The sequence below is a fragment of the Mytilus californianus genome, unplaced genomic scaffold (assembly GCF_021869535.1).
Source record: "Mytilus californianus isolate M0D057914Y unplaced genomic scaffold, xbMytCali1.0.p SCAF_4, whole genome shotgun sequence".
NCBI classification, from domain to species: domain Eukaryota; kingdom Metazoa; phylum Mollusca; class Bivalvia; order Mytilida; family Mytilidae; genus Mytilus; species Mytilus californianus.
Window position 1 is genome coordinate 85,482,385 of NW_026262690.1, and position 60,948 is coordinate 85,543,332.

At 31.2% G+C, this 60,948-nt stretch overlaps 3 protein-coding genes across 7 annotated transcripts; 2 read left to right on the forward strand and 1 right to left on the reverse strand.

Moving 5' to 3' along the window:
• Positions 1–30,871: 30,871 nt before the first annotated feature.
• On the forward strand, positions 30,872–32,287 carry LOC127737117 (hepatitis A virus cellular receptor 1-like). Its single transcript, XM_052247650.1, has one exon. It carries the CDS (start codon positions 30,872–30,874, stop codon positions 32,285–32,287), a length of 1,416 nt encoding a protein of 471 aa, XP_052103610.1.
• A 1,331-nt stretch (positions 32,288–33,618) lies between these two features.
• LOC127737118 (uncharacterized) lies at positions 33,619–35,300 on the forward strand. Its single transcript, XM_052247651.1, has 2 exons — positions 33,619–33,770; positions 35,074–35,300. The coding sequence occupies exons 1-2, from the start codon at positions 33,619–33,621 to the stop codon at positions 35,237–35,239; spliced, it is 318 nt and encodes a 105-aa protein (XP_052103611.1). The 3' UTR covers positions 35,240–35,300.
• Positions 35,301–38,312: 3,012 nt separating this feature from the next.
• On the reverse strand, positions 38,313–60,063 carry LOC127738789 (protein numb-like). Of its 5 annotated transcripts, none has more exons than XM_052250165.1 (10): positions 59,758–60,063; positions 58,430–58,566; positions 57,943–58,017; positions 56,098–56,175; positions 53,501–53,647; positions 51,572–51,604; positions 48,152–48,347; positions 47,284–47,505; positions 46,576–46,773; positions 38,313–43,749 (listed from the first exon to the last, which is right to left on the reverse strand). In XM_052250165.1, the coding sequence occupies exons 2-10, from the start codon at positions 58,556–58,558 to the stop codon at positions 43,376–43,378; spliced, it is 1,452 nt and encodes a 483-aa protein (XP_052106125.1). In that variant the 5' UTR covers positions 58,559–58,566; positions 59,758–60,063; the 3' UTR covers positions 38,313–43,375. The 5 variants fall into 5 exon arrangements, with proteins under 5 accessions (XP_052106125.1, XP_052106126.1, XP_052106124.1 ...); XM_052250166.1 differs by having other exon boundaries at positions 53,507–53,647; positions 58,430–58,577; XM_052250164.1 differs by having other exon boundaries at positions 58,430–58,577.
• Between the last annotated feature and the right edge of the window lie 885 nt (positions 60,064–60,948).

A 60,948-nucleotide genomic window follows, 5' to 3' on the forward strand; every position in this document is an offset into this window, starting at 1 on the left:
TGAACTACCAGTCTTTATTAGCAGAAAAGGATGAAAAACAAGTCAATGGTAGATGTCTAACATATTACTTTTTTACATATTGTTTTTTTTTGTATTGGTTCTTACCATAAAAGTCGGCTCCAATGCCCACTCCCAGCTTCAATCTTTACAGACAAGCTGTGATGCTAACCTGAAAAATAAAATGATTAGTCATTCAAGATTGTTTAAAAGGATCATTTTTGATATACTGTATGTATATTCCATATTTTGAATTATTGATTCATTTGATTGTTGGTTGCTAAATGTCCAGTGGCAAATTAAATAAAAGTCTATAAATATGTAATAGAAGTTGAGAACAGCAAACCAGCATCCCAACAAACTTTTACATAAATCAGATAATTAAATTTACTCCTTTAAAGGCAATTAAAGAAAGCAAAGACTTCTTACCAAACTCCTACAAACCTTCACGCTTAGAGCACATGCTATTTCCAAATACATTTTATAATACTTTTTCTTTTTTCAAAACAGGACTAACATACTGGTACATACCTTCGTATTAGCTGTATTAGACCACCAAGTCTTATTCCCACACCATGAAAACATATCACAGAAGAACCTAAAAAGAATTAAAAAAAAGATATTATATATTTTACAAATCCATTTCTCTATAAATATGAAGTCACTATATACAATGTAATGTTCTGATTTCTTACAAAATGTACACAATAGTCTCAACACAAGTTTGTAAGATAAACTGTTGACAGAGATGTCTCGCCTAGCAACGGAAAATGAAAAACATCTGATGATTAGCAACATTGCTAATTAATTCGATAATTTGTTAGTAATGCAAATAAATACAAAATGTCATTGATCCATAGCAAGGAGTAACTATTAACCTGACTAAACAGAAAACTTGACATAATAAAAATAAAACAAGTCAAAGGTTTTTGTTTGGAATTTAACTGCACAAAAGTGATGTGCAAATTTAACAGTTATATCCCATTGAATGAACAAATCTTGCTGTTAATTGTACTTGTCTCCCCTTGAAGTTTTAAATATTTTGATCGAAAATCTTGTTCAAGAAAACGGTAACTTAAATTTTAAAACTTATTAAAATTAATACATCAATGGTGTTTTGCATGCAGAAGATCAGAAGGGTGCTGGCGTGTTGTCTTAATATGCACTTCTTGTCGAATATTTCTAGAAAATGTATACAAATATTTGGCTTAAATAAACTTGCCTTCTTAATTTCTTGGTAAAGCCTCAGACTTGGTTGAAGATTTATTTGACCATCTTCCTTGGAGCTGCTATCCTGGCTGCTTTCAAAGGTTTTCCATCATAGTTTTTTATGCTAATCAGTCCACTGAATCCATTTTATCTAAGTAATGAAATGTCCTTCCATTGTACATTATAAAAAGTACAATAGTCAATAGTCACCAGAATGTTCCAAGGCATCTCATATTATTTTTCCAATCATGGAAACTGAAGAAATTCTCAACTTAAAATACAAATAATTTTTTTAAAAAGTACTGTAAAAATACCAGACATGCTTTTAAACAGTTAACTTGTATTTTGATAATTTACGAAATGTATTCTGTACCCCACAATTTCTTCCACTCATTAAAAGTATATTTTAGAACTATGTTTACATTTTTTTTTATTTACAGAGCTCTAGACAATAGCTTTTATATAAGTTACCAGACATCTGATATGAAAATACATTTGTACTTATACAAATGTAAGAAAAAAAGTACAGTGTAGTAATAGTATAATAAACACATATAAATCAACATTTTTTAAATATTTTGAAGCATAGTTTAATAAAAAATATCTCATTTTCAAGGTTTACTACTCATGTACATAGTAGTCATGTATAGTCCCAAAATTTGTAAAAGCCTCTATAGATTTGCAAACTCTCTGTGAATTCCAAAAGATATGGGTTAAAAACTATTTATTTTACCTTTGATGAAAAATTACTTAGTTCCCAAGTCAGGAAAAAAATTATCAAACAATTCCATAGTACCAAAGTGAACAACTTAAATATTTGTACAATCATTGTGTGAAGTTAAAAAGATTGAGATTGAAAACTGCAGGAGTTGATTACACAAAATCAGTACCATCTTTGAAAATTTTGGAAAACAATCATCAAGATCAGAATTAAGGGAAAAATGGGGGGAAATTCCTCAAACAATTTCATATAAGCAGGTACACAACTTCAAAATGTATGCAATATTATTCTGTGAAGTTTCAGTGGTACAAGAAAAAGAAGCTGAAATGAAAAAATACAAATATGATGCAAAATGATATTACATGTATCAAGTATGAAATCTTTAGATTTTATAAAAAAAATTTAGAAAGAAAAAATTAAGAACTCAAAGAAATGATATAAATACTGATTCTTTATAATAAAAATTAATTTCAATACTTTATAATTTAAATTAATTTCAAAACTCAAATGGCACGTAATACTTCAATAAAATAGATTTTTACTTTTTACTTTAGTTATATACTTAAAAGAAAAATAGTAGCAAAATTTACAATTGAAAAAGTAAAATTTTTTGTTCCCAGATTATTTATGATAGCATTTTTGATTGGTTGTATATCAAAATTTGTTTTATGTAAGATTACTTCCAATGACTTTTGTCAGAAAAAAAGGAAAATCACTGATATCTTGACAATAATGGACTGAGGCAAGGTTAGTGCACTCTCCAGAATCATTGGTTCCTTAAATGGATTAGAACCAGAAGCAGTAAAACCTAAAATAGTCTGGTAATCTTTAACTTTTTAAGTGATTAAATCCCTTAAGTCTGAAACAGGGTCTAATAAAAATCTAAAACTGCTTGGTTAACAGAACTGATTGTATGCTATCGCTCAGGCAAAAATAATCACGTATATAATGCCTACCCATGTTAAAACTACAATAAAGTATAGCTTGCAACAATTATTTCTTAATTATTATGGACTAACGGAAAACTCCTTTGAACTAATGAGGCTAAAGTTGGATCCCTGTTAAAGAGTCAAGCTCTTAGATTACTGTTTGTCTGGCCATGAGTTTCAAAAAGGATCCAATGAAGAATAGCTGCAGTCAGTTATTGATAATTGGATTTTACTTATTTTATTTTTTTAAAGTATTTTATGATTGCAAGTGCTTTACCTATATTGTAATTGCCAAATTTGAAAAAGATAGAATGGTTTGATACCAAGGAGCAAATGAATTTATGTTGTAACTCAAACGGTATTATAGGGTTAAGATCAGTCTAATACCTTTTTCAATAAAAGATCTAAATTGTATAAAATGAGCTATATTTCAACAAACTTATGATTTGAAATTTGAAATTTTTGTGTTGTACAATCTACTCCTTTTCATGCACACATGATAAATAGAATAAAATAGACCAGTTTTCAGCTCCTTTTTTGTGATCTTGAAATGATCCTGCTCACTGTCAATACTTTTGATTGCAAAAAAGAAAAATTGTTTCAAGAAGCTGGACAAAATTATCCTTTAATATATTGATCACAGAATGACTTGGGAAGATAAAAAGATTAATTTTCTATTAAACAGGAAATATTTACAAAGAAATGCTTAAACTCAAGACAATTTAATTTTACAAATTACGATGAGCAATTGTTAAATGGGACTAACAAGTAAAATTAAAACATTAATACCAGTTGTCAATTATGGTCTCATAATAATGAAGTTATCATTAAATGTCTGGAATCTGTGGATGAAAACCTAGTGTTGAAGGTGAGAGTTGAAAATTAACCCAAGGTTGAGAAGCTTGAAGCAAAGGGAGATAACTGCTGTAAGATATCAGGATTGATAAGTTAGATAACTCTTCACTTGGAGATGATGATAGTTTCAGATAACTCTTCACTTGGAGATGATGATAGTTTCAGATAACTCAAAATGAAGTTTTTTTAGGGTATTGGAAATCGTTATAAATTTCGTTGGTCACGTGCAGCCTTAGTTTCTAGAGATACTTTCCATATCTTTCTACTATGCTGAGAAAGGAAATTATCAGTAAGATCAAAGGAAAATTCAGTAAAATAGTGATAATAATATATATATCATAGAAATTTATTATTGTTCACCAAATATTAAGACTTGTACAAGCTTTCAGTCATGTAAGAATTAATAACCTTTGCGATTATGTTTATAACTCTATAATACATCAAAATTCTTTTTTGTATGGCAGAATTTTCGTTATGGCTTGACTGTTATAAAAATGTATTTTTACTTCTTTATTATCTTAATAGCGATCAGTGCTTTAAAGATGTAGATACCCAGAAACAATTTTGAAGAAGATAAAGTATATCTAAAAAAAATTTGGGATCATTTTCCACTTCCCCTGAATTCAACTGAATTTAGAATATGTTTTCTAGTTTTCCATTTCATCATAATATGTCAAATACAATTTAGATTTTGATATTCATTCAATTTTGAAAATAAGAAATTTAAGAAAGTATGAAAATTGTACAGATTCAAAGTTCAAAGCAGCTTTATGCTCAAACATTTGATTATTTTTTTTATGACTAGAAATATCAAATATTTTTCATTTCAGAATTACATATATAGATTCCTTCGAATGGTAAACACCACACCCTAAATACCTCAAAACCAAAGAACAATCCAAAGAACAACTGAAACAAACAGAAGATATAACCAACCCTACTACTTAAACACCAATAAGCAACTTTGTTATATGTTAGTAAAGACACGCAGCGCTCCAAGCATAATGTATTTCTGAAATGATCATTTGATATTTGTTAAGTCTACACCAAAAACTCTGAAGATAAAGAAGGTTTTTCTTCGGAACTTTGCACTAGACTACGAGTTTAAATCAATTTCAAGTACTATGTTATTCTATAATCTGACAACTATACAATGCTTTGAAAATGTAAATATTTTATGAAAATTATTATTTCACTATAAATCTTAAATTTTAATTTAAATGACATCTTTTTTTTTAACGAAGAACCAAAAAAAATGCATTTACTCATCTTTTGATTTTGCCATTTGATGAGGGACTTTCCGTTTTGACTTTTCCTCAGCATTCAGTATTTTTGTGATTTTACTTTGTTTTTCACCACAAAAAAAGCACTGATAGACCTTTAAGACAATGTTAAAAAAAACTTTCAATCGTTGGATCAAATGACAGTCTGTAGTGGTGAAAATACAGAGAAATTAATCATAACCAGGATAAACCTCATCTGAAGTTATTGCAACTATCATCATCTCTGTATTGATAACTTTTAATATTAAATTAACACCCCAAATATAAAGAAGAAGTTATACCCTGGGTTAATCTCCAACTTCTATATTTTGCTTCTTATGTTGCTGCACATTAATAGATGCATAATTTAACTATTGAAAATTATGGACAAATCTTTTACTGCATTCAAGAAGAAAAGATAGACATGTTTTGAGTACAGGTACTTGGCTATCATGGATCAAATGATCATTTGGCTAGACATGTTTTGAGTACAGGTACTTGGCTATCATGGATCAAATGATCATTTGGCTACTGTTGTAATAAATAACATGAAAACTTTCACAATTAAAAATTGCTCATCATAATCCTTCAGAAATATTAGAAATTTTAATAGTGAATATTTATAACAAATATAAAAGAAGACTTTTTCATATAAAAATAACTTATTCAGAATTAAAGGGAAAGTCCGCGATTTTTTACTTATCATCTAAATATGTTCATCTTAACATAAAAAACACATTCACAAAGTTTTAAATTTATATTCTTTCTAATAACGGAGAAAATCAAGTATTTGTAACTTTTTTGGTTGACCTACGTCACTGGGTTGTGACGTTTTAACCCGATTTGTTGAATCATAGGAAAAAATAAAATCTGTTAAAGTCTTAATTGCTTTATCAGAATTTTACGTAATTAAAAGCGCATAGATGACCGTTGGTCGTAGTTAATAACCACAGTACAAGAATGAAAGAAAATGAATATGTGTGTACCGTTTTGTATTGATTGAATAAAACTTCCTATATGAAGTTATCTAAATATAAATATTTTCGAATTAATTTCATAAATTATTGAGATTTTTTCATAAAATATCTATAGAACATTTTTACTGATATTGAACTGAAAATATTTTAAGTTTTATTTACCGTTATAACTTTGATAACCATTTCAATGCAAAATATTTGTGAACAGTGTGTGTATATTATTTTGTAAAGTCATTGTTTATTTCTCGATTTGAGGAGAATTCGTTTGAACTTTACCTTGCAGCAATTTAGCCTCAGGCGTACACAGGTGTGAATTCAAGCATACACAGGAGTGTATATTGTCATTTTGAATGGATTAATAGAAAGAGTATAGCGTGTTTAATATACCCAGATGAAATACCCGATGACAATAGAGAAACAATAATTAAATTGTATAAATTAATTGAAAATTAACATTCAACTTTTTAATTCCGGAAGTGTTACAATATTAAAATGGAACAATTTTCGGTTACGTTCTATGCAATTAGCATAAAGTTAAGATATGAAGTTAAAAGAATAGTACTTTTAATCTTAAAAATTAAATGTTATATTTCCCAATTAATAATCATTGCACATCTGTTTAATTTACTTTACCGGAATTCATTAACTTGTTTTTAAATCTGGCGATGTTTAAATGCTAACAAACGTAAAACTATCGCAATTTTAAAGTTTCAAGTTAATTGAAAAAATACAACAGCACAACAAGTATGATTTTTTTAATTTTCTTATTTACATTTCATTCTTACATAATTAAATTCATTTGACAATCACTTGCACAAATTATTTGTGAAAAGAATACCAATTATCGTTTATTTCATTAAGCAATATACATACATTATAAATCTTAGCTAATACATTAATTTGTTTGAGGATTATTTTTAGGATAGTCGTCATTAATCCAAATTAGTAATACAGTTGTTGTAATTAAAGACATATCTTAGTAATGTATTACTGATATTGACGATTTTAGAACAGTTCGTCCTAACCTCGTTGTTCTTGAAACAATCTTTACTAGTATACTTGTAAGTTTCCTGACGTATAAGCGCCATTAAGGATGAGCTCCAGAGATAGCAGACTAGTAGCGTTTTTGTTTGTTGGGGAAGGAGAGGCCATGCAACCACTTGTACAGATAAACAAGCTTATGTTGTCAACACTATCAGAAAGAGTTCCCATCGTCGGATGGGGTATATGAAGGTTCCAAGAATGAACTATTGACATGTCTGACTCTGAACAGTTAGTAAACGGATTTAACAATGATCTATAGACATCAACCGCTTGTTCTTGATATTTGAAACTGCATGCATATATACGTTTATGAGAGTGATTATTTATCTTATGCCTGACGAAAACTAAATGTCTGCATGGTTATATCTTGCCATACATTTGTATTGGTTTGGTGGGTGTTCACTCAAAATCGTAATCCAAAAATTGTGTTTGTGAGATTAAATTAACACCCCAAATATAAAGAAGAAGTTATACCCTGGGTTAATCTCCAACTTCTATATTTTGCTTCTTATGTTGCTGCACATTAATAGATGCATAATTTAACTATTGAAAATTATGGACAAATCTTTTACTGCATTCAAGAAGAAAAGATAGACATGTTTTGAGTACAGGTACTTGGCTATCATGGATCAAATGATCATTTGGCTAGACATGTTTTGAGTACAGGTACTTGGCTATCATGGATCAAATGATCATTTGGCTACTGTTGTAATAAATAACATGAAAACTTTCACAATTAAAAATTGCTCATCATAATCCTTCAGAAATATTAGAAATTTTAATAGTGAATATTTATAACAAATATAAAAGAAGACTTTTTCATATAAAAATAACTTATTCAGAATTAAAGGGAAAGTCCGCGATTTTTTACTTATCATCTAAATATGTTCATCTTAACATAAAAAACACATTCACAAAGTTTTAAATTTATATTCTTTCTAATAACGGAGAAAATCAAGTATTTGTAACTTTTTTGGTTGACCTACGTCACTGGGTTGTGACGTTTTAACCCGATTTGTTGAATCATAGGAAAAAATAAAATCTGTTAAAGTCTTAATTGCTTTATCAGAATTTTACGTAATTAAAAGCGCATAGATGACCGTTGGTCGTAGTTAATAACCACAGTACAAGAATGAAAGAAAATGAATATGTGTGTACCGTTTTGTATTGATTGAATAAAACTTCCTATATGAAGTTATCTAAATATAAATATTTTCGAATTAATTTCATAAATTATTGAGATTTTTTCATAAAATATCTATAGAACATTTTTACTGATATTGAACTGAAAATATTTTAAGTTTTATTTACCGTTATAACTTTGATAACCATTTCAATGCAAAATATTTGTGAACAGTGTGTGTATATTATTTTGTAAAGTCATTGTTTATTTCTCGATTTGAGGAGAATTCGTTTGAACTTTACCTTGCAGCAATTTAGCCTCAGGCGTACACAGGTGTGAATTCAAGCATACACAGGAGTGTATATTGTCATTTTGAATGGATTAATAGAAAGAGTATAGCGTGTTTAATATACCCAGATGAAATACCCGATGACAATAGAGAAACAATAATTAAATTGTATAAATTAATTGAAAATTAACATTCAACTTTTTAATTCCGGAAGTGTTACAATATTAAAATGGAACAATTTTCGGTTACGTTCTATGCAATTAGCATAAAGTTAAGATATGAAGTTAAAAGAATAGTACTTTTAATCTTAAAAATTAAATGTTATATTTCCCAATTAATAATCATTGCACATCTGTTTAATTTACTTTACCGGAATTCATTAACTTGTTTTTAAATCTGGCGATGTTTAAATGCTAACAAACGTAAAACTATCGCAATTTTAAAGTTTCAAGTTAATTGAAAAAATACAACAGCACAACAAGTATGATTTTTTTAATTTTCTTATTAACATTTCATTCTTACATAATTAAATTCATTTGACAATCACTTGCACAAATTATTTGTGAAAAGAATACCAATTATCGTTTATTTCATTAAGCAATATACATACATTATAAATCTAAGCTAATACATTAATTTGTTTGAGGATTATTTTTAGGATAGTCGTCATTAATCCAAATTAGTAATACAGTTGTTGTAATTAAAGACATATCTTAGTAATGTATTACTGATATTGACGATTTTAGAACAGTTCGTCCTAACCTCGTTGATCTTGAAACAATCTTTACTAGTATACTTGTAAGTTTCCTGACGTATAAGCGCCATTAAGGATGAGCTCCAGAGATAGCAGACTAGTAGCGTTTTTGTTTGTTGGGGAAGGAGAGGCCATGCAACCACTTGTACAGATAAACAAGCTTATGTTGTCAACACTATCAGAAAGAGTTCCCATCGTCGGATGGGGTATATGAAGGTTCCAAGAATGAACTATTGACATGTCTGACTCTGAACAGTTAGTAAACGGATTTAACAATGATCTATAGACATCGACCGCTTGTTCTTGATATTTGAAACTGCATGCATATATACGTTTATGAGAGTGATTATTTATCTTATGCCTGACGAAAACTAAATGTCTGCATGGTTATATCTTGCCATACATTTGTATTGGTTTGGTGGGTGTTCACTCAAAATCGTAATTCAAAAATTGTGTTTGTGAGATGTAGATTTACTTCAATACCGTATTTCATCTATATATTTCACAAGTGTATACCACGGAGAAGATCTGAAGGTATATTACTCCCATTTTGTTTGGGTGTGAACCATCGATGTTTACCGCAATATTTAATGAATAAGATGATGATGGTAGAAAGAACTATGAGCGTCATGTGGCAAATATTACATGCATGTCGGACCATGAGTTGTCAATCTGTATGAAAAGATTTCCAATACAACCATATTGAGTAGGAATTTTTACATGCTTTACTCTCGTACTAATATTACAGGGTTCTTGTGTCGTTTAACTCAGACACACATCTTTTTCTTTAAGATGTATGAACGGTTCTAAATATATATATATATATATATCTTAAATGTAACAATAATCAAACGCCTATAGGCAATCACTAAAATGGTATGAAGTTTTTATACAGATTTATTCTTATTTACACAATCATTAACAAACTAAATAAATTTAACAAAATAACACCGTGACACTACGATATAACAAATGGGATACTAATTATTTTTAACCATGCTATGCAGAAACCTAACACATCAAGCAGGAACATATATATTAATATACTGTTCCCAGCATCAAGTTAGTGCACTTGAATACCAATTAGGAACACGATGTGTGATTTTGTATAACTAAAAATATCAAAGCGAGCAATAACTTAATTTGTCAAGCAAACATTTTTTTTCACTATGCCTCTCTTTATCTTCGCTCCTTTACAATAACTATTTCGCTTTTTGTCGATCATTCTCTATATTGTTCTCTATTCGGTAATTTTTTTTTCACTATGCCACTCTATCTCCGCTCCTTTTTCCCCTGTCGTCCTAATCCTTATAAAGATAGGGACATTAGACATAGAAGGGGCTCTCTTATCTTCAATGAATTAATATTGATAGTGACTATAAGTGCTGCATTACTTTAAATATCTGCATGTTTGCCAATCAACAAAAGCTTGTATTTGCGTGAAGAATTTTATCTTTCAAAAATATATGGTCCACAATCATGACAAAATAATATTCATTTCACAAAAATGTTGAAAGGTCATGTTTATAATTTTCTTTAAACTTATTATCAGCAAAAATAGTGGATAATATTATTATCAGAACATCATTCATTAAAAGGTGGAATTATAATTTCAAACACACACAAGATAAACAACGTTAGACACAAATATATGGTTCAATAAATGTAACCTGTGCACAGCGGGTACCTCAATAAAGAGGCCATGCATGAACCTGTATTATATAATTGTGTAATACGAATTTTTAGTTGACAGGATGTCACTGGAATACCCAGGGACGTGTATCTAATACACGTCCCTGGAATACCTAACTGAATGTGTCGCTCTGACACGACATCTATCAATAATTCTGACATACCTATTATCAATTCGGGAGGAAGCCAAAATATATATATAATAAGATAACGTAAATAAAATTTAAAAAGAAAAAAAACCTATAAAATTTTCAACGAACATACCAGATAGAGTCACACATTTAACTGTAAAGCTAAGTGTCTTTATAAGTGACCGTTCCGAATTGATCCCGTATCAATTTGATATAATTTAAAGATTAGTTAAAAAAACCCACTTTTAATAAAAAAATTGAGATGTCCGATATTTCGATATTTACATATCTATAACCTGGGAACATTATACTATATCAACATATTATGTCCCAGCTTAAACCTCTTCCTAACATTGCTCCTTGTCAATAGCCGTTAAATATCATAATTAAAAAAATGTTATTCTATATTGTATAACTTTATTAATTGAAAAATTATCTCGTCTTAATACGGAACTATTCTTTATACAAATCAATGCACTTTATATAAAAGAGGCATACTAATGAATCTTCTGTAAATCAGTGATTGTTACAAGAACACTGCATTTGTCTTTCTTATAATTAAAACTGTTATTCCTCATCAAATCTATATTTTTTTTTATTCAACGAAATCTTATCATATAAGGATTTGATAACTATAGCTATCAGAACTGCTAGGTTATTTTGTTATTAAAAAAGGATAATTACCATCGAATCTCCCTCGAAACAATATTGTTCAAAATGGTCTTCACACACCAACTTGTGCTTGCTATAGATGCAACTATTTGCTGTTAGTTTAAGGTTGTACAACCATGTCTGATACAATTCTTTCTTTTTTTGTGGGATTGGGAAAACTATGTAGACTTTTGTCATAACTTTGTCTGACAGAACAACCTTTAGCTTGACAAGACATTTTGACACTGAATAACCGTCTACGGTAATCCCCAATTGATGATGGGAGTTTTTAACGCACGGTCGGTAAATCCCCTATTCTTTTTGTTCTTTGTGGTTTATAGATATCACGTGACTTTTTAGATCGAACATGCCGACAAGATGGCGATATGTGGAGAACTGATAGTGAATTTCAAAAATCGATTTTGATCTCTTTACATAGAGAATAAAAGTTTTTTATTTATGAACATGTTGTTTTTTATGCTTAAAGAACAAAATATCAATTTTTCATTTTTTTGCGGAGTTTCCCTTTAAAGTATTTTTAACTTGGGGTGTACTGGATGACACACACAGTACATCTGTGTTATAGAAATTTTGCTTGCAGATTAACCACATAGTAGTAATAGAAGTAAATGTGGGCATTTTCAAATCATCAAAAGTTGAGATATTTAAAAAATTACTGCATTCAAATTTTGTTCTAAATACCGGTACATATTAAGAGTAAAAATATGAAATTTAAATAATCTGAACCCAGTCATATTTTTTCAAACGATAAATACTTCACATAAATATCTAAATTTTGAGTCTGGGGGTTGGAATCCCTCCTTTTTTTCTGATTCCTCTTTTTTTTTAATATGTGAACGTTTCATGGTGTTCCTAGGTTTGGAACCCCCTTTTCAAAATGGCTGTATCCACACATTGTACTGACTCAACTTCCCTAATGTAAAATAATATACACAAATGACTTCTCTGAGCATGGTCCCTGGGTCTTACTTTACAAATGTATAGCTCAATTGGATCATGTAGTTTAATTTCTTTCAAATTTGTAAATTCATTTCATATGAGTTACCTCCCCTTCACTCAGTGAAATTTTAAAATTTTCTATAATCATGGAGCGGCATAAGGATTTTTTACAGACTTCAAGGTTATTTATTTTCGAAGCCAAAGGGAATTCAGTATAAGGATTTTATTTTTCGTGGGAATTTGATTCACCCTTATCAGAACTCTGGAATTAATGAGTAATTTTTCTGACTCAGTGAGTGAAAGCTTTATTCTTTTACACAAATTTTTTTAGCACCCCTTGCTAAAGCCCCTCATAATGCAAGATACCAGTGTTTTCATGGAGTTAAGACTGAGTCATCATTATCTTAACTTGACTCACATGAATGTTATAGATAACCAATATTTTCTGTGAAAAAAAGGTGTATCAATTTAATAAATTTTGGAGCATATTTTTTTTTAAGTTAAATTGAAGTTAAAATTTTGTCAAACATGAAGATACTTCAAAATAACAAGCAAAGAATAATAATTTTAAAAAATTATATTTGAAAATTATGTGCCATCTTTATCTTGTCACATTTAAAATTTAGAATTGAAGAAAGAATGAATGAAAAAAACGACTTTGTCAATTTGTAAATTTGTTAACATATCAATTACTTACCCACTTCTGTCCTGTCCTGGAAGTAAAAACCCCATCCTAGTACTTCTGTCCTGGGTCACCTGAGTTCATCCCCTGGTCTCTGGTTGGCTTGATGTTGTACATTTTTAGTTTTCAGTTTAGTGTTTTGTAGACTTTTGTCTGTCATTTCTTTTGGTTTTAACTTCCTGGATCACCTGAGTTCATCCTTGGTCTTTGATTGGGTTGGTGTTGTACATTTTTTAGTTTGTGTATTGTTTTGTATATTTTTGTCTGTCCTTTCTTTTGGTTATGGGGTAGTCTGTCTTTCTTCATCCACACTTATAAAGGTATTTAACTTATTTTCTTATGTGTGTTTTATCCCATTGACATTAATACCACATACTATTTTTTATGACAAACTTACAAACATAGGACCAAAAAAAAATAAAAAATACGGTATACCTATATTCTCTCTATAAACTCTGTAATGGAAACAGATAACAAAGATTAGTGATGTGGTTGAGAAAATTGTTGTCAATTCCATCGAAGCAGATCTCTAATAAGCCATATTCAAGGTTTATGACTGAATCTGCCTCTGGTCCCCATCTGTAACAAACATTAAATTTACAAATTAGTAGTGTTGGGGAATGTTGGCGTCACTTCTATCAAACAGGCCCTTTAACAATCTCAGAGTAGAATGATCTTGTTACTATTGTATAGCGTTACGAGAACTATATGCTACTCTCCCTAGTCTGCTACAACGGAGTCTATCCAAGGTCTATGACTGAAACATCCTCCCAGCTGCATCTGTAACAAAAATAAAATTCATAAATTTAGTATTTTTGGAGAACGTTGGCGTCACTTCTATCAAACAGGCCCTTTAACAATCTCAGAGTAGAATGATCTTGTTACTATTGTAAAGCGTTACGAGAACTATATGCTACTCTCCCTAGTCTGCTACAACGGAGTCTATCCAAGGTCTATGACTGAAACATCCTCCCAGCTGCATCTGTAACAAAAATAAAATTCATAAATCAAATGTCTGTGGTAAACCTTAAAATGAAATAGAAATACATATAAAACATTACACATAAAAACATGAACTAAAATGGATCAACCAACCTTATTTCAATTCTTTGAAGTAACTTTGCCCCCTGAAATGAAATATAAATATATATTATACCTCAATTATCATTTTCTATATAAAATAAGTACACAATATTTTTCCTTACAAGCTTTGAACTATTGGACCGGTCAATAGTTTCCAACTATTGGACCTTGTTGAAACTACTTGACTGCAAGCTTCATTATATTTCGCGGGATTTCCAATGCGGCTATAATGGAGGATTTTGAAAATACCGGGGAGAGCAATTTTTACCTATTGTATCTAGGGTTGACGTCAGTGCAAGATGTAGCCTTAGCATTTCAGAATATTTATGAAGTAAACGTTATGGTTGGGTTTCTGCTTTATATATTACGATAGTTGATTTATCACAGCCATTTATTGTCTGTTAGATTTTTTTGATATAATAAAACACTTACGGACTGGATATTTGTGGAAAAGTAAGTTTATTGTCCCCTCGGATACAACTATTGCCCTCGGCTACGTCTCAGGACAATAGTTGCACCATGAGGGACAATAAACTTACTACATTCATACACAGTCAATAAGTATACAATATGCATTACACATAAACATATAAAAAAAAAGAAGATTATTATATATAGAGCAACCTTTTTTTTAGTTCTTTTAAGTAACTTTAAACCTTTATAGAAACTTGAATTATTTTTTTTCAAAGTTTTTTTTACCTCACTTTACCATAAAATTTGCAGGGAATAAGACTGCTGTCAAAAAATAATATAAGATTTTTACTTTCGAAGAAAATTTCTCTCAAGCTAGTCAAAAATGGAAGCATAAAAATTTTAGTTTTACCTGTGAAAGAATATTTTATGGGGACCAAATTAGTCAGGGATGCTGTTTTTTGTGGTTGCTTCCTTTTTATTAAATTTTGACATTTCTTTACTTTAAAGATCTGACCATGCTGTACATATGTGGAACCATCCACCACTATTGGTCAAATTAAATGTTGCATGCAATACAGACCAAAATGAGGTTCAATTTTTGTCTTGGAAAACAATAATATATCAGCTATGTTTTTAAGCTCAATTTTACAAAATTTACCCAAGTGGCTGCTTAAATCAAATTATTACTTCATTATTTCATTTTAATTAATGTTTAAAAAAAATCCTGTTACCCTTTAAAGGATAAATATTTTAAAAGGTTTTTTTTATCAAACTTTAAAAAAAGAGTGGAAGCTGGCTAAAATACACAATATAATTAAACGTTTTTTTAACTATTTCAACCTCAAAGAAAAAGATAGTCTTTCCTAAGCGTGTCTCTAGCTTAGCTTTACAAATTTGTTAGTTAATTTTTTTTTTGAGGAACAGTGACAACCTCTTTGTCCAAAAAAGTTTACTCTAGTGCATAAACCCTCAGCCTTGCTATCAAAAGTAAAAAATATAAATTAATGGAATATTGAAATCAAATCTTCTCAACACTTGGAATAGATAAGCTGGGTTTTAATCAAACTCATTTAAACTCTGCAGACACTAAAAATAAGTCTACAGTCAAAGTCAATCAGATGTCTGGCAGTTATAATGCACTGAACATTTATATGAAACAAAGGAACATATGTTTCTATGTGAGACCTCATCTAAGAGATCAAAGCACTTAAAACTACCAACAATGATAGAGTGCTTTCCATGTCCTCAAACCCGGTCGCCAATAGTGCATTCAACTCTATTGAGTACCGGTACTTATTTGTCAGAAGTCTCTGTGCATCAGTCAAAGTGCTGGTGAAATAGTCTCTACAGAGTAGAAATGAGTAAAATCTTTTAAATAAATATTCTTTTTCACAAACTTGTATATTAACATTATTAAATAATATTTGCATTATGAAGTAGGATACACTTTTGAAATGTTAGTGTGATGATGTGGTCTCCATGCTGTGATGTTTTGTTAGAATGACATCCTACATCACTGCCTTATTTTTGTGGAAAATGGAAAAAAAATGTGTTGATGTAAGCATGGCAAAGGGTTATGTTATATAACAAATTTCTGTAATTCTTTATCTTCAGTCATCAATTATGAATATAAAAGACATTACAAATAGGAACAATTGAGAGAAGAAATTCGGTTTCTTTTAAAAATGAAATTTTGCTTCATTTAAAAACACATAAGAAAAAGCTATCAAAGTTACCTCCCATTGATAAAAGGTGATTTTCATCAAAACAACTTCCATTCACTTGTAAAAATTTGAATAAGTTAAAGTACCAGAGCAATTGATAAATTTACAATGTTAAAGGCCAATGATAAAGTATTTAAAAAAATAACAGGATTGAATTTTTTCTCTTGGTGTCATCTCATAGATTTTCAAAAATGTTTAGTTGCATCTGGTAGTTTTGTTTAAAAGAACATAAATTAGCAAATCTAAATTTTGAAGCCGTTCAAAAAAATAATTCTGCTTGAAATTATGTAGTTTGATTTAGGCATTGCACAAGTTTTCATATCAACAGGTCTAAAAATTGGAACATTCTTCAATTCACTTCTAAGGGTGGGCTTTGAGATATGAAAAAAATACTTTCGTTGGGTTGCTGCTTCATTGATGTATACCTGCATCCCCTTTTTTCCTAATGAGGATCTAAGAAAAAAATTATAGTGTCCTGATGCATAATTTTTAACCAACAAAAAAATACTAACCATGTATAATTATAGACGAGGTTCTTACCACACTCTTTGGTAACTACAAAGATGGATATCTTACTGTACACATTGCTTATTCTTCAAGGTCATTGCTCAATTTTTGGGTTCCTGAAAAATATCGGTTTTGTATATAATATTTGAAAGGGTGGAAACTTATATTATTTCTGGTTCTTTAAAAAATTTCAATCTAAGACAGTCATCATGGTCATATGTTTTCTTTGATGCATCTCCTTTAATCATTGCTTTCTTTCACTTAAATTCTAATACTGTAAATTTAGAAATTATTGCAATGTTTTTATTATAGAGGATTTTCTTAATATCACAAAAAATAAAATTGCATTTTAGTCTAAAATGACAAATTCGCAATAATAAATGCACCCAACAATTTCTGAATTTACAGTGCATGTATATTTATCTCAAAAAGATATTAATATTGTCCTGTAAAAATAACCGATCAAAATTTTTTTTGCATGCAAGTATCATTAACGTTGATTATGGTTATTGTTCCATGACCTATGGCTGTTTATAAAGAGAAATTGTCTCAATAGCAATCATACCACATCATCTTATTAATACCAGTATTATTTATACTGTCAAACCCAGTCATTTTTTTTTTCTTTCTAAACAGATTTGTTAGCTTATAGGTTGAACCTCTGTAAATATAGACAATGCAATTTTCCAAAAGGAACTCCTTTTAAGGATAAAAACAAAAAACTACTATAAAGTTTCGTAAATAAACTGTTATCACAGAGAAATGTCTCGCTTTTTTGAAATTTCAATAAAGCAAATGTTGAAATTAAAATAGCAACACTTTAACATGTAAGTTTTGCAATTATTCAAAGTAAATGAACCCTGACTGAAGGTACATGGCAAAGCAATTTCCATGGAAATGAGATGTACTAAAGCTAATACAACTGCATACAAATACCATTGACTTATCATAAGTAGTTTCCTTTAAACAAACTTATCAAAAACTAATACATGTAAACTAAGCAAAATTTTAAAGTCAATAAACCATAACTGAGGGGTGGGGTCAAATAATCTCCATGGTAATGAGATGTGCCAATGCTAATACAACTGCATACCAAATATCATTGACCTACCACTAGTGGTTCCCCATAAACAGACATAATCACAAACTAATACATGAAAACTAAGCAAAAGTTTCAAAGTCAATAGACCATGACTGAGGGGGCAGGGCCAAATAATCTCCATGGAAATGAGATATGCCATACCTTATACAACTGCAGACCTATTATCATTAACCTACCACTAGTGGTTCCCCATAAACTAACCTAATTACAAACTAATACATGAAAACTAAGCAAAAATTACAAAGTCAATAGACCATAACTAAGGGGGCAAGGCCAAATAGTCTCCATGGAAATGAGATATGCCAATGCTTATACAACTGCAGACCTTTTATCATTAACCTACCACTAGTGGTTCCCCATAAACTAGACCTTATCACAAACTAATACATTGTTGACGTGGCCGCCGCCGAAAACAGCATACCTATGTCTCGCTTTTTTACTCTGTCAAGCGAGACAAAAATCATATATTGTACTTAAAAAAAAATCATTTTAATGTTGAAAATTGATGAAGGGAAATGTAATATTCAACCAATACAAACCTTATAGATGAACGCAACTGGCAGATTCTTTTATATTGTTGTATATACTATACAGCCTAGGTTTTCTGTAGGTCTTCTTTAAGTTTCTGGGGTTTAACAATTCATCAAAATGAGAATGTTGTGGATAGTCTTTTAAATTCTCTGAAATACAAAATTCAATTTACTTTTCCATATATATATGCCTTTTTCAGCTGCACTGGTTTTTCTGTGATCAATTTGCTGTAATATTTTCAAAAGCATACACAAAAAAATTATGATTGGTTTAAAAAAATCTTTAAAAATGGAAATTAATAAATGATATAACGTTGTTTTTTTTTTTGGTGTACAACCAATGAGATTACCCATAGTCCTTAGATTTTGAAAAGGAAAATTACATTTGTTGCGTAAACACAGCCAACTTTGCCAAATGATTGATTGATTGTTGGTTGCTTAACGTCCAGTGGCAAATATTTCATGCATATTCAGGACGAGAACAAGTTCACAATAAATACAATAGGTAGGTTCTGTAATAGATTAAGGGATTATGGTCGGAGAAATTTAGACTGCCACTGGAAATGAGGGTATATTGGATAGGGACAGAAATTTAGCCTTGCAACAGGTCACCTACGGACCCCTCAAAGAGTTGTTGCAAGGGTTCTTAACGTGCAAAGAGCATGGCACTCTCTTTACAAGAGGCATTGGATTTAACGTCCCCATTCTGACCGGACGTGGCTGCAAATTTGTACATCCCGCACAGCCAAACGGGCGCCCCACTTCAGCACGGGTTTTACTGCAGGTCGGAGGAAGACCAATGGTGACCATACTTCTATTCCCCAGTCACCCTTGGGGGGCTTTGCCATTGAAATGATTATGATGAACTAAAACCAAAGGAAATTACATATAATAAGCTTTCCAAATAGATACCATGGTCCCAATTTATTATATGAGTAAACTCAAGGAGATGGCGTTTATAACCTCCTTGTTTAATTAAATGTCTTTTTCTGACCTTTGTGGCATTTTAAATAGCTACTGAAAGTACAATTTCTTTGAAAAATATTGATTTTAGTTGAAATGATAGGACGTTTTTCAGTGGGAACTCACTTTTGTCCTGACTGTATATACTCTGAGTCTAGCATTGTTGAAAATCTATATAATGGCGTATAGTGTCTGGTTTTCCTATCTAATACCAATTTAAATGACTTTAAGTTCCTAGAATCCAAGACCTGAAAAGAAACATTTAATATTAAAACAAGTCAATGAAAAAATGTTATACTTCTCAAATAAATAAACCAACATGAAGAAATGGTTAAGAGTCATCATTGTGTTTCCCATCCAACCTTATTATGTGACAGAATATAAGTTCCCCCATAATATTTGTTCCAAAGAACTTTTAGCGTATCACAAAAGTTCCATTGGGAACTTTCCTTATATAATATTTTATCCAATGCTATAAGAAAATTTCCTTCACAAAGGATAAAATATTACATAAGGAAAGTTCCCAATGGAACTTTTGTTATATGCTAAAAGTTCTTTGGAATAAATATTATGGATGTAATGTTTTATATAATAAAAGTTCTAGGAATATTTGTTATATTATAAAAGTTCTCAGGAAAATTTGTTATAATATAAAAAGTTCCAGGAATATTTGTTATATTATAAAAGTTCTAGGGATACTTGTTCTATTATAAAAGTTCCAGGCATATTGGAATATTGACTATATTATAAATGTTCCAGGAATAGTTATCATGGTAATTAGATAATAAAAGTTCTAGAAATATTTATTATATGATCAAAGTTCTAGGAATATATACTACAATACCCATAATTATTTTCAGCTACAAATGTATGGAAGTAAATTTCAAATAATAAAATAACAGGCATTTACATCTGAAATTTGTGGCTAACTTCATGTTTGACCAAAGTATAAGCTAAACTTTCTTCATTGGTACAGACTAACGGACCATTTAGTTAAGTTAGTCACAGTGGAGCATTCAGTAATGAAATATTAAAAATATATATTGTTACCTTGTTTAGAATAAGAGCCATCGTTTAAATATGTAAAAAAAAAACTGTTTTATTCCTCAGACTCCATTCTTCATGTTCTTTTTATGTAATACATGTACAGGTAAATGTCATGTGAGGTGAACATTAATTAAGATGTAATCAGGTGTAAAAAATCAAATGACACTCTTTCTTTAAAGGAACAAATATTATGAAACCATATGACGTTTTAGTTCCAGGAAAATATCTTATGAGGGTGGAAATAATATTATGTAATGTTTGTTCCCAAGAACTTTTATTATCCATAGTTTTGTTCCAGGGGGAACAAGTATTATGCGGAACAAATATATGTTCACATACCAAGGGGAAACTTCGAACAAAGCATTATTATTTATAGTTTCATTGCATTCGATAGAAAATGGGAATTATGAGACAAATAAAACCAGATTTTTGTAGAAAATCCAGACTTTAATACTGAGATTTTCGTTATAAAATTCTAAACATAGATTACTTACTTGTTTGTCCATGGTGTGCTAGCGTTTATTGTTTACAAAAAGTCCTAAATAACCTTTTAATTCCAAAAAAACTCGTGGTGAGTCATTAAAGTCTAGCGCACCCTAGAAGGTGTACTTGAATAGGTCCGTATATATTTACATTTGTTTTAACCAATATCTTAATTTATAATTTTGTTTTAAGGAAATCATTGCTAGCACTGCCTGCAATTATCGTCTATCAATCAAGCACCGAATTGTCAAATATTAGATTACAAGGGGAAAGGCTGTGGATTTTCTATAAAATTTCCATATGTTTAGCATTGAACATGTTGAATCAACAGAAGGGTACATAATCCTTAAAGTAAATAATTATTACTACATTAAATACCTTAAACTCGTCATGAAACTTTAAACTTTTTCATGTCTTCAAAAATTTTAAGGAAATAATGCAAGTCTTTGTCCAAGTAAAGATCAAACTAATTTGAATTCAAATCCTAACCTGTAAGTCACATGATCATACGTACAGGTAAAAATCTTTTCACTTGAAATCTACTCACTTCATACTTGAGTAACTGGCTGGGTATAAAAATATAATAAATCAGAGGCGGATTTAGAGGGTTTTTCAGGGGGCCCGGCCCCCCCCTTTTGTGGCAAAAATTTGGTCGATTATATAGGGAATCACTGAAGCATGACCGGAGCGGGCCCCCTCTTAGGCAGTCAGTGGGCCCCCACTTATGAAAATTTCTGGATCCGCCACTGTAAATGAAACCTGACACAAGGTGTAACAGAATTTTGTTCAGATAATAAAGCATTCCCCTAAAGGGAAAATGAACAGTAAAACCTAAAAACATGAGGCTCCAATAACCTGCATAATTTTTGAAAATTTTGCATGATATTGTCTAAAGCATTTAAATGAGTACATATCTAAACACTGATATTTGGGTTAACTCAGTTAAAAAAAAACGTTTTTACAATGATGAACAAAGTTAATTTTGGACCCTTTGGGCCCTTATGTTGACCCATAGTAAAATGTGGCTAAAATAAAAAAAATCAGGCCAAATACACAGTTAAATTCAGAACAATGCAATTTTTGATGACACTTTAGACCCCAATGTGGACCAATTTAAAACGGGGCCCAAAATTTGAATACAAGAGTAGATTCAGCATATTTTAAAAAGTTTGATTGATTGATTTTTGGTGTTTTGGTGTCAAGATCAGAATAATGTGATAAAGAAGAATAGTTATACACCAAACACAAATCAGAAAACGTTTTACTATCACGGGGGTCATAGGACAATTTCAAAGTCAGCGTGACCTTACTTTGGTAAATGTTACACCCCAATCTCCATGTTGTATCAGCATAACAAAATTGGTCTACCTAAGTTCTATGGTACAAAAATTACGAGTGACCTGACTTTTGGATATGACACATCCTTGAAGCCCATGATGCAACTGCATACCAAATTTGGTTAACGTAAGTTGAATAGTATAAAAGTTACCTGACACAGACGGACCTGAGACACATATTACTATATTAGATACGTGTAAGCTGTTCATCTACAGTAGAGACATTATGATCCATTATAATATCCACCAAATCTGTGACTGTTGTGTGGGACCATAATCAGTTCTTTGAATAGTTATTTCTAATATAGAAACAAAGTTGTTATTGCATGGTTGCTTGCAGAAAAAATCTTATATAAACTTGATGCACCTCATGATAGTGTTGGTCAATTTCTAATTCATCCCACAGTTTAAAATTAAAGTAGATGTTTGGGATGTGTTATAGAGAAAGATCGTGTATTTTTAAAACCTATGGTTTCTTCTTTTAAACAAAATTCTTATTTTCATCCATAAATGGTGTAAAGTAAAAGATTAAAAGAGTAAGACTCTTGAATGAAGATCTCTGTTACAGTCATTTCCATTGCAGTCTTGGATACAGGTTTTTTGTAATAATCTTGGAATGTCACCGATTTTATTTCTAATATTTGAGTAACAGACACAGTTGAAATCAATTTGAAGATTTGTTTTGCTCTTGTAGTCACATTAATGATTTTGACATTATATAGGCATCTGTTGAAGATCATATCAAGATCTCTTCCTATTGTTTTTGTTTTGTTATGATGTGTCTCATTGGCATATACTCCACATCTTCATTCAAGCTGTTATTTCAATTTTGAAACTTAAAGAATCGTAGCAAGCATGCTCATGTACCCCATGACCCCACAAACCGAACAAACAAAATCTCACCAGAATCCTAAGTTCAAAGACTCATAACTCCTACAAAAGATGAGTTCTTGCAGATATACACATCTACATATTATGTCCTATTTAACAACAAAGTTTCATGAAATTCTGTTATGTGGATTCAGATGAGTTGCTACAACTAACTGTTGCAGTAGTATATTTAGACCAAAATTCTAAGTTCAAAGGGGCATAACTCTAAGAAGAATAAAAATTGAATCATAATTTCCTGTCATTTTGAACATCTATTTACTATGTCCTTAACAGTAACCTACACAGTTTGATTTTGGTATGGTTTCAGAGGGGTGGGATGGCAAGAACAGGACTGATGAATAGACAGACAGACTGACAGACAGATCTACTTTCAATATTATTATTTTCTTTACACTTTCACCTCAGCATCACTTGTGCCTACGTGTTTTGTATTCATTGTATTATATGTAATTCTAAATATTTCATGAAATTTTTGTCTTAAGTATATTCATCTTATACCCTATAGCGGTTATGACAAAATGGATTAGTAAAAACTGACTGTTGTCAGTGTAACGAAAATAAGATACAGTCTGTGTTTGAGGCAATATATATGTCAAAAATGAAAATTCTAAAACAGAATTAATATGAAAGTAAATGTTACTAGCTAAAATGAAAGATACAACAATGAAAAAATTATATAATTTGTCCATCACATTTAATTGTAGTACAGTACAGTCTTAAGTTTCTTCTTCGGTGTACATTTAAAATCCATTTATGCCATGTCAAGTTTTTTGTCTCTTTTGATCAGGAGATAATCCATTCTCTTCTTCATCATCATCAATCATTTTCTTCATCATCTTTATTTTTTTCTGCAGACTTTTCACCTATTTAAAATTTTACTTAACATATTATATAGGTAAATATATAAAAAAAATCTTTATTAAAAATCTATATCTTTGCAATTATAGTTAATAGATATATGGAGATGTGGTATGAGTGTCAATGGCAATGATACAATTCTCCATCCAAGTCACAATTTGTAAAAGTAAACCATTATAGGTCAAAGTACGGTCTTCATTTTACCATGTTAATTGTGCATTATCAATACTACCAACTCTTGCCAATTTCGCATGAGATGCCAGTCTTTTGTCCACCAATACTAAATTCTTTTAAAAGAATAATCACCCAAATTAAAAACAGTATTTTCTTCCATGAAAAGGGTCCCATGAATAACCTGTTTGTTTGTATTTATTCATTAGACCTTTGTGTTCACAGTTGCGGATCCAGAGGGGGGATCCAGGGGTTGGACCCTTCCTTTTTTTTAACAATCAATGCTTTGGAATGGGGATATATGGTTGGACCCCACCCCCTTTTATCCTGGGTTGGAACCTCCTTTTAAAATGGCTGGATCCACCCCTGCTACAACATATTTAAAATGATAAAATACTAATTCATTTGTTATATATCTGTATTTTTTTTTTAAATCAAGCATCATTAGTCATGAATTTAAAAATTAATCAAAATAAAGAATAGTTAACATGGTTCTGTGATATTTTGTAGATTTAATTAACATTTCAAATGTGCTCAACTTCAACACACTGTATGGGGTCATGATGGATGGTACATTCATGACAAATAAAAGTAAAAATTCATGTCAAACGATGTTAACGGTAATTTTTGGTGCACGACAATAAAATGTACACTTTCTTTTAGACGATAAAAAAAAACGGCTAATCAGTTTAAATTAAAAAAAAAAGTGAGGGACACAAATTCGTCGGACAAAATAAATTAATAAATATAAGTTAGATTTTATGAGTCGTGGCATATGCACCAGACAAAAGGTGTTTTGAAATACAAGGAAAACCCAACATATCAACGAAGAAGGGCCTCTTTTGCTGTGCATAAGATTAAAACTTGTCACCAGGTCTTCAGCAATCGGCTTTTGAATATTCATTTACAATGACAACACATTCATCATTATAACAGAAACCAACATTCAATGTGTTGTAAGCGTTACATTTTTTCACACAAGAACATTTCAAACAGTGTATTTCTAAAATGACCGAGAGTCAATTAACTTACATGTGTTTTGTATTGCACCATTAAGTAAAAATAACATATATATAGAAAATGACAAATTAAAAGAAGAAATAAAAAAATAAAAGCAGCAAATTAAACTATCTATACATAGATAACACTAATCAATTTACTTCCATGGTCACTCAAACTAAAGAGCGAGGAACACGATTCCCTAAAAAAGAGTGATTTGAAAGATTTTTTGCATTAGATTTCGAGTTCTCAAATTTGTTTTAATAGTTTCACCACATTGATGTTATGTCATTACAGGATGATACTCCCATAACAAACCGTGCATACATTCATTACATGTACATATGTCACCAATTAACACAAGTTGTATTGTCTCAGATTCAATTTAATAAAACAAACAGTGGCATCCTGTTGAGCATATATAAGACATCGTAATTGGAGATAGGAAAGACAATCAAGCGACAGGGTGCCTGCTGATGATAAAATTCATTTAACAATATATCAATTTCAAGCTTTTTTAATATACCGCCTTTTCATTTTCTTTAAATATTATCGAAATACAAATGATGGAAAAATGTTGTACGGGTGGAAAAAAAATTGAACTGCGAATCGTTTATTATTAGTTAAATGTAAATGTATACTTTATCATTTATCATTAAATACGTTTCGCCAAATATTTTGTATTCAATATTTATCGTTTCTATTTGAACAATAAAAAATAGCCGCAGTGAACACTTTGAATTTGAACTTATTATGTATTATTTCATTTATTTAAGAATAACTGGAATTTATTTTACATGTATATAACAGTATGATCTCGCTAATGTACGTAACGGTTGTTTTCGTATATTACATTTGTGTTGGTTATTTTTTTTCAAAGACAACTTTTCAAAACGCCGGAGACCTAAGAATTTCTTAATTTAAACTGACTTTTCTGACATCAAAATATAGCTTTTTGACAGGAGTATTCAACAGTTTGTGTTAATAGTATTTCCTTTGCATATTAAGTGTGCTTCAATTTTTTTAGTTACTGCTGTCTCGTTTCTTTTAAGGTAATTCATCGTTATTTACTGATGTGAGTAAGGGAATTTAGATAATGAAATTTAAAAAAATCGGAGACCTAACAATGAGATAAGATAAACTGATTTTTTTATACCACCAGAAAGGTGAATCTATATAGAATTCGGTCGTATGTGTTAATTAAGAATTCATAGGATTAATAAAAATAATATGAAGAATTAATGAAGGGTACCCATTTATTTTCCCATTACTTTCTATGTTAATCGAACATCCTTAAAAACATTGCACCCCGGGTGTCGCTGATAAAGGTAATCGGCCATTAGTGTCCTTCATTCTTGGGTATGACATATCACGATTATATATCAATTAGATAAATAAAAATATTCTGATCCCCAATTTGATGAGAAAAAAATATTCTGGTCAAGCAGATGACAAAAAAAATTATTCTGAATCCAGATGTTCCCATTCCTTATAGTGTTAAATATTGAAAAAAGATAATTTGATTGAAAGCGTTGAAAAAATAAATACCCCCCTTTTTTGAAGTTAAATGGTTGCTCTCCAACTTTCTCCTGCACAAAACCATTCCCTATATATCTTTTGTATTAAACAGAAAAAGGGAATCCTACATCGATCGACCACAATGAACGCCACGGGCTGTAAATAAGTGGAAAAGTATGTGAATATTTATTTAGAGTCCGAGTTACAAAGAAGACAATCTAGTTACAAAAACACCAGTTAATCAAGAAGATTGGTAGATTGATTTCATGATTATTGGTGTTTTAAACGCCAATTTCAGCACAAGTGGTTGTATCGAGGCAGTCATTTTTTTTTTTTTTTTTATTTTTTTTTTTGTGTGCTGAAGAAGCTAGAGCTCGCAGAGAACTGCCGATCTTCTGTGGGAAAACTGACAATCGTATACAATGAAGATTGCAGTCGAATGTACATGCCACGTGCAGGGTTCGAACTCACAACTTATTAGAAGAACTATTTACACAAATCGGCCACCGAGGTCCCCTTTAACCAAGAAAACAATCTAGTTATAAGAGCATCTGATTACAAAAAAGTCTCTCTAGCTTCAATAAAAGATGAAAATTAAGAAAACAGTCTAGCAATATGAGCATGTTCGTTGTGAACAAACAATACACTCTAGCTGTAAGAACATATTTTAAACAAGAAGACAATCTGGGTATAATGATAACTGTTAACCAAGAAGACAATTTAGCTATAACTTGGAACACTTAATAGATCATAGAAGGCTATAGGAACACTTGAACTGTTAACCATGGCCAAGAAGACAACAGAAGGCTACAAGAACAGCAGTTAACCAAGAAGACAATATAATTTAACAACAAACGCCAGATATAAATATTTTTACTTTTGTTATCAATAGATTAAAGCCAACTATATATTTTTGTTATACACATACAATGTATGTACATTCATGGTCCTACAATCTGTTAATACCTATATTTTGGCATTGCACAAGGTCATGATGTTGTCGTTAATAACGTCTTTACACTAAATGAATTGGATGTTCGGTGAGAACTTGTTGAAATTTAAGTCCTAGATACATGTTTTTTATTAGTTATTGGCATTGAACTATAGCTTTCAGTGACTGCAAGTATCATCAGATCTGTAATTTGCGTCTTTCGTGTTCTTGTTAGTTTTTGAGTGTTTTGTATAGAACAATGAGCCCTTTTCAACTTATTTTTATAGTTTGTTGTTATGCTATATACAGTAACACCACTGACTGTCCGAGGTTAGAGAAAGGGTTCAGCGCCAGCAAACATGTTTAACCTCACCACATTATGTATATGACTGTCCCAAGTCAGGAGCCTGTAATTCAAGGGTTGTCGCTGTTTGCTGTCTGTCAATGTTTTTATCGATCAGGTCGTTGCTTTTTTGTATGAACTATTTTGCATTTTTCATTTTGAGGGTTTTTATATAACTTACTTACAATATCAGTTTTACTCATCATAGTTAACCAGAATTTATCAAAGACGTTTAAACTTTGTGGTAACCCAAAATATGTATGATAATGAAAAATGAAAATGAAAGAGGACACTGAAAAACAATCAGACTATAGAAAAGCTTTTCTTTTTTTTTTTAAAAGGGAGGGGGTACTCATTGTCAGAAGTCTCCCCTCACTTTTCAGTCTTCTCCTACGCAACTACATCGAGATGTTATAGGACTGATACATAAAATTGTGGCAGGTTTACATTATTTCATTTGTTTTTTTACATCTCGACCCTTGTGAAAATAAGAAGATGTGGTATGATTGCTAATGATACAACTTTCCACCGCACGGCCATCAACAAAGAGCAAAACCCACATCGCATATCAAGCTCACTTTTTTTCTTGATCTGTAGAATGACAACAGGTTCATTGCAGAACGTACTATAAAACAAAGTTCACGAACAACTGAAAGGTATTTGTAATTCAACCAAGCATTCAAGAACTCCTAAATGTTGTCAGGGCTTCAAATTACACTCACATAGATCACGATACCTAGACCAAAGTCTTTCAAAAAATGAACTTGTTTATACGTATTTTTACAAATATTACATTGAGTTTTTATCTTTTTTTCGTAAACTATGTTATTTGGTTGCATCATATACAGTGATTATCAATATTTAACCATAGATATGAATGATCTATTTACTTATTGATAGCAAAGTTTTTATAGAAGTTACCAAACAATAGTGACCATTTACGAATGTGTATTAAAACAGGTAAGGAAAATAATTTATCGAAACAAATCTCAAATGATCAGTATTCACATGCCCAACTATATTACACAAAATGTACTTTTGTCTTGTACAGTACGGACGTATATTCTTATGCGAGTGTATGTCATCACTCGACTTTAATTGATTATATACTTTATGTAGTAATGTACATGCGAAGATGTTTCAACATGATTTATTGCTGATTATCTAGAAATATTGTCGAATACACATACACGGTGGTAGGGTTCCAAACTCCGCCCCTGGATCCGCTGATGTACAGAACCTTTTTCCAAACACAAACAGACATGTTAACTAATTGTTAACACAGTTAACACTTGATTTCTAACAGATCTATTTCTGTAACTTGTTTTATGTATGATTATATGATTATATAACACACCTTTGTCATGTGGGTGAAGCTGTGAAAATTCCCTCTCATAGTCATGACTCACGTTAAATAATGAATTAAATCATTTGAATATGTTTACAAAGTAACGATACACACTTATCATAATCAAGCAAATACAAATGTATGTGAAATTATATCAATATTCCCTAATTGATTGCTCTTCCTGAACATGCATGAAATATTTGCCACTGGACGTTAAGCAACCAACAATCAATCGTTCTAGTTCATTGAATAATAACGACTAAAAAATTCTTAAAACTGAGAAGCTAAGGATGGGGGGCATTTCATAAACAAATGACTATTATCTTCTATTTCTTTATTGCTAACATTCCAAAGCTTTCCCATCTCTATTCCCAAAAATACATCTCTGTACTGTTTTTCCAAGCCGGCTATAAAAGTAAAGTTATTGCAGCTGTAATACAATATAGAGTTTAAACATTTAAAATTTAATGTTGGTTTTTATTTCCCCAGGATGAAACTGAATATGGAGAACAGGCATATTTTCTTATTCGTAACTTTAATCCTTATGGTGAGTTTGTAAAATATTTTTCTCTTTGGACACAAAATCGTATATGGGATTCTTTTTTGTGCTGCATTGTTATAATACAAGTTGCTATGAAGAAAGTTAAGATAAATGTCCATCAGTACACGAACAAGGCCTTCCTCTCGAAAAAAAAATCACATCAAACAAAAAATAACTGCAAAAAAAAACTATGTGAGCAGCATAAAACCACCGAACAAAAACACATAAAGGTCACAAGGAGAACCTAATGGTATTGACCGCCATGATATGACCAAGAGTGTCGAAAGTGGCGTTAAACACTAACAGTCAATCTAAAACACAGAGCTTGATGATTTATAGATAATATCACGTTTATATGAAAGATAAATATACGAACTTTTATGTCATTTGGTCTCTCGTGGAGAGTTGTCTCATTGGCCATTATACCACATCTTCCTACTTTTTTTTATGCCCAGTGAGGTGATATCGTGACTAGCTTCTGGCAAAAGAAAATAAACAAGAACAAACGAAGGGACCTTGTACGAAGTTGATAATATGAATCTTGCTTTACATTTGCCACAACCGGTGTCTTATAAAGTATCGTAGAATACATTCATTCGTTTTTAAAGTCTTTTTATTTCTTTTTTTACTTATAAGATTGTGGTTGGTGTGGTCTGTTTTGGGGATTCCTTTTATAATTTTTATGTATTACTTTTCGATCGATTAATTATAAGTTACAAGGCTTTAATACACAATGAAGTTAAATCAATGTCATTTTTATTCATTTTATCACAACGAAAAGTCATTGACAGTGGATGCAAAGGTGATGCTGAAAAAGGTGAAGGCAAATCCTAAAACGTCGGCTCTGGCACCTCCAACAACAAATATGCCAGAATATACTACTAAGAAAACGACATTACCTACTTCAAAATCATCAGTAACTACTACTCCAAAGACAACAACTTTACCTACCACAAAGCCATCAGTAACTACTACTCCAAAGACAACAACTTTACCTACTTCAAAACCATCAGTAACTACTACTCCAAAGACAACAACTTTACCTACAGCAAAATCATCAGTAACTACTACTCCAAAGCCAACAACTTTACCTACCACAAAATCATCAGTAACTACTACTCCAAAGCCAACAACTTTACCTACCACAAAGCCATCAGTAACTACTACTCCAAAGACAACAACTTTACCTACCACAAAGCCATCAGTAACTACTACTCCAAAGACAACAACTTTACCTACCACAAAGCCATCAGTAACTACTACTCCAAAGACAACAACTTTACCTACCACAAAGCCATCAGTAACAACTACTAATCCAAAAACAACAACTTTACCTACCACAAAATCATCAGTAACTACTACTCCAAAGACAACAACTTTACCTACCACAAAGCCATCAGTAACTACTACTCCAAAGACAACAACTTTACCTACCACAAAGCCATCAGTAACTACTACTCCAAAGACAACAACTTTACCTACCACAAAGCCATCAGTAACAACTACTAATCCAAAAACAACAACTTTACCTACCACAAAGCCATCAGTAACTACTACTCCAAAGACAACAACTTTACCTACCACAAAGCCATCAGTAACTACTACTCCAAAGACAACAACTTTACCTACCACAAAGCCATCAGTAACTACTACTCCAAAGACAACAACTTTACCTACCACAAAGCCATCAGTAACTACTACTCCAAAGACAACAACTTTACCTACCACAAAGCCATCAGTAACTACTACTCCAAAGACAACAACTTTACCTACCGCAAAATCATCAGTAACTACTACTCCAAAGACAACAACTTTACCTACCACACAATCATCAGTAACTACTACTTCAACGAAAACAACTTTACCTACCACAAAATCATCAGTAACTACTACTCCAAAGACAACAACTTTACCTACCACAAAATCATCAGTAACTACTACCACAAAGACACCAGTATTACCTTCCACAAAGACATCAGTATTTCCTACCGAAAAGGTTTCAACATCTACCAAAAAGACTGCATCAACCGTGCTAACAACAACAACGCATTCAAAACAGAAGCCAAATGGAACATCTACTCAAAATTTCCTCACAACGCCGAAAAATACATCTGTCCATAATTCAACTAAAAGAAAAGAGAACTTTGTGACAACAACTCCACTTGGTCCACTTAGTAGTAAACCATCAAAAGACAGTAAGTATATGAATAATTGTAACTAATATGTAGGGGCTGTTCTATTGAATGTAAAGTAAATCTTGTAACGAAACAACAAACCTCCTTACATATGTTTAATTATTAGGATGTGTTCTCGTTATACTAAATAGATAAAAATAGTAAAGGTATACGTAGGTATATACATACTAGAAATATACACTTTCGTATTCATTTGTGTACCATACATGTATCTGATTTTTTTTGGCACGTGTTTTTTAAAAGTTGGTTAATTTGTCGCTGCTAGATCTTTGGCAGTTTCTGTTTTGTTTTGTTTTTTATTTATTTATTTATAACAACGTGCTTATTGACTCAGGGAAAAGGGCTTGATATTTTGTAGAGCCACATTTCTATTGTTGAAGACATGTATACCTTTAGATGTCTTTATTTTGCTAGTAGTGTCATTGGTTTGCCGGATTTTGTAGAGTCATCGAATGGACTTAATTTTTGCGGAATATAAGGGGAGAAAACCTGTTCTTATTAGACATATTATTTTTTTATTAATTAGGTGGAGTTACGATTATATTTTTTGATGTCATTGGGCTAGGGTGAAAAATTTTGTACTGCATTTTTTTAGTTGTAATCTCTGTCCTTTTTCACTCTATTCGGTCCTGCCTTTTTTTATATTAGTTTATCCTGACTTTTTTTACATAAATTGTCATCCTGCCTTTTTTTTTTGGCAAAGTTGCTCATCCTGCCTTTTTTTTGTGACAGACACAACAACCCGATGAAAGAACAGAACACAGTCTAATGCCATCAATGGGAAATATTAGTACATGTATTTCCATGGTTGATAAATATTTGGGAAAATGTCCAGAGGGAAATATAATGTCTGGTTGAATAAAGACGAACAATGAAAGACAACTCTCCATTCATGAAAAATAAATCGGGGGTACATGTTTTTTAAAATGAAAATTACGACACTGAGGTATCAAGGTTCTACCGACTGTTAAAACTCGTGTTATTCCTTCACTGTGTTTCCAAAGTCGCAAATACCGTAAGAAGTCAATATTATGTATACAGCACACTTACATCTACAACATTCAACTTGGTAATTGTCGAGAAGTACATTAAAAAATATGTTCCACGGCAGCCCGAATATTTACAAAAAAACTAACCTCTCCAAAAGTTCCATTTGTTATATATGAGGGTATGTATGTGGTCTTCATTTCTGTATTGATATATTTTTGGGGGCATTTTTGTCCCTTTCTTTTTTGCATATCAATTATTCCATATCCTTTTTTTAGCATTCAAATATTCTCTTGTCTATATATTTTATTTGTCTACCCCCCCCCCCCCTTTATTCTGTATTCTATCAACCTCATCCAGGCTGTATTGCATGCAGATGTACATTTACTTCAGCTTTGCACCACTTGAAATTTCAGATAGTGTTTTGGTAACAGTAGCCGTGTCAACGACATGTATAGCTGTTTTCATTGTAATAGTTATAATAGTAATATTGCATTTACGAAAACAAGGCAAACGAGAAAAGTGAGTAGATTACATATGACATGTAGCTGTTTTCATTGTAATGACTATAATAGTAATATTGCATCAATGAAAGGAAGGCAAACGAGAAAAGTGAGTAGATTACATATGACAATCACTTGTGTAGCTGTTTTTATTGTTATAGTAATAATATTGCATCTACGAAAAAAGGCAAACGAGAAAAGTGAGTAGATTACATATGACATGTGTAGCTGTTTTCATTGTAATGGTTATAATAGTAATATTGCATCAATGAAAACAAGACAAACGAGAAAAGTGAGTAGATTTCATATGACACGTGTAGCTGTTTTTATTGATATAGTTATAATATTGCATCAGACAGCATATGATATGTGTTGCTGTTTTCTATTGTAATAGCTATATTAGGGAGCTACCATTTGATTTTTATTGGGGGGGGGGGGGGGGGGGGGGGCTAGGATGAAAACATTTGTCCTGCATTTTTTTTAGTTGTAATCTCTGTCCTGCCTTTTTATTTTTTTCTCTATTCGGTCCTGCCTTATTTTTTTGCCAAAGTTGCTCATCCTGCCTTTTTTTTACTCAAAACTCCTGTCCTGCCTTATTTTAAATTTCATCCTAGCCCCCCCCCCCCCCATGAAAATCAAATGGTAGCTCCCTTAGTAATGTTGCTCCTGTCAAAACAAGATAAACGAGAAAAGTGAGTGGATTATTTGACAGGCTTACTGACTCTCAGAACAAGAGTATGTCACTATAGCCTGTCATCCATTACGTAAAGCATTATCCTATGTAACCAGTAATTTAGACGAAAAACATTTGAGGGGTAGTCACCATCTGTTTATATATATCTTAATTTGCTATTTGAAAACAGCACAAGAACATGTCAATAGTTGGTCCAATTATTATCGTTTTATGTACTAGTCAAATGAAATAATTTGCAAAATTTTAAATCCTACAGGGATATATTTCTACCTAAGAAAATGTTATATATAATTTACAACCGATAAAGGGTTGTCAACTTGACCCTAAATTAAGAACGATATGTTTGAATTGTACTAGCATAGGAGATCCTTCTACTCAAACGCAACAAGTGTCTGGGCCATTTGAGATATGGAATCGTTAAAAATATAAGTTTCTAGCCAAAAAAACAATATACGTCACATCATATGTTGTTTGTTTTTTCTATGTTTTTGGGTTGTTGACCCATTGACTTATACCGACATCTCCTTTCATTTTTATTTGATACGATATATAGTAGAATTCCATTTTTTTCAAAGCTTTAAGTAATAGCACTGGGAATGTTTCAAGTTTATATGCTATTGTATTGTAGACAAATGTATCTGTCTCGTCTAGACTACATAGATGATGACAGTGATGATGAACTGATAACCAGTATGGAACCAGTAGATGTTTTTGTTAACAGTAATGAACCAACATTTGTTTACACAAACCAAAACCAGGGACCAGTAGTTACCTTCAAAAATGATCAATACTGAAAACAAAACTACAACTGATTGAGATCTCTTTTTATGTTAATTGTCTTTGTAATGTTTTATGATTGGCTTTATGTTTTTGTCTTGTTATTTTCTGCCAAAATAACAGACGTTTTTCCTGCCAAAATAACAGACAATCATGCTCAATACTGGGCTTTTTCTAATTTTAAAAAAGATTTTGGGAGTTTTCTATTAGTTTGCTTCCATCATTTACTTCCAGTTAGGCATAACCTCCATCTTGAAAAGTTGAGAAAATCAATAGAATTATTTCATTTTGTATGTTTGTTTTGAAAAAAACTTATTACTATAGGAAATAATTTAGACCTATAAATCAGTTTTAGATAAAGAAAATATAGGTGTTATTCCGTTATATATATTGGTTATTTCTGTGTTCTTCCATAACAATTTGCAAATTTCTGAACTTACTCATATTTGGGCATTACAGCATATCATAACTAAATGTAACTGCATGTTTTTTTTAATAATATCCCTGTAAAAAAAATCTGCTTAAACATTTTCCAACTTTGACATTTTTGTCAAGTTTATAAGAGACTTTGTAAACTGTCATTTTTAATATGTATGTGCAATAAGTGTGTGTGTGTGTGTGTGTGCAATATGCAATTTATTCTGGGAGCAATATTTTTAATTTTGTGCATGCAATAGTAGTAGAATACTACAGGTATTTTGTTGTATATTCATTGACTATTTTTTGTGTATGCTATAACTGTAAAATGACACTGATTTTTTGCATCGTATAATGACATAACAAATCTAAGTAATATTTACAAAAAACAAACCAAGATCATAAAAGATGACAGAGAATTTTCTCCCCTATCTAATAGCTTCCAAGCAAATAGAAAACACATACAAAGAGTTAAAGTCTTATGAATTTTTTTGCCTCCATAAAAAACATTAAGTGCTGTCAATCTCACAGACATGATATAACAAATTCCCCTATTTGTAAGCCTTAACAAATTGTTAATCTACTACATTATTTTGATTCTTGCTTCTTCCACCAATAAAAATTGCCCACTATGATTAGTCCAGGATTGACAAAGTGACATTAAACACATAAACCCTAACAGTCAGGAAATCCTCTTCCAGATGTGAAACAATGCTCATATGTCTTTTCTACTTTTGTCATATACTCGAGGATCAGCTTCCATGTATGCTTTGTTATGCATAATCCAAGTAAGCTAAACAGTTATTGAATTTTTCTCAATTAGGTGCCAACTAAAATTTCAAATGTATTTAGATTTCTTATCTGTGTATTATATACATTTTCAAGTATATTTTTTGTGCCAAAATTAGTAGTTATACAAAGATTTTTTTTTTACTTTAGTGTAGAAAGTCATGTGTGTTTGTGTGCGTGTGTGGAGTATTTTCATTATTTTTACTTTTAAAAAATATAGATTGAACTTGATGTTAAAAAAAACAAAACAATTATTACAATAAAATGTGCAATATTTCCAAATGGAATTAACTTTTATTTATATAATACAAGTTTACCTCGACCTAGATTATGCAAGACGAATATGCAATTTGATCGAAAATATATTGGTAACAAATTTATACAATTGTTGATGAATGGTGTTACACTATGTATTAGAACTTAACTGGGATGAAGCAAATAGATAGCATACACCACCAAAGCATGAAATATAGGTTAAGAACAGCACAATTTTACTGATGTGTACGCAAAAACTGACATTATCGCAAAACTTTCCCCCAAGTCACTCAAGTATTAAATAAGATCAGTTACCGTAATATTGCATAGCAGCATTGCAGGAATATCATTGATTTATGACAAAAGGTTTTTGAGAAACAAATTAAAATTTATCACTTCTAAAACCCAGATAACCAAAGCATGAATCACTAGAATTCTAGTATTCTAGAAACTCGGATGGTCCTGAAAATTCTGTACTATTCATGTGTTGCATTTAAATTGATTGATTGATTGATTGATGTTAAATGCTACCTTTAGCACTATTATGTTCTTTTAGTGGCAGTCTGTTTTTATTCATGGATGAAGCTGGAGTGCATGGAGAAAACCACTAAACTACAATAGGAAAACTGACAATCCTAGTCAATTAAGATTGGAGTTCAATGCACCTACCACATGCAGGATTTGAACTCACAATCTGAGTGTTGACACGCTAGTGATACAGTAGATCAATTACTTCGACCACAAAGGCACATGTTGCAATTAAATATAATAGCAATAGTATAGATTTCTGTAAAATGGACCTATAAATGAAACTTCTAAATGATACTCCAACAAATCTACCCTCCACTAGAATGTTCATCCTCAATGAATATTCCCCTCATATTGAAAGCTTAACTTTCAGATTCTGACAGCTAAACTTAGGCAAAAAAAATAAATGTCTGTTTATAGTTACCTGCCGACCCCAAGTCATTTTATTCCCATCGTAAAGTGAATAAAATGCTCCGCTGGGCGCAGCTTGATACGACCGCAGAGGTCGAACCCTGAACAGTTTGGGCAAGTAAGGACACAACATTCAAGCTTGATACAGCTCTGAATTTGGATTGTGATTAAATATTTGACACAGCATAGGTTTCTGACACACAATGAATGTGGTCTAAGAACTTAAAAATTTTTAATTTACCTATTGAAACCATATCATTATTAAATCTATATATAAATTTTTTGCGGTCGTATAAAAATGATCTGAACTCGTGTCAAAAGCAAAGTTAAAGTTGCCATTTTTTCCAACTAATAAACAAAGGAAATAATCCAATCATTTAAAAATATGTGTAAACTCAGCCCATGGACAACTCGGTCCACGGCAAGATGGACCGCACGAATCAAAATCATGTCACAAAAAATAAAATGGAAATACCAACCTACCTACCCTATTTTTTTTAATGATGTAACCTTAAACAGACATATACTTTTGTTTGGCCTTATGGATTCTGGGTAAAATTTTAAAAGCATACACCAAAACATTGTGAACAGTTCAATTTTGGAGAAAAAAAAACAATGAAACACCTCACAATCCTTTCAATTCTGGAATGGAGAATGGAGGGCTAAGGGATGTCTATAAAAACAAATGTATTTGCATGATTAAGTTTATTTTATGTAGAATATAAATATGATAAAATCAATTCAGACCAGCAGCCAACAACAATAATCCACATTTAACTTTTATTTCCTGGTTACAAGAGTTTTTATTGTATGACAGAGTTTGTAAAAATGCTGGTTGGATTACCAGACATGTAGTCAGTTATTTGCCATAAACATTATTTACAATGTACAAGTCTGACAAAAGTTCATTGGACAATTATTAAAATCATACCAATAATATCTAAATTTTATTAAACATTTGGTCCAGCAAGTTTGGGTTTGCTGTTTAAGACCTTCATTAACTCTGGAATAAAATTACTGTATCTAAATTTTTTAGAGCAAGCTAATTACAGTTAGAAACTAGAAAATATTAATTTAAAGATATGCAAACTGTCACATTTAAAATCCTTCAATTTTGTGAAAACCAAATCATTTCATATCAGTAATAATTTAATGATGTAAATACTGATAAAGCTTTGATGAAAAATTATATTTCTTGGAAAACAGTCTTCCTGCAACAATTGAAATATCAAAAACTTAAAGACTGAATGCAACAAAATTCATTTTCTCTAACCTTTCCAGCATAATCCCTTTTAAATTTTAAAGTTGTAGCAAAGGATGAATAACCATGATATTATCATTTTCTATTACAGTCCAGGAAATATAAAATCACTAGCCGATTTACCACACTTTGCTAAAATGTACCAAACAAGTAAAAAAAAGATGGTAAAATCTATAATAGTAGAAAAATCTATTAATTTAGAACAATCTCATAAAATATAAAAATAAAGTTCATAATAATAATCTAATAAAAAAAAAACACCATTGCAGTTTAAAGAAATAAAAAGTTTCACATCTTAATCCCAATAATTGTTAGATTTTAAAATATAGTGTAATGAAAAAATACAACCTTGATATTATATAAAAAAAAAAAAAAACTCTACAACAACCTGTGTATGTATGTATATATAACTATTTATATATATATATATATATTTATAACTTTTGGATGAGGCAAGAGAAGGGACTTGGTGAGCTGATTTTCTGAAGTGATTTTATTGTTTATTTTCAAGTTATTATACTGTATATAAATGGTTTAACTAACAATTATGATTGAAATGTATGAATGTTAACAGTCTGATGAATGATCTTTGGATATATGTCCGTTGACAAGAGCCTCTATTTCATATTAAACATACGAAGTACAGACTTGAAGCACAATCTTATATTTCTTGAAAATCTTGTCCTTAAAAAAATAAGGCAACCTAAAAAAAATTGGACCTATTCTTTAGAAACAGGAGTGAGGCAAAAAGATTTCATTTCTATTACCTGATATGAAATTCAATCGAAAAGCATGGCAAAAGGATTTCAATTTTGCTAACGGATACAAAATCTAATAGCTTTGATGGAATTAATATAGATAGCTAAGAAATGCACTAGAAGGGAATGGAGAATAAAAGCTGTAAAAAATATTCTACATAGTATTACCTTAATATAATTACGACAGAGTCAATAAATTTCCTCCCTAGATATTGAAGTTCAAATTGAAGAATTTTTGGCGTGTTTCATGATATATTAAACTAAACAGTAATTTCAAACGAACAACTGTCTACAAAGGATCAGTAACTAAATGAAAGTCAACCTATTTGCCTCTTATAAAAAAATACTGATTTATATAAGTAAATGTTGATACACCATGGTAAACTTTTACATTAATATAACATATATATAGTCTCCTCTGTGCTGACAGACGAAGAATCTGGACTTCAGCTTAATACACAAATCTTTCTGTTAACACTTCATCTTCAGTTTAATCCTGCACTAGTTATTTAAAGGGTGTTTAAACCTAAAATTGAAAGACAGGCTAATCTTAATAAGTAATAGGCAGGGCATGTATCATTAATGAAGTTTTATTATAACTTTTATAACTGATAGAAATGTTAACAGACAAAACAATGAAGTATAGAATGCTATTAATCAGGCTACCAGATTCTGTGGAAGAACACTGAGTTAAATGCTTATGGACAATTATTGGCTTGTTTTTCCATTATTTGAAGCAAAACTTATGTTAAGATAGGTTATACTCCTAGAGCTTTGATGTAATAAACATTGAAATAGATTAAAAAAAAATTACAGATAGGACTACTTAGTATTATCTTACATGATTGAAAATCCAACAAAACAAGGTTTATACAGTACAGAAAGAGACATCCCACAATAAAGCATGCTGATGTAAGATATTACAATGTGGTAATATTAATATACATGTATATTCTTCAATTTGACATATCACCTGACTTTCTTCAATAACTATAAGCTATAAATGTACATTAGATAGTCCTGTTGCAAAAATCTCAAAAATCACTGAAGACTGATTTACATCAATCAGACTTATCAAACTGTCTAACATCAATCAGACTTGCCAAACTGATTAACACCAATCAGATTATCAAATTGATTAACATCAATCAGACTTATTAAACTGATTAACATCAATCAGACTTATCAAACTGATCAACATCAATAAGACTAATCAATGCTGAAAAGTCTCTTCCAGTACTTCATAGTGTATAACTTCATTAAATCATATATATACTCATTTACCCTGTACACGTTATAAATCTTTTTTTTTTTGCATTTCAAGAAAGGAATTTCAAATGAATCTACTGAAGGAAAAAAGAGGCTTTTATACAACTTAAAAGAAAATGCATTACATATAAGATTTTAAAATTATTTTCACAGGTAATTAACATAACCATTTACATCGAGTATAAAAAAATAAGTATGACAAAAATCTATTGACTTTGAAATGATTGTTACACATATACTGACCTTGAAAGGAACTGCATGGAAAAAAAGTCAGTAAAATCAATCTGATTGATAAATGACTGATGATATATGTATGATAAAGTCTTCAAATGGAACCACTACACTAAAACTTAATCAATTTTCTCAATCCAAGATACTCCATGAATAAATAACGTTATACAATTTCAAAACACTACAAAGTCTGTAATTTCTCTGAAATACCCCCCTCCCCCTCTCCCTATAAAAAAGCACAAAAATAAAACCAAATAAAACTCAAATAAGCTTATCAAGTTATCTGCCTTCATCATGAACTGCAAAAGGGGAGAATATTCAAATTCTCTCTCTTTAATTAATGGAATTTATTCATTTTACTCAAGATTTGTTGCCACAACAGTTTTTCAAATTGAAATCGGTCTAAAATATTGTTTTAGAATGATTAACTTTTAATTTAAACCATGCAGTTCCTGTATAAATTTTCTAATCATAACTAATTATTTATACCCGATATCAGTGATAACTGCATACCATGCCAAAATAACTGTGCTTGCAGGAGTGACAACCCTTCTTAAACATAAAAAATAACAGTGCTTGCAGGAGTGACATCCTTCTTAAAACATGAAAGAAGAGAAACTATTTGGATCATTATTCATAAATCAGTCAAATCAAATATATGTAAATCCAAAATTTTTCTGACAGAGGACCTATTTTTTTTAGTCACAAATATCATTATATCAATGAATCTGTTGGTGTTCTGACTGAAAACATGTATGTTATTTCTTTAATAAGATAAAATCACAAATAAATTAGAAATTTATACTATTTGATAATAGCTTTTATATATCTGCAAGTACTAAAATTCAATCTACTAGCACATGATTGTCAAACTTATAACATCTATTTGATAAGGCGTTTAGAAAGCTAGTAGGAAAAAAAAAACCTGCGCTATGTTCTAAAAAAATATTGGACAGTAAATTGCCAAAATTGGAAACCTGTTTTTTTCTAAATATTAATTTGTTACAGGGTGTAGCATTTTAACATCGAGTTCTTGTTAAAAAACGGAATAAAAATTCAATGTAGGCACAAAATAATTGGCCATGCCAGGTTTGCAGAACAACTGTAAGTCTAGTCATTCCATACCTCTCATCAAAAATTATCTTCATTCAGCTTTAATCATATAATGAAGAGTGGTCCATGATAAAAACCAGTCTTAACGTTTGAACCAAGTAACAAATTATTCATTTAAAGGAAATTCTATGAAGTTAATAATTTATGCTTGTCTGGACAGAAAGATCAGTATGCAGTTATCAGAGAAATCATAAGAATTCTACATAAAAAATATTTCTAGAATATATTGTGTAATTTGTAATTTAACATATATAAAGATGAAAAATTCATTGGACCCCAAAAACAATAATGATCACAACTCAGCGATAAAATAAAATAATGTTATAAAATTTGCATGATATCAATAACAACCTTTATTCGGTTTATTTTCCATGTAATAATCAAATAAGGAAAATAAAGCCAACAACCTATAACAAAATAGAAAACAACTATGTACGTGACAGGACCGAAATGTCTGGTTAAAATTAGACCAGCTAAAAAACTAAAATACTGTCACATATATAGGTGTAAAATATACAAATATGGTGCTAAATAATATGTACACAGGGGTTTTTATTTATAAAAGCACCTTATATGCAAATAAAAAAAATCACAGATTTGTATCCTATGGGAACAACACTTCTATATAATAAGAATAAAATACTCTTACCCAACCCTGCAGTAAATCTTATTTAAATTGGAGCCATTAATGGTCTCATTGTTTACATATAAAAATGGTAGCTGATTACGAGTTCTTCCATTCTTTTTAAGTAGTAATTACTTCTCTATGAATTCTTGCTTAAATGGAGATGAATACCATATAGTCTTCTGCAGTCAATTTTCCGATGATGCTCTGAATATTAATACTAAACATCTTTTTGTCATTATTCATTTAACAGAATTTAATTTTCTCATCTGAATCGCTTGTTTCCAGCATATAAGGAATATAACTATATATGTTGCATGAAGATGGTGTTTTCTGAGCGAAATCCTGAAATCCTGAAGACCAAGTTATACCATTGAAATTTGTAGACACTGATATGTACATAAGCACAAATAAATGCACCGAGGTATTGGTAAATCTTGTGTTTAGTATAACTTGGCCATATGAAAAATAAAAACTTCACGTTTATAAGGTCCTGTTAAACCTTTGCCGAAAAAGGATTACTTTGTTTACTTGTAGTCTTAGCTGCCCATGCCACATCGAAAGGGTCTACACCTTGTGCCGACGCTGATGATGAAGACCAAGCACTACCATTTTGTTGAAAACTTCGTTGACTGGACATTTCCGAAAGTGATGGTTTATTATATTGCCTGGGAAATCCTGACAATTCCCCACTGTCTATGGAATGACTACGCATATGTTGTTGTACCCTTGGGGGAGGTTGTGGAACACCATTAGTCACAGATCCTTGAGGCACAGAAAAGGGGTTTGTAGAAGTCTGTTGGGGCCAAACAGGAGCCCAAGGATTTGTTTGTTGGGTACCAGGTTGTGGTGCTGGTTGCTTTGTATAAGCTGAAAAATTAAAGATAAAAAAGCTGAAATTTTAAAGATAAAACATTTGATGTTGTTTACAATGGAGTTCATATATTTTTACTATCAAACAAAATTGTTTGAATTTAATTGTAGGGTTGCCATCTCACTGCAGTATACTCAAAACAATTTGTTTATTCAAAGATATATTGAAGTCAAACAAGAACACTCTTCATTTTCATGACTGCTTATTGATTGAGTGTTGTGTTAGCAATAATATACACTTCTACTGATGAGAAGGAACATTCTTGAGTGGATTGACACAAGAAATTTATAAAAAAATAATAAAAAATTACCTTATACCATTGGTATATTAAAATAATGGCATTGAAGCTATAGCCATATGGTACCGTAAATTGCAAGATTTACTGCTTTATGCAAAAAGAATGATTATTTCAAGAACATTTTGGCAGTTAACATAGAGCACAAGCATTCCTAGACATAATGTTTAGCCTTTAAGAAGGTAGATGATCATAAACTAATGCTATTCTTCCTGTGTGAATATCTTAGGGGTAAGTAAATAATTTGTGTTGGTTTTCATTTTACTGTTTTTAAGTAATTTGAGGACTGTGTGCCTGTTAAAAAGACTGGTTTCATGCAAAATTATCTATGTTGTACTAAAGTCCTCAAACTCAACATTATTAGTTATAACATAACTTATTTTAGAGTCAATCGAACTCCAAATTGCATCTCCTCCTTTGGTCAAAAGCTTAATACATCCTTCATTGTGTTAAATTGAGGAGAGGTTTAATGTCAACATTCAAAATACTCGAAGTAACTAAACATCATTGAGATGGGAGCCATCTCTGTGGGCCCCGCTGTAAATAACAGTTGACAACTGAAACCAAAGTTTTTGACCTTGACCTTTGACCTAGGAAGTTGTACAAACATTGACACACCCTCTGGTGTTGGTTAATATACATGTCAAGTATAAAGTATGAAATTATAACGGTTCTCTAGATATAGAGCGGACACAATTTGTTACGGACGGACAGACTGATCACTATAGGCGACCCGCCACTAGGCAGGGCCCTAATTACAAGAAGGATGTTAAGGTGGTATATAAAACTACAGGGAGATAACTCTGTAAAAATCAGCTGAAGGTTTTAATCACTTTCTATTGTTAAGGAAATATTAAGCATCTCAATGATCAAAATTAGTGTTTGTCAAACTACTATATATCCAATGAAATTTTTCAGATAAAGTGTGCGGGTCAAGTTTTGTGAAATTTATATATTTTTATCAAAGGGTCAAAGTAAATATTTTGTCAAAATTTCATGAAAATAAAAAAAGCCAAATTAATTTTAGTCAAGGTGTTTGGTACCACCTTAAACATCAAAATTTAAAACTTACTGCTGTAAGATCATTCTAAGGAACATATTAAGCAGAGAGAATCAAACAATGTTGTCTGTTATTTAGGTGTTCCCCAGTATTTTCCCGCCAAAAGAGCACATGTCACATGGTTGTCAACAAAAGGAACAAGTGGTCAGGGAATTCATTTGTTTGTTTTCTGGATTACTGCTTTTATTAATTTAGTTTGGATATTAACATTCCATTTAAGGTACAGTAAAGCATTTGCATTTTTAGAATACCGGTAGTTTGCAAACAATTTTTACTTTTCAAATTGAAGAAACTGGATCATGATCATTCACTAGATGTCACCTTGTTCAACCACGCGAGACCATGTAATGTAATCAGCCGGCAGTATACATCCCTTGAGGCAATGTTCACACCAATTAATATTAATCAGATTTCTTAATTGCCACTGACATGATAATTGGATTAGGGATATCTGGAATTTAACTTCAACCTATTGAATTTTCAAGTGTGGCTGACAATAAAATAAGCATGGTGCAGGGAATTTTAGCATTGCACTAGAAATTTAAGCGTGTTGCATCGCCAGGCTTAAATAGGTCAAAGTGGTCCCTGTACCAGTGTAAAGTAATTTTCAGTGACAATGGTATTTATGTATCTTACTGAGTATTTCATAGTTACTGAAGTCTCAAATTGACTTACTTATACTAACAAATTGTTATTGTATCTAAGGTCCTAATGTTTTGGGTATTACCATATTTTGTGACGTCACAGATTATGACCCTTACTTATGCCGTGATTACTTAGTTACATGCCAGTAGAATAAACTTTAGCTGTGCTAGGACTGAGAATTATTTATCTTACTTCTATGCATATGCAGACTATCTTCTAATTAGGTTGTGGTATTTATGGACAGTCTTCCTTGAACATGTAGTCACAATTGTATTCATAGATCTTACCTTGTCACCAAGTATTTTGTTGTGACAATATTACTTATGGACCTTACTTGTATGCGGAGTATTTTGTTGTGACATAGTATTTTGTTGCATCAATATTACTTATGGACCTTACCTGTATGTGAAGTATTTTGTTGTGACGTAGTATTTTGTTGCATTAATATTACTTATGGACCTTACCTGTATGTGGAGTATTTTGTTGTGACGTAGTATTTTGTTGCATTAATATTACTTATGAACCTTACCTGCATGTATGTGGAGTATTTTGTTGTGATGTAGTATTTTGTTGCATCCATATTACTTATGGACCTTACTTGTATGTGGAGTATTTTGTTGTGACATAGTATTTTGTTGCATCCATATTACTTATGGACCTTACCTGTATGTGGAGTATTTTCTTGTGACATAGTATTTTGTTGCATCAATATTACTTATGGACCTTACCTGTATGTTGAGTATTTTGTTGCATCTATATTACTTATGGACCTTACCTGTATGTGGGATATTTTGTTTTGACAAAGTTACTTAAGAACCTCACCTGTATGTGGAGTATTTTGTTGTGGTGTTTTCTGGAATGCAGGTGAAGTATGATTTGATTGTGAAGACCGAAAATTGCTAGAAAATGGATCATCATTACTAAGGGCAGATAACCCTTGTGACAACTGTTGACACAGTTTAGATATAGATTCCTCTTGTTCTTTTGTTGGTGACATTTCTTGTATTGGTTCATTTATACCTGAAATTAAACATTATTATGTCTGGTTCAATATTTAAGTAAAATTTCATCTTCTGTTAAGAGGTAGCTAACTCAAAATTTTACAGGTCATTCACGTTAAAAGAATTCTTATTTTCACACTGTAAAATTTTAAGTGTTATTCACCCAATAGCATGACTAAAGAGCTTTTTAGATATTTTTATCACTGTTATTAAAATTAAAGTTATCTCCTTTAAGGCATCTTATGTTTAACATATAATATTTTACTGAAATGGGTTTATATGACATATATGTACTTTTATACACTATCCACAGAGTTATGACCTTATATGACATATATGTACTTTTATACACTATCTACAGAGTTATGACCTTCAAGGGTAGGTATATTCTGTTTTGTGGGACTCTGGGCTTTTCCTGAAATTACATTAACTTATCTTGCATTTGTGTCCATAAAATAAATGAATGCAAAAATTTTGGAAATTTCAGTTTTGAATAATGATAAACTCTAATTGAAATCCTATTACATACCAGCACCTGGGTGTCTTGGAGGTGATGTGTCCGTTATGGCGTTCTGTCTTTGTAGTGTTGATGGTAGGTCACTTAGACGTAGTGAAGTTGTTCTTTTGAAAGGTGATGATTCTTGAAGCTTCTCAAAACCTCTAAATGATCCCTGCCTAATCAACATATCATTTGTTGCTTTAGGTCGCCCAACCGCAAAAGGGTTATCTACTGATCTCACAGGAACAGGTTCTATAACGAAATTAGTATTTTATAAATGTTAAAATTTTTTAAAATCATCTAAAATCATTGAAACTTTGTTCTGAGTAGTGACTAACTACAACTTAGGTCCCTTTTTGTAATTATACATAGAAAGCTGTAAAATTCAGTTAATTTAAAATGCATCCTAATATACCAGCCAGCCTAAAGAGGCTTATATAGCATTAACAATATTCATACAAGCATATAAACATACAATACTATATAATGTACTGGGTCTAAAGCTTTCGTTCTTATAACCCTAAATACATATGATAATGTCTGATTACAACTCAAATCTGTAGTTACCACACACTTACACATTAACTTGTCTTAGGGATGTTCCAGAAATAAATATATGGGGGTCTGAGGTCACTTAACCCCTCCCTACCCAAGCATAAATAACACTTAAATTGGTTATTTTCTATATAAGTTCAAGCTTTAGTTTTTGTAAAATATTAACCAACCATCAATTTAAATAGTTTTACTTTCTAACCTCGCTTCCATGTCTGTGTGTAGAAGGGAAATGTAATGTGACTAAAATTCAACCATGGCTTAAGGTTGTGTAGCTAATGGTGATGGGCTTATTCTGGTCAAATTCTTATTCTAACAATTTTTGATGTCTTATTTCGTCACTTACCAGCTATAATAGCACTTTGTGGGTCAACAATTTTTTCTGTTAAGGTAGCTTGACGGAAGGATCCCATCCGCGTAAAACTGGTTTTGTCTTGGTTGAAGGACACTGTTACGTTAGTTGTCACATCTTTGTCCCTTTTCTGTTTACGTTCTAAGCATATGGCAAATGCACAGCCAACAGCATGGCTCAGTCTTTCTCCCTGTAAAAATATATTTACAATGCAATTCTTCTGAATCAAAGTATACTGTTAACCAACTTATTTTCGCAGATACTTTTTTTTCGCATTTTTCTCTTTCTAGCCCCACTTCACAGCGGTTTAATTTCACTATTTTCAAATTTACTTGATTTAGTAAAATAATGAAAGATGCAAATTTTACATATTTTTGACGATTAATATCTGCATTATTTTTCTACTTGCGAATATAAACTTCTCCCCAAAATTAGTTGGTTTACAGTATTTTGAACAAATGGAAGTAAAAAGAGCCTCAGTATTTTTTGTTTGTTAATTCAGTATAAGTAAACAATAAAGTAATAAACAGAAAGAAATAAACAAAAAAATATTAATAAAATAAATGAAGTTGATAAAATAAACAAAACTGTAACTGGTGAATTTTCATTAACCAATATATCTACATAATTTTCTCCTCTTCTAATATTGTTTAGACTGGCCACACACTGAATCTTTGTCTGTGTTCAAGAAAAGAAAAGCGTGCTGCTAATGTTAAGCTAGATATCTGGGTAAATACAACATTTATGGGCTGGTTAATATAGGAAATATATATAAAAATGTGTATTTTTATACAGAAAATTTAAGATTTGTTTATGCAAATGAAAGGATCAGATGATCATTAGTCATTTTATATTTTTTTTTTTATTATTGATAGAAGTAATTAGTTTTAATAATTTAACATATACATGTTACTTATCAACTTAAATGGATGGGTGCACTGTTTCAGCTTCATTTTAAATTTACTTAAACAATTAAGTTGACCAACACATATGGTGGAAAATAAACACATATTAACAACACAACCTTACAATTCTTTGAATGTAAACATTGTTAAAACCACAAATAAAATAGCATTGCAGAGGCAATTGCTCAAATTTTGTGTTTAATGTCAATAATCTAGTACAAAATAATGCCTAGATATCTTCAACTGAATCAACAATTGTTCCTCTTTTCAATTCAACACACAACCTTATCATCCAGGAATGTAGGTCCTAGGTGCATAACAGGATCAAAGTTGTATTATATGTATAGTATACGGTCATCTTTGAGTAATAAATACAAACAAAACAATTCTTAATGTTTGAAAAAAGTGCAGGTACAATATAATAAAAATTTATATGTTTCAAAAACCTCTTAGAATATACTTAAAGGGAGATTCATTAATCACCTGAACAAAATGATACAGCACACTTGTGCAACAAATTTTACTCTTTTTTTTAACCTTATTCCAATTCACTCTAATATCATGAATATTGAAGCATTTCTCATGTGTCAACAGAACTTATGTAACAATATCAAAATGAGGGACATTGATATCTTTAGGAATATTCATTCCCTTATTCTATTATATTGTGGATCCATCTATATTTGTTGGTATCAATTGTCAAAGTTGATGGGAAATTTGCTGTTTTGAAGGCACTGAATAAAAGCCATTTAATCATTTGTACCCATCAAAGTTACTAAAAATTTGTATTGATTTGAGTATTTTAAATTTGTGATTTTCCACAAAAATTGGTGCGTTTTGGCTCTTAGGAGAAAACTTATGAGCATTATGCATTTTCTTTTTAAATAAAAGAGGAATGTGTCCATGGAACACAGATGCCCCCCCCCTCCCCCCTCCCCCCCCCCCCCCCCCCCCCCCCTCATTCAATGCCTATTTCTATGGGCTAAAAAAGAGCACATTCATCCATGAATTAAATGTAATTCAGGATAACAATTTTTTTATTTTTGCAACTGCTCAAGATAAGTTGGACTGCTAAGAAAACGATTTTTTCTCTCTTCCTTTGTTCTTGATCTTTCATTCTCATCTTTCCCTGCATGTTATACATTCTTTAAAATACATGTGTCCTTACAATATGTCATGCTCTAAATCTAAGCCTACAACAATTATTTTGACATTAACATGTGTTGGAATTGACACTATTTTTAGGTCTAAACTTTCAAAATAATTTTCAGCCTCATTACTTTCAATAGAAGTATGAACAAGTAAAGGAACCTCAGTATTAAAATAAACCAGACGCTGCTTGGAAATTTAGAAAATTTCTATTTATCTCCTTTGGTCTCTTGAATGGGATTATCTCTTCAGATTGTTTTTCAAGAGCCAAATTCAGGCTACCCAAATGATTTCCTGCACTGGGGTATAGTGTGTCACACTGCCCAGTAACCCTTCACATTAGGTACATACAGGATATACATGTATGCACATGCCGCAAACACTGTTTGAACCATCTCGTCTATTCTGGGATTACTATTTTTAAATTAATGTAAATTCATAAACTATTGCAAGATTTTTATTATTGCGAACAATGTGACTGGCTTAGTATCACAATAACTCACATTCTGAAATTTGACACATATATTTGTATGCAGCTTTTTCTGTAATCACAATAATAAATGCACGCAATAATTTCTGAATTTGCAGTGTAATATTCTGTTTTTCTTCAATTCTATTGAAACAATCAACATGAAATGTTTGTATCAATGCATAAAAAATATATTTTGTTGTCTGCACATTTTTCAAATAAGACTGCTTTGAAATATGTATTTATATACATGTATATACCCTATTTTATGTGAATTATCAACCTTAGCAACCTAGATAATATTATCAATATCAATGTATGTTTTGCATCAATGTTCAACAAATTTCAATGTACAGCTGCAGGTTAAAAATTGATTATGATGTTGGTAACATATGAAAAAATATCATTGATTAATGAGAAACAAGTTTTTAATGGTTTATAATGTTTTAAAATACCAAAATTATAGTTCATAATTTTGTCGATTACTTGTTGGCCATCTTTATACTTATTGGAGTCCATTTTGTCTATTACTTGTTGACTTTCTATAATTTTACTTATTGGGGTCAATTTTGTCTTTGTTGACCATCTATAACCTTGTACATATTGCAATTAAAAATTTGTGCAACACTGAACCAGATAGCCATAATACTCTGTACTAGAGTTAATAGATACTCTCGATTCTTTTTAACTTTCTTACTCCTAACCTGACTTAATGAAAGATCTACACATGATTATAGCAACATGTAACATGTAATATACACCTTTCTGCCTAATGGTTTCATTCATATCTAAATAATCAAGATGTTTATTATGATCCTAACCAAACAATGTTAGTATTAAATACATGCTTTTGTTACTAGCATAGGCATGCAGAAACTTGGTATTACTCACAGAACGTCTATTTTTGTGTCTGCCTCTGAAGAACTTTATAAAAAACAAAACATAAAATACCTACTGAACCTAAAAATCATCAACATATAGCTTTCTGAACAAAAATCAAAAATAGCTCTGGCTTTGTTCACTAATTTCTAACATACAAGTATATATTCTATAAAAATGAAAACAGTGACAATGTAAGGTGTACATCAGACTTTGTTGTACATTTCTACAATGTTATTAATTTCATAACTAAAATAAAAACTACATTGTATTATCAAATAAATAATAGTAGCACATTCATTTTGTTTTATTAATTAGATTAGAGAGGGAAAAGTTTTCACTTTTTTCTTATTATTATCGCCACACATGATCAGGTTAAATTAATATAGTAAAAGATTATGTGCAGGGCTGAATTTCTGCATGTTTTGGACAAAACTGTTGCGAAAAAAAACCTGTTTTTTGTTACAACATCTACTCTATTGTTCAAGGCATAAGAAAGTAACACATACAATTAAATTTCATGCTACACACAAATTAGAGAAAAGTGATAGATAGCATACTTCAAAGTTTCATCATAATCTGTCCAAAATACTACCCTAACTAACAACACTTAATGCGCTTAAATCTACTGACACTAATATGACCAAAACAGAGAACATAGACTGTTTTTTACACTTTTTAGCATTTTTTGCCTTATAACAGTTATATAACTATTTACAAAACCTTTTTTTTAACATAAATTGTCAATGTTGGTACATAACTGATTTAAAAATAAAAATAATAAAATCTTGAAAATCATATGTAAAGGTAGAAAAAAACTAAGGCATTCATGTAGGTGGGGTTAAATAATATTGACTTTCTTTAATATAATCATAACTAAACAAAATAAAATGTTCACAGAGATATGCCTCGCCTGTCGGCATAAAATTCAGAAAAAGACCATCTGAAGGACAGCAACATTGATAATTAATTCAAAGTTGTTGGACCAACTAGTGGGTAGGGCCTCAAAATGGTTGACAAACTGAGATGTACAAACAGCAATGTAACTTTATAGAAAATATTGTCTATTGTAAGTAGTTCCTATCAAATTAACTTAATCATAAAACATAACATTGAAAATTGTTAATTGACTGAAAGTCACTGAACCATGGCCTAGGGGGCAGGTCCTCAAAATAGTTGTCAAACTGATATGTACTGATAGCAATGCAACTTCACACAAATTATCATTGATCTATCACTAGTAGTTCCTATCAATATAACTTAAGCACAAAACTTAACATTTAAAATGGCTAATCAAATCAAATTCACTGGACCATGGCCAAGGGGGCAGATCCTCAAAATTGTCGTCAAACTGATATGTACTGATAGCAGTGCATCTTCATACAAAATATCAATGATCTATCACAAGTACATGAAGTAATTCATATCGAACTAACTTAAGCAGAAAACTTAACAATTGTTGACGCCGTCGCCAGAAAAGCAATCCCTATGTCTTGCTTTCCGCAACTTAAGTCACAGGTGAGACAACAAAACTGCATCATTGAACAATTGTTGTCAAGAATATAAGAAAATCAATGTTGAATTTTAGAAGTCAGTATATAAAAACCTTATTTTTTAAAGTTTAAATGACCTTATGTGCAGGACTGATAAATGATTATCAAGCATAGACACTAAACATTTTATCTTCCTTCCTTTTTTTAATCCATTTACAAAATTTTTCCTGGGAAATCTAGCAAACCATTGAAGAAATTCCATGTATTTACTATTGTATTCATAACATTACCATTTCAATGACATAACACACTCTTTCGGAAAAATGCAGGCCTTGAAATCTATGAGCTAACCTACATTCCAAACGCTGGACCTTAAATTTTGAGAAGTCCTTTGAAGAATGCTTTGTGCTGGACACAAGCTAAAATTTCAAATGAAAATACTACTGACACTTACGGACTCCTTGACGGCCAAGAAGCCATGGCACATCCATCGTCGTGTTGTTCCGTCACGACAAATGTAAGCAAATCCTTTCTCATGGTTCCTATCTGGAGCACAGAACGACACCTTCTCTATGGTCTGATCTACTATCATGCTCTGAAAAAAACAAAATTCAGGTTAAACAGGTCTAATCATGGTTCCTATCTGGACCACCTTCTCTATAGTCTGATCTACTATCATGTTCTGAAATAACAAAATTCAGCTTAAACATGTCTAACCATGGTTCTTATTTTGAGCACAGAACGACACCTTCTCTATAGTCTGATCTACTATCATGTTCTGAAATAACAAAATTCAGGTTAAACGTGTCTAACCATGGTTCTTATTTTGAGCACAGAATGACACCTTCTCTATAGTTTGATCTACTATCATGTTCTGAAATAACAAAATTCAGCGTAAACGTGTCTAACCATGGTTCTTATTTTGAGCACAGAATGACACCTTCTCTATAGTTTGATCTACTATCATGTTCTGAAATAACAAAATTCAGCTTAAACGTGTCTAACCATGGTTCTTATTTTGAGCACAGAATGACACCTTCTCTATAGTTTGATCTACTATCATGTTCTGAAATAACAAAATTCAGGTTAAACGTGTCTAACCATGGTTCTTATTTGGACCACAGAACGACACCTTCTCTATAGTCTGATCTACTATCATGTTCTGAAATAACAAAATTCAGCTTAAACGTGTCTAACCATGGTTCTTATTTGGACCACAGAATGACACCTTCTCTATAATTTGATCTACTATCATGTTCTGAAATAACAAAATTCAATAATTATTGCAAGGTTTTTGTTGATTCATTTGGGTGTGTATTGCATTTATAAGAGCTTGCATTCAAATATCTGATACATATATCTTTATGCAGCTTTTCCTGAAATCACATTCTTTTTAATTTTCAAATAATTTCTAAAATTACAGTATTTGGATCACAGAATGACACCTTTACAATAGTCTGAACTTCTATTATGCTCTTAAATAACGAGAAAAATTAAGGTTAAAAAATCCCAGTCGACTCTTCTTGAAAAGTAAATCTTGTTTTGATTTGACAAAAAGATAGATCATTGAACAGCGTTCAACATACAGAAGATTATTCAGAAAGAAAAGATCTTAATTGAACCATGCTTTGTACTACAGAACACTCAGGGAGATTCACTTAAACATGTTAATTTAGAGTGAAATAGAGTGATTGCTAGGGAGTAGAGGTGATAACTCTCTGATTGAGGACACTGTCATTCATTACATATGAAACATAGACATATAATTGAGAATCACTAACATGAAACTAACATGAAACATACAGATATTTCAGTGTGAATCACTTACATGAAACATACAGAGACATGTATCAGTGAAAATCACTAACATGAAACATAGAGAGACATTTTAGTGTGAATCATTAACATGAAACATACAGAGACATTTCAGCATGAAACACTTACATGAAACATACAGAGACATGTATCAGTGAAAATCACTAACATGAAACATAGAGAGACATTTTAGTGTGAATCACTAACATGAAACATACAAAGATATTTCAGTGTGAATCATTAACATGAAACATACAGAGACATTTCAGTGTGAATCACTAACATGAAACATATAGAGACATGTACAGGGCTCACGCTACCAGGCGACTAGGGCGAAGATGTCACTTTCCCGTCCGTCACTTCGCTTTGCCTGACCCTCAAAAGCGAAACTAGTCGCCCTGTGGTTTACGATACTCGCTTTCAGTCGCTTTCGTCATCGACAATATTCAATTTTTACCGAGTCTATGAAACAGCAATTTTTCAGTAAAAAGTAAAGAAATTCAAAGACATAAACGATTTATTTTCTTAAGAAAAGAGGTTAAAGCATTCATTTTAAAGTTGGTAGCATGTTATTTCATAAAAACAATTAATTATCAATTCCGCCCCAGTACTTGTTAGAGAGCGTACATCAAATCATTCTAATTTTCGGCAAAATAAGTTCGTTACTTCATTAGAACGTGATGAAATTTGCCTGAAGTAAATTTGTTATCCATGTATTGCATTAAAAACGTCATATTCCTTTCCAAATAGCGTGTCAAACATCGTTTATTTTTGTAAATTTTTCTTCTTCGTCCGCCATTGAAATATTTGTACTAAACTACTGATCGGAACCGGACCAGCTATGACCGAAATCCGGATTCATACGATAATGACTACTGAAGAATGAATGGCACAGCTGACAGAGAAATATTGATCCCAAAAGGAATAAAATGCTCCGCTGGGACGCAGCTTGATACGACCGCAGAGGTCGAACCCTGAACAGTTGGGGCAAGTATGGACACAACATTCAAGCTTGATACAGCACTGAATTTGGATTGTAATTAAATATTTGACACAGCAAAGGTTTCTGACACAGAATGAATGTGGTCTAAGAACTTAAAATTTTTTAATTTACCTATTCAAACCGAAATGTGTCCATACACCGGACGACGACGCCAATGTCATACCAATATACGACCACAAAATTTTTTTGAGGTCGTATAAAAACGACTTAAGTCTTGTCACAAATACCTTGCTTATTTCATCCACAACCCGTAAAGCGTCTCCAGATACATACAATATTGCTCTCTGGTATTTCCCTTTACATTGCTGAAAAGAAACACAATAACCTATGAGTACCATGTTCATGCATTTAACTACTTTAAATTACCATTTCTTTTTATAAATACATGTTCATATTTCAAATCCTTTTTCAAAGATTTTACGATTTTCATGATATTTAGTTTATTAATGATTTGATTCCTTTAGCATGTTTAGGTAAATTCTCCCTTTGAAGATAATAGACAAATATGAAAAATAACAGAAGAAGGTGTCTGAGGACGTGAATGCCCCGCTCAAGCTTTGCAATGTTCCAAGTTAAAAAGGGGCATAACTCTAGTACAGTAAGCAACTCGCTACCCAAATTCGACCTCTGTCTGCTAGTTCTGGCTCTCAGCATTGTGTATGAGTTGTATCTTGTTGCTTAATAAAATAAATGGGAAATGTGTCCATGGGACACAAAATGATGCCCCCGCTTGCACATCATATATAGTTATAAAGGGACATAACTGAAGAACGGTAAAAGTGACACTACCCAAATGTATACTTGATCTGAGTTTTGTGGTAATAAGTATTGTGTATATAAGTTTCATAACATTTGGTTGAGGCTAACTTAAAATAAGAGAACAGAAACGAAAAATTCAGCAATTTTTCCGTTTGTAAAGGGCATAACTCTAGAACAGTAAAAGTGACACCATCAAAACTCAAAACTTGATCTGTATTTTGTGGTAATAAGCATTGTGTAAAAGTTTCATAACATTTAGTTCAGGCAAACTAAAGTTAGAGAACAGAAAGAAAAATTCAGCAATTTTTCCATTTGTAAAGGGGCATAACTCTAGAACGGTAACAGTGACGCCACCAATATTCATACTTGATCTGTGTTTTGTGGTAATAAGCATTGTGTATAAGTTTCATAACATTTAGTTGTGGCAAACTAAAGTCAAAGAACAGAAACGAAAAATTCAGCAATTTTTCCAAAAAAAGGGGCATAACTCTAGAACGGTTAAAGTAACGCCACCAAAATTTAAACTTGATCTGTGTTTTGTGATAATAAGCATTGTGTATAAGTTTCATAACATTTGGTTGAGGCAAACTAAAGTAAGACAACGGAAACCAACTTTGGGACGTACGTATGTAACTTCGTACGGACAAGGGTAAAACTTAATGCCCCTTCCGCTACGGCAGGGGCATAAAAAGTATCAGAACTATCAGAACATGAGGTGATCAGCCACTTTTGGTCATTTTTTCTCAGTGAATGCTGGTGACTTCAAGTGATTCACTGGAATATATCTCTCTACAAATTACACATGTAATACATTTTATGTATATGATATTTAATCTGAGTGCTACCACTTTCAACCAGCAGCATGAGAAATCGTTTAGTTTTACTGAACGTCAGGAAGAGTGATATTTTTTACTAAATCATCTTGTATGTACTATTCTTATGCTATTTCATGACAACAAATTTCTTCCTTACACTACAATTTATGGATTTTTCACTAATTCAAATAATGAGGAAGTCAAAAGGTTTCTCATAATTTCTAATGTCACAAGGAACAACTTGTGTATAATAGTTTGAAATACTTTTTCCAAAGATTTCCTTCTGTAAAATAATTGGGTGGGTAAGTCCGTAAAAGTGACAAGTCTGGAAATCATGAAGAATTTCTAGGGAAACCTTAAAAGGCTACAGACAGAGACATAATAGGAAAATACTACTCTAAACACCAGTCAATTCTGTATCTCAAAGACCATGAACATATAACTGTAGCGGTGTAGCTTTATCCAGTAAGGGAGGATTTGGATCAATCAAATACTTACTGATTTAAGTGTTTTAACAGCTTCTTCACAAACTTGCATGCCCCTGGATTCATACACTTCCATACAACCTAAATACTGTAAAATATCAAACAATTAAATCTAGTTTTGTTACATTTTGTTAAAGTAAAATGCAATCCAATTGTCTAGATAGTGTCATGATAGTTTAAGGTTTAGTTACACATTAAATCAATACTTATTTACTGGCAATGAATTGCAGGTTTTGTAAAATGACTTATTGTAAAGGTTGTGAAATTTTTTTTTCTACTAAATCTCATCAAATCTTATAGATTAGCACAAACAAGACAATATAATTATATTTTTTTACTGAGTGAAGCCTAATATACTCTTTCATACCTTTTCTGTTTAAAAATTTGTATGCTATAATATCAATGTTCGTCAAAATTAAAGGTAAAAAAACAAACAACTGTGACTAGGTGATATAATTTTGATGAAAACTATTTATTCACTATCGACATGAAATATTTACCCGCACTTGAAAACTACATGTTCCATCTCTAACTTTTTTCTCATCTTCCTGCCACTGATGTGGTTTTGAGCATTCTGGTACATGGTCTTTCTTTTTCCGAAAACTCAGTCTTTTCTTCAATCGTTCCATTACTGCAACTATATTTGAACTAAATAAATAAATCAAAAACATGTATGGCATATGCAATTTGTATTTAAAACTACAAAAAAAAAATATCAATGTTTCATGAACAAATAGCACAGTATATCAAACCGGGTATCAGGATCCAAAACTGTGGAGGAATCTCAATCCTTAGACGGAATCAATGAAAAGTTTGTAACAATGGGGAAGTATATCTGGATCAAATTCCCACAGACATTATGTGCTCAACTCTTCATTACTGCAATAACTCACTAACAGAAATAAATAACATGCATTTCTTGATACAAAATGTTGACTTTACAGCAATACAACTTGGTTCAGAGACAGAATATGTGGTGTCTTTGTAAGTTTTTATCAAATATTGTTAAAATATCTAGTTCTTTCTTCAGGTAAATACTTGCATATTGACAACATAAAATAACTTCCACAACCCATTTATTCATTTTCAAGACTTTTGGATGCATTTACATCTGTGCACAATCACAGATCTCGTACCAATCAACCAAGTGTCAGATCGAAATTGAACATTGCATTGAAAACCACAGCACTGTAACAGGCTGGGAAAACCACTAATCTTTTTATATAAAATTTTTTACATTTAGCTCATCTCGGACCATGAGCACTAAAAATCCCATTCTACCTAGAACATACAATTTTTTGATCCCTCTGTTGACAGAATATGCATAGAAATATAGGAAAAAGGGGGGTCAAAAGAATTATATCTTGCCCACTTTCTGTACATGAAAAGATTCAAATATTTCTTATCATTCCATAGTGTGCCAACTAAATGTTTGACATACAGGCATGACAGGTTCATCTTTTTTTCTCAGAAAATGGATAAATTGACAATTGCATTTATGTTATTCAGAAATTATACCTATAAATACTTACACCTCAATTTGATGGGACAAAAATTAGGTCATCAATAAACATGTATGAGTAATTAGGAGTTTTACATGATTACTCATATTGATTGACAACATGGACATTCATAAAGCTGATGTTGCTGTGAACACCTATAAATTATTGATTGGGGATAACCAAGTGATGAGGAATAAAAAAAATGTCTGCACCAACTTGTTAAAAATTTATGTCAATTTTATGGCAGCCATGTTTGTTTTCGTTTTAACTCAAAGTGCAACAGTTTACAATTTATTTAAAACATATGAAAATGTAAGGAATCTTACCTTCAATTCAAATTTATGCTGAAAGATTTTATATATAAAACTGCCTGGTGTGTATTGAAAGTGATTTAAAAGTTTGTGTACTGTAAAATTATCATTTTCATGAATGAACCACTGAGACAAGTGTCAATTTTTATCTATTTCACAGATGTCCTGGTCACATATTCGTGGTCAAGTTTGTTGTCCGTTTATCTAAAATTTCCAATTTAAGAAATTGAGCCTTCTGAGATAAATTTTGTCATAAAAGAAGGTGTAAGAAGTTCCTAATTAGCGTGGGTAAATTTGTATTATCGAAACGGAAGTGGACTGATCCTTTGAGCAATTTCAGTACGCATGCGTCATCGGAAATACCTATCTAAGTAATAAAAGCGGGAAGTATGAATTCGATCTAAAAATAAATAAGTGCCAATATCGATAACAATGTCTTCTGGTTTCGGTAAATTATACTAATTCTATCCAACGATCTTCATTATATAAATTCTTGATCTATCCAAAAGACCTGCGACATTTTCAAAAGCATACACCAAAACGTCGTGATTGGTTACTATAAAACATCCTAAAAAATGGTAATTCAGCCAATGACATAACATTATTTTCCTTTTGGGGTAAAAAGAAATGAGATTACCCATAGTCCTTTATACTTTGAAACGGCAAATTGATATGGTTATATCGATAACTAAAGGAGATGAACCAAGAGAAATAAAATTGTTGATTTCAAGTTTGAAGAGAGATTGCTGTAGTAATCTCAGGTTTATATCAACACCTGCATCATATGAATATAGAGTAAACTAATTTAGAGAACCAATCAAAAGGGAAATTTTATACAAAACACTTATCTCTATTGTGACTTTAGAATAGGCAAAAATAGGGATTAGCGGGATATCTATATTGATATAGTGACTTTATTATGTCTTGGACATTTTTAGAATCTGTGAGTATATTATTGGGTTACTGACCCATTGATTTTTACCCTTGATCTCCTTTTAATCTTTCATATGGAACAACTATTTCAAATGAAAAGATACAGATGTAACTATCAACTTGACGACACATTTGAACATCAAAGAGGAGATGATAATTCCTGTACACTAAGAATAGTGATTAGTTTTCCTTGTCCAACACATATGAGAAGGTAACACCTTCAGAAATGGCACCCAGTGTGCTCAACCAAAAATCAAAAAAATATTTTTTGGC

Coding starts and splice junctions, on each gene's coding strand:
- LOC127737117 (XM_052247650.1), top strand. CDS start 30,872: ATGCTGAAAAAGGTGAAGGCAAATCCTAAAACGTCGGCTCTGGCACCT.
- LOC127737118 (XM_052247651.1), top strand. CDS start 33,619: ATGCAGATGTACATTTACTTCAGCTTTGCACCACTTGAAATTTCAGAT. Junction 33,771..35,073: donor AAACAAGGCAAACGAGAAAA/GTGAGTAGATTA, acceptor ATTGTATTGTAG/ACAAATGTATCTGTCTCGTC.
- LOC127738789 (XM_052250165.1), bottom strand. CDS start 58,558: ATGGAACGATTGAAGAAAAGACTGAGTTTTCGGAAAAAGAAAGACCAT. Junction 53,648..56,097: donor TTGTGGATGAAATAAGCAAG/GTATTTGTGACA, acceptor TGTTTTTTTCAG/AGCATGATAGTAGATCAGAC. Junction 48,348..51,571: donor GACACAAAAATAGACGTTCT/GTGAGTAATACC, acceptor ATATTTTTACAG/GGAGAAAGACTGAGCCATGC.